This window comes from Solanum stenotomum, chromosome 3 (assembly GCF_019186545.1).
Source record: "Solanum stenotomum isolate F172 chromosome 3, ASM1918654v1, whole genome shotgun sequence".
NCBI classification, from domain to species: domain Eukaryota; kingdom Viridiplantae; phylum Streptophyta; class Magnoliopsida; order Solanales; family Solanaceae; genus Solanum; species Solanum stenotomum.
In genome coordinates this window covers 8569176-8639983 of record NC_064284.1, presented here as the reverse complement: position 1 = coordinate 8639983, position 70808 = coordinate 8569176, and the positions used below count along the sequence as shown (strand labels likewise).

At 34.4% G+C, this 70808-nt stretch overlaps 7 protein-coding genes across 17 annotated transcripts in view; 3 read left to right on the top strand and 4 right to left on the bottom strand.

Moving 5' to 3' along the window:
* The window catches only part of LOC125860892 (pentatricopeptide repeat-containing protein At2g20540-like), a 3857-nt gene extending 3423 nt beyond the window's left edge, over positions 1-434 (top strand). Inside the window, exon 2 of the mRNA XM_049540935.1 lies at positions 1-434. This exon is cut by the window's left edge and continues 37 nt beyond it. The gene's annotated coding sequence lies outside the window, so the exon portion shown is untranslated.
* Positions 435-3296: 2862 nt separating this feature from the next.
* Positions 3297-4629, bottom strand: LOC125860912 (uncharacterized). Its single transcript, XM_049540962.1, has 3 exons — positions 4222-4629; positions 3977-4122; positions 3297-3635 (listed from the first exon to the last, which is right to left on the bottom strand). The coding sequence occupies exons 1-3, from the start codon at positions 4550-4552 to the stop codon at positions 3546-3548; spliced, it is 567 nt and encodes a 188-aa protein (XP_049396919.1). The 5' UTR covers positions 4553-4629; the 3' UTR covers positions 3297-3545.
* Positions 4630-13385: 8756 nt separating this feature from the next.
* LOC125860895 (nucleobase-ascorbate transporter 6) lies at positions 13386-20692 on the bottom strand. 2 transcript variants are annotated; one of them, XM_049540942.1, is made up of 15 exons: positions 20481-20692; positions 19996-20169; positions 18955-19052; positions 18664-18837; positions 18184-18284; positions 17708-17783; positions 17550-17609; positions 17275-17459; positions 15375-15471; positions 14932-15018; positions 14679-14737; positions 14504-14595; positions 14306-14383; positions 14058-14218; positions 13386-13935 (listed from the first exon to the last, which is right to left on the bottom strand). In XM_049540942.1, exons 2-15 carry the CDS (start codon positions 20084-20086, stop codon positions 13717-13719), a joined length of 1578 nt encoding a protein of 525 aa, XP_049396899.1. In that variant the 5' UTR covers positions 20087-20169; positions 20481-20692; the 3' UTR covers positions 13386-13716. The 2 variants fall into 2 exon arrangements, with proteins under 2 accessions (XP_049396899.1, XP_049396898.1); XM_049540941.1 differs by lacking the exon at positions 20481-20692 and adding an exon at positions 20250-20431.
* A 5972-nt stretch (positions 20693-26664) lies between these two features.
* LOC125860884 (protein PUTATIVE RECOMBINATION INITIATION DEFECT 1) lies at positions 26665-33329 on the bottom strand. Its single transcript, XM_049540922.1, has 9 exons — positions 32825-33329; positions 31638-31744; positions 31386-31558; positions 30493-30801; positions 29186-30152; positions 28391-29093; positions 28036-28316; positions 27290-27956; positions 26665-27144 (listed from the first exon to the last, which is right to left on the bottom strand). The coding sequence occupies exons 1-9, from the start codon at positions 33269-33271 to the stop codon at positions 26914-26916; spliced, it is 3885 nt and encodes a 1294-aa protein (XP_049396879.1). The 5' UTR covers positions 33272-33329; the 3' UTR covers positions 26665-26913.
* A 2394-nt stretch (positions 33330-35723) lies between these two features.
* On the top strand, positions 35724-42504 carry LOC125860919 (uncharacterized). The gene is made up of 4 exons (XM_049540968.1): positions 35724-35858; positions 36078-36256; positions 39972-40129; positions 42134-42504. The coding sequence occupies exons 2-4, from the start codon at positions 36094-36096 to the stop codon at positions 42239-42241; spliced, it is 429 nt and encodes a 142-aa protein (XP_049396925.1). The 5' UTR covers positions 35724-35858; positions 36078-36093; the 3' UTR covers positions 42242-42504.
* A 4098-nt stretch (positions 42505-46602) lies between these two features.
* On the top strand, positions 46603-55289 carry LOC125860883 (uncharacterized). Of its 7 annotated transcripts, none has more exons than XR_007445896.1 (6): positions 46603-46700; positions 46861-47282; positions 48846-49217; positions 49512-53947; positions 54047-54089; positions 54723-55289. XR_007445896.1 is itself a non-coding variant. In XM_049540920.1 (5 exons), exons 2-4 carry the CDS (start codon positions 47139-47141, stop codon positions 53910-53912), a joined length of 4917 nt encoding a protein of 1638 aa, XP_049396877.1. In that variant the 5' UTR covers positions 46603-46700; positions 46861-47138; the 3' UTR covers positions 53913-53947; positions 54723-55289. The 7 variants fall into 7 exon arrangements, 4 of the variants coding, with proteins under 4 accessions (XP_049396877.1, XP_049396875.1, XP_049396874.1 ...); XR_007445895.1 differs by having other exon boundaries at positions 54668-55289; XR_007445894.1 differs by having other exon boundaries at positions 54664-55289.
* A 580-nt stretch (positions 55290-55869) lies between these two features.
* On the bottom strand, positions 55870-64693 carry LOC125860908 (rac-like GTP-binding protein 3). 4 transcript variants are annotated; one of them, XM_049540955.1, is made up of 9 exons: positions 64432-64690; positions 64200-64330; positions 63510-63597; positions 63245-63354; positions 63101-63164; positions 59315-59379; positions 59165-59230; positions 57514-57608; positions 55870-56219 (listed from the first exon to the last, which is right to left on the bottom strand). In XM_049540955.1, the coding sequence occupies exons 2-9, from the start codon at positions 64302-64304 to the stop codon at positions 56180-56182; spliced, it is 633 nt and encodes a 210-aa protein (XP_049396912.1). In that variant the 5' UTR covers positions 64305-64330; positions 64432-64690; the 3' UTR covers positions 55870-56179. The 4 variants fall into 4 exon arrangements, with proteins under 4 accessions (XP_049396912.1, XP_049396913.1, XP_049396914.1 ...); XM_049540956.1 differs by having other exon boundaries at positions 64443-64690; XM_049540957.1 differs by having other exon boundaries at positions 64560-64688.
* Between the last annotated feature and the right edge of the window lie 6115 nt (positions 64694-70808).

The window sequence follows — 70808 nt, the reverse complement described above, 5'->3', positions numbered from 1 at the left end:
TTGCCCAAGTTCCTGTGGTCAAGAACCAGTGGCAGAGCTGGCTAAATTTCTCTCCAAATGGTACCACTCTATACCTTTTTACTTTATCATAACAGCTGAAAGTAAGGACGTTCAAGAAAAAGCGGAAAAGAGAAGTGTTTGAACCAATATTGAATCAAACCGATAATATTTTTGAACTACCATTTCACAAGAGCCAATTTTGAAAAGCTATCTTTTGTTTTCTCCAACAAGTAGTGTAGGGAATAGGCTGATAGCTGGGAAATGTTAAAGAAAAGAAGGATCTAAAATGGCTTTGTGGGGAAACTAGAAGAAAGGCATTACATTATGCACATGTAGGCTTATTCCAGTGCAACAAAAGAAGACTGAAATGATTGCTTCAAGTCAAAAATGAACAAAGCATTATTACTAGAATATATTTTTAAAAAATTTGCTCATCAGTTGTTGTCCCATTCATTATACCTGTCACAAAGAATGCTAGCTACTTTACTATACTATTTATATACTTTATAGATACCCCGCAGGCCGTAAGCCATATAATGATTAAGAAAATTACTTTCCCCACTTGAATTGGCATCTGAGAATAGTTTTTCTTTGCACAGCGGGGTTTGTAGAATGTAGATCCTTCAATATAAACAGGACCATTATATCATATTAGTTGGGTGTGCGAACAAAAGTTTCATACGACAAAAAAACAAGTTACGTATAATAAGATGTTGAAATATTCTTTGATGATGCAAAACAGAAAATATCACATCGTGTTAAGAGTATTTTTGAGCTGGTTTATCCCAACCATATTAAAGGTGGCAAGGGTGATCCATTTTAAGAATTTGATTATTGTTTTGTGCTACCTAATGGGGTTTCTTTTCTTAGTGGAACCTAAAATAATCTTAGTGATGCCCTGCCTGTGGAATATTAATTAAAAGCATTGTTGTTTTTTTGAAATTATTGCTTCTATTATTTGTTAAGATAGTGATTAGTAAATTAAGTTTGTGGAATAGGGCGTCATCATGGGAAAATAGGTGCCCTTATCGTTTTGTATAATGTGCCAAATAATACGTGAAAGTATCATAACAACTAAAGGAATTTCTGAAATTTCTTCTTAGATCTCTGCGGAATAAAATAATTCCATTGCGCCTTCTAGATATTTTCTCAAACTTCACTAATAAGATCACACCGAATATATCATATATTATTATTATTATTGTCTTTTAGACCATTGTGAAACCATTAAAGTAGTAACCGAGGAACTTGATCTGATAAGTACCTTGTATTCGAATTGAGAAATTCTCTATGGCTACAAAATAAGTTCCCAATTTGGCACAACCTTCGGTTTTTCAAGAAGAATTTAACTTATATTCACTGATAATTAATATAATGAAAAATTTAAATTATCAGTGCAATTTTGACCTTCTTAGAATGTTATTTGTCTTACTTAATTTTTAAGTTACTAGTAATTCCACTTATTATAGATATAATAATTACGTGCAATTTCCTATCAAGTGATCTGAAAGTAAAAAGAAAGTTGCACAATTTGAAAGAAGGTAGTTGCTTTAAACTTCCTAGTCCCCACTAGTAGTGTAAATATTTGAAAGTTTAGACGAAGTTATTGATATTATTAACCCAACTTAGTTATAGGTAAATTTTTAAAATATTACAAGCATTATATTATTTGGTCATTGAAAGATCTGATTCACTCTAGCAATTGAAGGCCACATAGGATAATTGTGAAGATATCTCATATCGGTCATGTTGAATAGACTCTCATCGATCATGAAAGGATGAATGATCTCTTTAATATGATTTAAATCATCCCTAGCTTTTGAACAAATTTTATTTCTTTAACAATAATTCAACTCCTAGGCTCATTATCTATCTACTACATGATTTATCCAATGAAGACTTATAAGAACCATTCTTAGTAGGGAAATCACCCACCCACCCACCAAGGTCTAGAAATTTGATTAGCCTACGTAGGAATGATTAGATAGGTATAGCATTTTATGGGATTATGTGTTTGTTTTTTGATGAATAATTCATAATAATATATGACGTTTGACTAGAACAAGGCCCCATTCATTTGGCAAATAAAAAAGCATTCATAAGGATATATGATATATAGATGAAGCTCAGCATATCCTACCAAATAATAATGCACGCATGCATATATCGTACTTTTTGCTTGCTGTCTTTTTTGTTTTCTTTTGTGTGTTTTCTTCATACTTTCACTCTCAATTACTAATATCTTTACTCTACTTTTTCCATTTGCTCTATTCTTCTATCTCTTTCTCTCATTTTCCTTGTGTGTTCACTTTTTGCTACAAAAGTTGGATTTTATTAAAAGCATTGCGCACTCATGAATTATATCACTAGTATACCCCCTCCCTCTCCTCATGATTTTATTCCTAGGAGCAACTATTTATACTTCTATGATTGTTGGGTAAACGTATTCAACTTGAGTTGAAATTTGTTTACCCAACCAAAAAAAGAGAGGCAAAATGAAAAGATAGCCCTTTAGTCAGTGTAGTATGGAATAGAAAGGTTCAAACTTGTCATGTATACTATTATATTAACACCAATATAGTCGGTGTAAATTGTAATTCATAAATAAGATCTGAAACGGGATAGAAAATACACAAAATTTATCCTTTACTCTGTGCAAATAGAAAGGCCATTTCTGATAAATCAAAGAAAATATTGTCAGGAATGGAAACGCTAGCATGATATGGGTGTCCAAATTCTTGAAGATAACTCCAAATGTACCCTTGGAACTTTTGACTATGATGAGTGAGAATTACATTACTCCCGTTGGAACTTTGTGGGGAGAGTAATATGAGATCAAAAGCTTAACTTATAAGGCTTAAATTGTTCAATTTCAAATAGTACAAAAAATCAATTTAATAATTTCTCGAGTAAAAACTTGGCTAGTTCACGTATTCTAGTTATATGTATTTGACGATCTAATTATTATATATCAATCGCTAGTATAAAATGTAACTATCCACGAGTCAATAAGGTTGAAACTTCCATAAAAAATAAAAACTTGGAATTGAAAGGACAATAAAAAATAGCTATAAAAAGAAACAGTATAACTAGGTATCTATTGATTTCACTTTTAAACGTCTTAATTCTACTTCTATCTTTTATTATTCACATACCTACCCATCTTAAAGAAGAAGAGAATTTGATTAATTCGTATGACTGATTTAGTCAAACGCAAATCATATGGAGTAATTCATTCAACTTGGAAGTGTATTAGAATCCAAATTATAAGTAAATAAAATTTGGTGCTCCGATCCTAACAAAGCCCACAATGGTTTTCAATTAAAGAAGCCTTCCAAATGATTACAAAAGTTGAGCCATGATGTGAGTTTTTTTGTCTTTTTTTGTTTTACTTCCTCATATTTGCTGTACATGTCATTAATTAACTCTAATTTGATGAGGAAAAAACTACCCATCTGTTGTTTGTTTTCCTGGTGGGAGTGATTTTTCCTTCCTCTACTCCACAATCTCATAACACAAATCAAAATAGTAGCATCAAATTTATCTCAGCTTGCAGCTTCAGATATGCTGTGGAGTTTGGGATGCCATGTTCTTGGTTTTGCACCTGTTGAACTCCTATGCTTTTCTTGTTTCACCTGGAAAAATAAATTACATTCACATAATTAAATAATGAAAATTTTGTACTAACACTCTTTATGCAACAATGGTATAATTCCTCGAATCATATACGGTTTCTAATTGACGTTTATATTTATTTATTTTCTGTATTTTTGAAAGTAGAAAAAAAAAACAAGTTAGAATTTTTCACTTTTATCTTATCTTCTTCGTTTCTATTCGGCGTTGATTGAGAAAATTATGCACCACAATCATTTGTTTCCTTCTTCCTTTTTTTTTTTTTAAAAAAAGAAAATAATAATTTCTTCATATCTTCAGAAGCAGGTGAAATTAAAATTTTAGTTTGAAAAAAAATAATCACCTGTTTGGAGTCATCCAAATCAGATCTTCTAACAACTCCACTTTTAGAGTGTGAATTCGTTGATTTCTCACTACTCTTGTCACCGGATTCTAATTGCTGCTGCTTCATCTTCGAATACTTCTTAGCCCATAATCCTTTCATAACCTCTGCATAATTATCAACAATCATTATAAAACTCAGTAATTAAGTACACTAAATTAGTTCGTTCCTCCTCAATTAACCAGAAATTAGAATATAGAACTAACCTTGAGTTGTAATTAGTCTGTAAACATGACCCAGAACAAGCGTATCCGTCGGCTTGAGAAGCTTAATACGCGTTATACGAACTGGCATATTATTATTAGTTCCACCAGTATTAGTCGTGGCACTGTTAATTTTTTTGGCGGTGGAAGCGGTGGCGGAGGAAGGATTAGTGGGCGGACACAAGGTGGTGGTGGTAAGAAGAAGAGCAACATAATGACCGGGATTCATCTTCATGATTTCGTTAGCAGTGACAGGCCAATAAAGTTTGTCAACTCTACCGCTTGGGTGTTGTATAAGCAACGTAGCATTATCAATGGCTTGGCAGTTGCCCATTTCTCTCAATTTACTGAAAGCCTTTTTTTTTTTTTTCCTCCTCTCTCTAAAAAAGTGTTTTTATGGAGAAGAAGTTGCAGTGAAGAGAGATAACGAAGCACAGCAGGGGTCTCTTTATAGCCACACTCACCCACTAACTGACCCCACCCACCACCCCCATATGTAACGTATATTCTTGTAAATAAAATCAAATTAATACTTCCTCCGATTAAATTAATTTTCAATAATTTGATATTTTAAAATTAAAATAAAAAATGTTATAAATTATAATTTGTCCCGTAACTGATTTAAACGTATATGATAAGTGTCATCATATGCGGAAGTAATGAAAATCATGTTTACTAAAGAGTGACGGTGAATGTTTTGTGTTGTGTGGCCAACTTTTTTGAACGGTGAGTATAAGTTAAGCGAAGTAGATAGTTTAGGAACAAATTTGAAACATTTTTTCATCGTTTAATTTCATTTAATTTTTATAAGAATTGAATAAATCAATTCCTAAACATGATTAATTTCGAACTGCTTAATTTAATAATGAAAGATACGTTATACGAAGATTTTAAGGACCAGCTGTTCTGCACGCAATAGAGTAGTGCTTAAAGGAAGTGATGTGAATAATGAGAAAGTGTTGCTCTTTTGCGGTCCCTTCTAATGTTCAATATTTGATTTATAATCTGTTAAATTTAAACTTACATAAAAAAAATTATCATAAAAATAACTATACGAATATTTTTACCGTCCACCACAACCTTAATTGGTCACGATAGAGAGATGGAAATAAAAGAGGACAGACACAATGCTTTACGTCATTCTACTGCTAAAATTTTTTTACCACTATGCTTCGATCTACTGCTTTATCAACTCAGCTGACGCGCCAACTCTTCCAAGTACTCGAATTGAACACCAAATATATTCTTATCCAAAATAGCCGGTAACAACAGGATAGTACTATTGCCTTACCTACACTTCGCTTCACGTGACACTTTTTTCTAATTTTAAAATTTTTATTCTATTTTAATAACATGAATGTAATAAACTCAATGATTTATCGCAAACAGTTTTTCTATATCATAAAAAACTTATACATCTTATCTTCTTCATACTCTACTTGTAAAATATTTTATTGTCATGAGTTCATTACATAAATACTACTATAGTTTAACTTATAAATATAAGTTTAAAATTTTGTCCTAGACGAATTCAGAATTTAATGATTGTGGGTGTCATATCGCCTTTTAAATAAGCATGTTCATTAATTCAATAAAATATTTAACTTATTTCTTACCTTGTAAATATCAACTTCAAACTTCGATTTGATTATTCGATGACAAATGAATCAAAAAAATAAATAAATAATGAAATCTTGGCACTAAGAAAAAAAATTCCAACAATATCAATATTCATATTCATATTCTAAATACACTTAATGATAACATTACTATTTATACTTATTAATACTTCACGCACTTTTTAAAATTATAATTATATAAAAGATGAATCAAGTAAAAAGATAATTTGTCATATAAATTAAAACGATCAAAATATCTACTATTTAAGAAAAAGAAAAAGAAAAAAAGATGGAATATATATTTGACGTTGGGGATTGAAGTGCACGCAATAAGTACAAAGGTGGGTAAATAAAGAAAGAGAAATGAGAAAATTGATGGAGACGATAGGGGATGTTTGGCATGACTCACCAAACAAAACAAAAACTAAAAACGTGAAATTTCAAGGGAAAATAATAGAAAGAGTTTTCTCATGAGTGTGGGGATAACAATACACACAAGAAGCATGCACCACATCCAAACAACCCTCATAAGTGCTTGTCGCGTGTGAATCCTATACATAAAACATTTTTTATTTTATTTTTTAGAAAAAAATATCTTTTTTCTAGTAGTAAGGGAAAAGTGAATTAAAAAAATAGTTTCGTCTTTCTCTTTTTTTATATCTTTGCTCGTGCAAAAATGAGACACTGTTTTTGGTCGTAATCAGTTTCTTTTTTCACTCAGCAACCTCTGTTATCTTTTCTGACCCAATTCCAATTTTGCTTCCCTTAAAAGAAGCATACAACAATATAAAACTCTCTTTTTCGCCTTTTCTTTATATGGTGGATATATTAGAAATAATTTCTCTACTCTGTAAAAGATAGGAGTAAGACCGCAAATATTAGTGGCAAAGCCATATGTAATTGAGGGGTACTGTCAATTGATATTCATTCGTCGAAAAATTATATTATATATATATTACACATTAACACCTCTTTATCTTTTATCATGATTTTTTTTCTTTATATTTTTAATATTTTTTAGTGAAAATTTTAACTCCACGACAGACAAAATATATATTCTCTTTGAAGATTACTTATATAATTATACTGAATATATATTGTTGTTGTTGCTGCCGCCTCTTAACACCTCTTATCTTTCTTTTTTGGAGAAAAGATAAGGTTTCTCAATAAGTCTAATTCAGCTTCTATCAATTTCTCTATCTAAGAATGTATAAAATTGATATCATACCAACAAACCAAGACTTCACATCTACCAATCAATTTTGAGTCAAGAAACAAAATTTTGTTCTTCTAAAAATAAAATATTTTATTGATTAGGGTAGCGTGCACTCTTATTTCACCAACAAATAGAATTTTACATGTTAACTGTATATTGTAACAGCAAAGATAATCTTAAATTATAGAGATAATTATCATGTCGCTTCAACTTGGTTCCATATCATAGTATATAAATTTCATCAATTGATGTCGATGGAGACAAATTCTGAATACCATTTTATCATCTAGATATAATATTTATTTTATTTTCTTAGCTGTCATCCTAAAAACTCGTCAGAATTCAAGAAAAAATGAACCTTAAGACTTGTGGAAATGTGAGAATGAAGAAAGCATGCTGAAATTGGAATTCATTGGCCTGATCCACTCACCTTAAAGATTACGTTTTGACCAAAATAGTTACTCCCATCTCCCAATTTATGTGATATTTTTCTTTTTTCGAGAGTCAAACAGTTTAAGTTTGTTGAAAAATTTATGCATGAAATTTTTAAATTTTTTAAAAGATATATAAAAAATTTACGGTAAAAAATAGAGTTATTTGAATCTCGAAATTCAAAAGGTGTCACATAAATTGGGACGAAGGGATTACAAAATGTGACAAAGTGGTCAACCAATTCTATCATGTTTTAGTCAATAACATTCAACAAAAGATAGATTGGAGCTTATCTCAAATATGAAGTGCTTGTGAAAGTTATAAACAATCAATTGTTCAAATGATAGTGAGTAACTTTTTAATTTGACAAAAATGAATATCTAAGTACTTGAAATAGTAATACATGGGCTTCTTTAATTTGTAATCATCACTCATGCGCTAGCTTTCTTCATGCTTGTGATTCAATGAGTTTATTAATTCATTGCTTGTTGCACAATAATGATAAAATAGATTTTCTTTTGACTATTGACAAAGATGATGATAGGCGATAACAAGTTTTGATTGCATGCATGGTTGCAATCCATCCTCATATTGATCGTCCTTGTGAATGTCCTACTCAAAACATAAAATCAATCAATTAGTCGACCATATAATATACTTGTAGCGAATTCAGAATTTTTAGTCGGTGAATTTTGCTTTGTATATATGTAAAAGAAAATCAAAACATATAAATATATAGTTTGAGAAGCCCCAATGGAAAGATGTGAGAGGTTGACAATGGTGGTTCTAGGAAATGTAGAGGTAGACCGAAAAATATTGGGGAGATCAGCTCATTAGAGGTTGTGACGGATATGACATATTTTTAGTTCACCGAGGAGATATGAGAATTTGGAGGTCGCAAATTAGGACAGAAAGTTACGTAGATAGTTGAGTGGTTAGGCTTGGTGGTACTTTGACGCTCGTGCATGTTTTTCCTTAATATGACGAATTTAGTTTGGTCGATCGTAGTTTGACGGTCTGTACTTCTTTTATCTTTTTTACAACCAATAGTATTAGTAGTTTTGCATATGCTTTTTGATATGTGTTATCTGAGCTAGGAATCTTCACGGGAATGCAAAATTAAGTTGTTTTTGTATTTTTCGAATGATAAGATGAATTAAGTGTAAAAAAATAATGGAGTCAAATCGTGTTTTACTATCCTAACAACAAACAAGTAACAACCCCTCCATTTGTGATGAAGAAAAAAAGTAAAATAGTATATGATGATTGGTGGTTGGAAAATGGAAAGATCAAACAAGAAGGTACAAATGAAGTGTCAATAACCCAAGAAAGAGAGAACAAAGAATATCAAAGTTGCTGCCCAAAATCCTCTATATGTCTTCACATCCGACGAATGACAATTCATGGTGCTCCTTTAATTTGTTTCTCCCTTCAGTATATCATGATTTGATCACACTATCTCTTATTATATATTATTCTTATTTAATCACAAAAATTTTCCTAATAATTAATGTATGTTCTTCCACTTTTGATGTTTCTAGTGCAAAAAATATAATATAGTAATATTTTCTGATGTTTTTTTTAAAATTGAAATGGTGTACTAGAAAGTAACAAAGTTTTTGAACAAGGTAGCATTTGTCTGCATATTGACCTTGTAGAATAAAGCTAATATCTTCGTATAAAGTCTGCCTGTACGTACCACAAGGGTGGCAGTAATAGTACATTCCAGCATCGATCAAGATTTTGAACGAGACTTAATTTCTGATTATTGGCAAGCATTCTTTGGGTGACATAATTATCAATTTTCTAAAAGATTAGAGACGATGTGCGAATATATTTATATATAATCTAGATAAAAATTAAGAGGGTGAGGAGAGGGGAGCTGGTGAGAGTTTGGGTGGGTTCGGGAGACAATTGTGTGAAAAGCTACTTATGAAATTGAGTTTTTCCTATTTTGACCGGAAAGTCATTTTCCTCAATGGAAGTTATTTTCCTAAAGACTATATTTTCAGAAAAATTATGACCAACTATATAAACATGAGAAATTTGAAAAAAAAAAAAATCCACCATAACAAACACACCCTTTCCTCTTATTTCTATTTTCTTTTTCTTTATTCCTTTTCTCTTTAAATTCTTTTCCCAAATGAGACGAAAAAAATAATAAAAGCAGAAGCCTTATTTATTTTTTGTTAGGTGTAGTATAATTATTATGGATTTTAATATGGAAAACTACACAAATTGAATTCATTAGGTAAAGTATTTATCTAAATTGGACTCAATCCAATATATTTATCCTGATTATATTTATGATCAAAATTATTTACCCGACTGCCCTCTTACTCTATTCACTGAACCACTGGTTCTTCATCCTTGATTCCATCATAGTGTGTGTATATATATACTCTAATGATATCAAGGAATAACTAAGTAGTGTTTTCACTGAAGCGATACTTCTTCCTCTTTAATACCATATACTTTGATGATATCGAACAGTAAACATTAGTAATTAAAAATAGGGGTTATGAAAGTAAAGAATAACCACTTGTAAATAATTTTCCTTTTAGATACAAGTGTTCTTTTCCCAATTTTATATTGTATAAAAGCCCACCAAAATAATACACGTACTAGAAAACAAACATATAATATTTTTTTAGTATATCACACACATAGAATATATATTTTGTACATATTGTACTTGTATATATATATATATCTAGCTAACAACTTTAATTATTTTTGGCCGGGTCACCAAACATAGTAAAAGCCACAATTATTATACTGTAGGTTCTATGAAAATAAAGAAGTTACTGTATATTTATATATAGCAACTTTATTAAAATCTCTTAAAATAGAAGCGTCTAAATTAAAATCAGGTTTGACTTGACTTGGACCAAACCATTGGGGCCGATACAAGTGGGCTTGGCCTACTTCAGTCGTATACCCAACAATCAAATATAAAATATTTATATGTATTTATTTTTTTCACCGACTAATTTAAATTGAGAAAAAAACTTCATTTTGATACATGTGATTCATTAAATTTTAAATGATGAATTATGTGTGGACAAGTTCAAAAGAAACAAGACTATTATTTGATGTGTGACACTCCAATTGAAGCACAGAGAATGTCCTTCCAAACTTTAATTGTGAAGGCAACACATATCTTCCAAGATGCAGAAAATATTCAATATTTGACTCTTGAAAGGTTTTATTTTCTCTGCTACAATAAATGCATAATTAATTAAAGTTTTGAAAATTCAGACCTGAAAATAGGAATAAATCACGTAAAATTGTTTCTGACCCAATTAACATCTTGTGGGCCGAAGAATATATGATTTTTATACTAAAAAAAATTACATCGAATAGTATAAGATTTGATACAATGACATTCTTTATTACAACAAAGTTATTAAATTACCTTTTTCCTAACTAAATTATTGTTACTAAAATATCTTGTAATTACAAAATTACTCGACTTTGCCAAATTAAGTATATCATAGAAAGTCATTATATAATTTTTTTGTAACCAAAAGGTCGATCAACTTTGTCTAAGTATCACATAAAATGTGTCCTTTATTTCTTCAATGAGTTTCTATGATATTTAGGCAAAATTGAGTCGTTTTAGTTACATTTTTAGTAATTTTTGTGAATAAAGTCGAGTGATTTTTTTTGCGATAAAAAATAAGTAACTTCTATGCAATAAAATAAAATTTGAGTTGTATCTATGATATTAATCAATTAAAATTCCTTTTGGTGAGATTCTACTCCATTCGTTCATATTTATATGTCATTCTTACTAAAAAATATATGTTCCTTAATACTTATCATTTCACAAAATTAATGCATGAATGACATTATTCGACCTTATTTTTTTTTTTATCCTTGAGAGTTATTAGCATTGAAAATATATATTTGACCACATAGAAAACTAAATAAATAATTTATATTCATTGGTTAAATTAATTAATCAAAATAAACTAATTAATTAATGTACTAAATAATTGAAAACTTGATTTTAAGAGAGCACTAAACAAGGGTACAATAATAAATTTATCTAATTTTTAATGGACGTGAAATCTATAATGGCGAGTACTAAATAGGAACGGAAGGAGGGAGTATATTTTATTTGATTTTAGAATGAACCCTTTTAACAGCAAAAAATGAACTGTTTTTTTTCTTTTTTTGATAATTGTCTCCTGCACCACCATCTAAAGTTGAATATAAAATAGTTGTAACAAAAACCACTATGGCCTAATCGAATATCCTGAGCTTTCTATTATAAATGAAAAATCCAACTTACCCAACGTTTATATCCTCCAATTGCCTCCATACTCTGTCTCAATTTATATGACACACTTTTCTTTTTAGTTGATCCTAAAGAAAATGTCACCTTTCTATATTTACAAAGAGTTTATCTTTAAAATTTTCATTATATCCTTAATTAATGAAGTCATACATATATCTATAACTTCCCCAATGGAATTTCAAAGGATGTTCTTGTCGTTGTACATATATTTATAACTTGTTATAGACCAGAGATTTGAAAAGTCCACCTTTCGCTCTTAAATTTAATATTCCGCACTCCCTCTCACCGGCCGGCCATGCCGGTACGACTGAATATGCGTTAGAAAGGTCAATTCCTCCCCTACGACACCAAAAAAACCGGGCCGAACTTCTAAACCGCCCGCATCTAATCAAATATCATCACATAAATTGAAACGGAATACAGTATATGCAAAGAAAAAAACTAGTGGATGACAAATAATTTGATTTCTTTTTCAAGTACTAGTAGTGGGTAAGAGCACTAATATTTATGGGCCCAGTATTAGTACCTTTGCATTTTGACATTCTAGGCAGGACCAATTCTGCGTTCCCATCAAAACAGCTTTAAGCACTACAATAGCAATAGCACCAGTAAATTTGATAAAATTGTTCTTTGGTCTTTCTAATTGATTCTGATTGTCATTATTAATTGATTAGAAAGTTAATCAGTTTCTTAAAATGTAGTTAACAAGGTTGTTTTTTTTAAAACATGATCAATCACTAATTCTGGTTATTAACTAAGAGAAATTACTGATCATATCAGACAAATTAATCCTGGCTAAAGAAGATCTTATGCAGTTTCAAATTGATTTTGAACTAAAATAAAATTCGAAACCAATCCTCTCTAGTCTTTTTTGTGTCCCATACCAACTTAACAAAATGGGCTAGTATTTTTATATATATTTGGCAGCATTAGTGAATAACATAACCTTAAGTACTACGTTGGCTGTATCTATGCCATCCCTAAACTTAAGGGATTTGCTAAAATTAATTAATTAGTTTGTTCAAGTGGTTGGTGGAGCCGGGACTGTTAGGGGGTTCAAACTTCAAAATATAAAAGAAGTAAACATACGAAGAAGTTTGAGAAATTTAATGTGAGTTACATATAACACTATATATTGTGGAGTTCGAAAATTGTAATGCTTGGACTTTTACCCTAAGTTCAGCCATGAACCATGGCCCAACTTTGACATTTTGTCCATAAAATTACAAACTCCCATTATTTCGAGTAGGTTGGGTTTGAACTCCGAAAATTACATCAATATGAACTACATAACCTATCTTCCAGTTTACGCGTACCAAACAAAGAATGTATTGTCCTCTTGACACTAATCTCATCACCTAACCGCAATCAATCAACGTCCAAGTCAGAAATTTGGCAAGGGTGTACAAGTTTCCTTCTCAGTTGTATTAAGAGTGCAAAATTATAGCGCTAACATTTAACCTCTACACACCACATAATATTTCGACAAAGGGTGTTACCGGACCACCCTGGCTCCACCATGCAACCAATTTATGAATCAGTACTAATTCCTTGTGATATTTTTCTTCTCTATTTGCTTTGTGTTGTGTTCAGTAATACTATAACAAAATCTGCTTGATACTAACTCATATCCAACAGGCTTATTGCTACTGAAATCAGCATACAATTTGAAAGCAGCAAAGCTTATTCTATTACTATTCATAGTACATATAACCTTGGATTTACAACAAAGAAAACAATTAACAAATGTCAGACTATTTAATTATACCTTTGGGAAGTAGCAGATACATATAAAAGCAAATTGGTGGCGCAGAATTAATGCACTCCAATACACAGCTTTGAAGGGTGTCGGAAGAACCCAGACTTGTGATGACATCCCATATGAGTATATGACCCTTCTATCTTCATGATAAAGGACGAGACAATCACACGGATGGGAAATACTTGTTGAGATTGAATGGGAGGGAATAGAATTCCTCACTTCTCGTGTCCGTCTTGAAAGACTTGAACTTGTCCCACCATGGCTTGCCTCTGTCTTTCCTTACCTGACCATCCCTTTTGTGCATTGTGTTGTCCAAGAAATAAGCCAGGATACCCGCAACAAAAGCTTCCGATGAGAATGGCACATTAACCATATCGTTGAACTGAAGAATAACAAAGCATGTAACTTTTCTCAGCAAGCTCTTTTACATGACTAGAACTAAAAAAACAAGAAAATAATTGGAGATGATTATGATATTCAGGAGCTAATGTCAATTTGCCATACCCATCGTCCACTCGTGTGAACAGGTCCATAACCCTCAATAACTGTGTGTTCGTTGAAGTACTGTGGAACTGACAAACCCAGAAAGATGGAGAAGCCTAGTATGAACTTGGTACGGAAACTGTTCAGATTGCAAAACTGAAGGAAGCTTAAGCCTCCTACGCCTGCAAAGGACAGACGACATAAGAACTGATTAATTCATCAATAACATGGATCAGAGATTGCTGGATGTCTTGGTTTGATAAACTTACCCACATAAGCGAATAAAATGCAATACAAAGCACCTACAATCGATGTTGGTATTGAAGCAAAGACTGCTCCAAATTTTCCTGAAGACAATCGTGTGTCAAATCAACCACAGGGGAAAAAGAAGGGGAGGGGATAGTGGATTATCAACTTTATCAATAGCAACGTCTTTCTCAAAGGGAATGTTTAAGCAGGTGATTTACCAAGAATTGAAAAGAAAATCATAAATCCCGCAGCTATCTGAACTACTCTTCTGCTACCAACACGTGTCAGTGCTAAAAGACCCACATTTTCACTGCATGTTAGGAAAGAAAGTTCATTTCAATCAACATTGTAACAAGAGTTTATCATTCAGCAGAAGAATTTGTCTGGACATACACAGATACAGAAGATCCATTCCCAGTGCCAAACAACCCAGACAGTAAAATGCCAATTCCCTGAGATACAAACAAAAGAAGACTTGTAACTTGATGAGATGGGTTGGGCAATCCTCCCCATAATGTTAAATGCCAATTGCAAGTAAAGACCCATGTCAACTAGATGATATTATTCGTGATTCCTGTTCTGTGTTATGCTAAAGAATGGGGAGGGAAGGGTGTGGGAGGTATGATCTAGGAAAATGCCTTTTTACCTGCCAACCTACACCTCTGCTGAGTACGGATGGTGGCAATGGAGTAGCACTTGCGTATCTCGTAGTTGCGATAAAGGCACCAGTGGACTGAAAAACAAAAGCAACTATCAGAAAGGGTGTTGCTTCCAGACTTGTCTAACCCAAGTATCTGTTTCTTCATAAGAATTAGCAATCAGAAGAAGTGCGCAAAGAAACAACAGAACTAAAAAGGAAGCAAAACGGGCATAAACACAGCAGGGAAGCCATAAAAGAAAAGAACAGACAAAGGTTGAGAAGCAACTCTTAGATATCTTCCCCGAAAATTAGGGCCTCATATATAGTATTTATTGAGCCTATTCTATGCAGTCAGCAACATTGTCTAACAAGCAAAACATCCAATAAGATAGCGTAAAGCATTCAGAATTTCCACAAATTTCTACGTCAAGCAGGTAAAAAAATAGAACCTCAACAAGAGCAACAAATGCAGCCATCATCATAGCAAATGCTTCACCAGCATCAAATGAAGGTGCTCCCCATTGGAAGGGGTATGGAACTCTAATCCTGCGAACAAAACCCAGTGAAACAAGAGGATAATATCATCAATAGTTACACATTATAAGTTGCTTATGGTTGAGCGACACTTGAATGCACCAAACAAGTGCATTCTGAACTACAGAAGCACTTGGAATCAAATGTAAACAAGTAAATTGAAAGCTTGAAGCAGAAAAATACCATCTCATGTGTTACAAGAACAATACCACCATTGAAGAAGTGCAGGTAGAGAAAACAGTAAACTATTTGTGCTTTAAGTAGTACAACAATGAAAACTAACAGCTGATTTCAAAAGATGGTGTATCTACTCCTAAGCACGAAAATCAGGTAGGTGAGTTTCAAACACCCACCCTTATTAACTTGCACATAAATTAACTAGGGCTTAATCACAAGCTAGTCAGGGTACTTATTAACTGCATAGTTTCCTAAATTGCAATTTCAATGTTGTATCTTCCAATTATGCTCAAAGTAAAAAAATAAATAGCAATTAATAGGGCACAAGCACTTTCCAATTGTAACTACTATGGCAAAGAGGACATAAGGGAATGTACCAGTCACATTTTATCTTCTTAAGTGTTCCTGCTGATGGAATCTAATAACGTTAAATCACACAACAAGAATGCAACACATGAGTATGTAGGCCAATTAAAACCTAGGAGTTAGAAGCTGATTATGAAGTTATCTCATGTATCGAAGTGTTATTATTCCGAAGTTTCTGGTTGCCACATACGTTACAAAACTGCCCTCTTGTCCCAACATAGAATGTTTATTTCAATTCACAAATAAAGCTCGCAGAACTCGTTTACATATTAAATGAGCCAAGTGTGAGATCCCTCTTGAGCTTGATTATTAACAAACCTATGCTCACATAGTTGCATAACCTCGGCTCGAGTTTCGACTTGAATAATAACCTAGCAATCCATCTCTAGGTATAAAATAACATCTGCATAATGTCTTGCGCAAGCACACTCGGATACAAGTGTTTTTTCCTTCACCATCCAATATGTTGCTCACCATCCCAAATGTCAGCCAATAATCATATCTTCCAATTTTTATCTACATACAGTCGCCATAATCACCACAAACCCAAACACACAAAACTTCAATAGGAATATGATGATTTCAACTTCTTCGTATATCTAAATTTTGATATTTTTATTCATTATTTGAAGTTTCAGCGTCGATATAGACAAAGATTGACAAAATCTATATTGATTTTATTGACAGAATCCATATATGATTCCTGCCTCTGTTATGCAAGAAGAATCCAATACACCTATAATCCTGAATTTTAAATCTGATAGTTGAAAGCTTAGTTATGACTCTAATTACCCGACAAGGTGACTAAACTTTCATCCTACCTGGTCTATATATGTACTCTCAGGCGGCGACTGACAAAAAAAGTTGAAAAATGTGATGGTCTATGGTTTTGAATTTGGAAATATCTGTTTTTCATTCGAACTCAAGTTTTTGAGCTATTTCTTGAGTTGTTTGATGAAGTTGTAAGCTCGTATGACAATCAATATGATCTTGAGATCAGGAAATTGCTAATCGAATTTGACCACCCACTTCCGAGCTTCAGTTGGATCGTCAATATGTCTGAACTTAATTATTCTACCTACTTTTGTATTCTACCCAGTTTGCAACATGAGACCCACCTACTACTTAAAAGTTCAACTTCAACAAAAAGCTCCAATTTTTTAAATCCTCTTTTTGGACCCACAAGAGGAAATGTGATGTAATTTCCGAAGGTATGACAAGGCCCTAATGCTGAAGCAAGTGATGAGGGGTGAGGAAGAGAAAAGCACTCACCATGGAGCACCATCAATGAGTCCAGCACGATCAGTTCTGCAGCTTGCTTGGGTCATTGGTGCAGCTCCATTATAAGCCCCACCCACTGTAAGTAAGTGGGCGTAAATCCATACAATTGCAACGGTGAAAAGAACAGCAAAACGATCAAATATGTGCTTCCCCGGGCGTATCAGATGAGCCAAATACTGTAATGACAACCAAAATCACATTTCTATATGCTACAATTCAAAGCAACATAAAGTGATAGGGATATATTTCTTGATAAAGCATCTCACTTGAGAGAAAATGACCAAAAGGACCAGCTCTGGCAACCCAATTTCAACACATTTGGCAACCTAAAATATATAAGATATAGTCAACATTTCGGCATTATATAGAAGCAAACAAGTAGACGTTCAAAAAGGAAAAAAGGTGCATCTACATCATTACTTACCCCAGGAAAACCAAACTCATATAACCCGAAGCCGACAAGAGTAACTAAAGGAACAGCTGAAAGTGGGCTCAGGAACCTAAATAATCGAAAGAAATAAAATGCCAATTAGAGCTAGTTTCACTTCAATGACACAAAATGATGACACAATCGACATGATGCAGTGAACCACCAAAACTAACCCATTGAGCAAATACTTGATCTTCAATCCCAAAAAAGAAACATAACAGGAGTAGAAAAGAGTGCTTTATTAAATTGCAGGAATTAGATCAGAAGTCTAGTATAGGGAATAACATCTCCCAGACACATACTGACATAATAGGAAGTAGATCAGAAGTCTGTCTAGACATAGGGAATAACAGCAACCAGTCATACATTGACAGTAACAACAACATACCCACAGTGAAATCCCGCAAGTGGGGTCAAGGAAATGCATTGACACTAAATGGCAGAATATAAATCTTATCATACTAACAAACCTCACAACATTGCGCCAGAGACCACTGAAGCCTAAGACAATCTGAATTGTTGAAGCAACAATAAGAGCACCTTGGGTGGCCCTCATTATCTTCTTAAATCTCTGACAAAAAATAGAAAATGTAACATTAATATTAGGACAGACAGAATATCATCAAGATGAAGTGGATGAGTCCAAGTTATGCCTAAACATCTTCTACAGAAATTAAAAGAGTGCACTAATAAGAATTATTTCGAGGAAAATTGACTACTAGTTTCCAGAGCTACTGTGGGTTTTGTGCATTAGTGATTTTGGCACTCAAGTTGTTAGCTTAAAGAGAATAAAACAGCTAAACTTTTGTTCCATGATTTGACTGTGATACTTACGAGAGAACTTCATCACAAAACCAAGATTCCAATTATTTATCCTTTTTAACATTCAATTGATTAAAATAACATCATTTAAACAACAAAGGACAAAATCAGCATCTGAAGACACTAACCGACACAGGGTCTGGGTCACTCCATCGTCCCGAAAGGATAATTGAAATTGTAGGTGCAACAAAGGTATAAGACGCTCCGATCACAGCTGGTAGTCTAGTTCCAAAGTAAGATTGCAACAAGGTGTTCAGCCCAGCAACAAATAGCACTGTCTGAATAACTTTGGCTTTCTCCTCCTGCATAGGGGAAGAGAATATTCTGTTTTAGTATTGTCGCATTACTTTTAAACAAAAAAAAAAGTAAAAAAATCATAATACACAGTATAACAGCTTTGCAGTGTCAGTAGAGCTCACATTTCCTCCTCCCATCTGGGGAACCAGAGCCGTAGTAATGATAACTGCGGTACCAAGCATAACCAGATAATGCTGAAATCCTAGAAGGATTGCCTCAGCTGCATTCAACAATTAGACAAAATCACCATAGTCCACAGTCCATATTACAGAAAATAATCAACAACATAAAAAAAGTATTATATGACATTTGTTCAAGATCAGCAGCACAAAAAGAAATAATTATTTAACTGAGTAGATATTACTACAAAATCAGTCACCGAGACAATAGTTTCTACAATCAGCCCACCAGACACAATAATTCTACTAAGTCTGCTTGATATTTCACGTGTGACCAGAAAAGGATAGCATAAAAAATACTAATCACACACAAAAAATGGAAGAACTTTCACACATAAGGAGTATAATAAGAAATGCCATTAATTACAGCTAAATGTAGTATGAGGTTAAATGGGAAAAATAATCATATACTTTTATCAACTAGAATTAAAAAAAAGGTGTGCACACAAGCTACTTCTTATGTAACCAGCTTATAGATCCCAATTCGCCAGCATAACATCTAAACCCCACGAATTCGACACGATAACACAATTGGGCCGTGAATTTGTCAACAAGAAAAAAAACAGAATATTCAAAAGAGAAAATTCAAAACTTGAAACAAAAGCAATTAATATGGTTTATGCCCAATACAGCAACACATGCTTTAAGAAGCAATTCACTGAGAAATAGTAAAGCCTGTGGGACAACAACACACATTACATTATGAATCAATTCAATGAGAAATAGTAAAACCCGTGGGACAAAAGAACAGAGTTCAGGAAAACCAGTCCCCATATGCTCCAAGCAAGAAAAGAGAAGATTATTCTACAATGCCAAAAAAACAGATGGAACAAAGCAATCTAACAAAATTTAGGAAGAATCTTAGTAGCTCAGTTGATTCGCTACCTGAAACTTTCACCTGAGTGTTGGATTTCCTACCTTGTAATCCCCTCCCATATCCCGAATTTCGAAAGTCAAAAAAAAAAAACAGAATTGAGAACTTACGCCATGGAGGAGGACTAGTAATGCAGTAAGAAACATTAGGAAGCTGATCTTTTGGTGGATGTGGCGCTGGTTCATCAGACTTTGCTGCCATAACTTTCTCTCTCCACTACTTTCTTTCTCTCTCTAAGTTGAACACCTCACTAAATTAGCGGTGCAAACTGCAAAACTCCAAATCTGCACAACGACACATAAATCTCTCAGAAACCAATAAAAAATGTTAACAAAAAAGAAAAGTACTGAAGCTTTTTGAGTACCTAGAAAGCAAGATTTCAGAAAAGACTAAATTTTTCGAGTACCCAAAAAGCTCAATCACTCATATATGAACCCACACACAAAAGTGACAAGATTGGAACAACAACACCCACATGTATGTACCACACACCCACACCCCTTCACTCTTATTAAAAAAAGAAATGCAAAGCAAATGAAACTGTAACAGAATGTTTTGACAGTATAAGAAGAACAAGAAAGTATAAAAAAATTACCTTTGTTGTATATAACAAGTTCTTGAAGCAACCGGAAGTTGGTATAGTGCATTAAGGTTTGATTAATCACAGACCCCACTTCAATTAATCATTTTCAACGAAGAAAAAAGGGACCAACTTTAAGAAGATTGTATTTGTTGCTTTTGTAAATTGTCCAAAACAGGAAGAAAAGAAAGTCAGTATATAGGAATGTGTGCAGCAAAAATGTAAAAGATAATAAAAAGACAGAGAAATAGACCCCCCAACTTTGAACACCGCTTCTGTTTTTCTCCTTTATCGCTCTGTTTCAAAAATTAGAAAAAATGAATAAATTCGAAGAATCTCTCGATCAGAACACATTTATTAATGTTGATTAATATTTGCCACTATTAAATTTGACATATACTTTTTAAAAGAAACTGATATATTTATTTATTGTTTTATTATCTCTATTAAATTGATATTTAATATTAAGTTTTGAGTATTTATCTTTTAAAATAGTAGGCAAGTAAAAATAAATTGAAGGAGCATTTGTTTATTTTTTCTTGTTGATTGGTCAACAAACATGCGCTCCAAGGGATTGACACCTCAAATAAAGAATTACAGGAGTAAAATACTGAAATTATATAATACAGAGTAAAGAATTTTATGACAAAGGAATTTTTGTTTACCAATTTTAATTTTTTTTTATTAAACAAGCATTATCGTTTTACCGCTGTCCCCCTTCTCTGTCGGTTGATTTTCTGTCAGCAAAAATTATGTACTACATAGTAACACAACATAATTTTTAATTTATCTTATCCATATTTTATCTTGTTTCAATTAGGTTAAAAAAAGACGATTATATTTATGTAATAGTAAAATTTGTTTTTCTTGAATTCATTTCTTCTTCAAAATTTTGATAAATATCAGTGACATTTAAAATAAAGAAAATAGTTAAACAAGTCTCATAATTTTGAAAAAGTTATATGTTACTAAATTAAAGTAGAACGAAAAAATACTTTTGCTTTTGTAAAAATACCTCTATTGAAGTAGGCATGTAGATTTTAATCTACTTCAACCTTTAACCCCCTCCAATATAATATAATAAGAGAAAAAATGATGAAATTGTCCTTAAATATACTGCTGGCTTAGGGTCAACAAACTGAATTATTGAAAAATAAATAAGTTTTGATTAATACTTATGATTGAGGAACTTGTAGTTTTTTTTAATATAAAAAAAAAAGTTGGAAGAATATTAGGTTTGCACAAAAAGAAGAGACAAAATAGAAAGGCAAACAAATGACACCGACACATTCTCCCTATTTTCGTTCCAACTTTGCATCATCTATTCGAATTTTATTGATACTTTGAAGAATTCTCCACCGTAATACCTCATTTTATGTATTCATTTTCTATTTTTCTTCCTCTAAAAATAATAAATGTATAAAAAGATTGTATAATTATTTTTTGTTTTGTAACTAGGAATAGTAACTAATAACTCTATAAAAATAGTCTAACAATTACCAAATTTACATTCTGATTTTGACAGTCAATATATCTGCCAGTTCAAGTACTACGTTTTTTTTTCCTTTGAAAATATGGTACTTGAAACTCATTTATCTTACTATTTTAAATTTGAGGCTGAGCAGCTAATGGAATACTAGTACTAGATATTTTAATAAAAATAATAATGCGCAGTATTTATCGTTAGGGATTTGGTAGGATAATTTATTATTAGGGAGTTAGGTGTAGTTATTATTCATTATTATGAGTAAAAGAGAAAGAAGTACTTTTAACCTAAAAAGAAAAAAAAAAAAGTAGTGTGCTCCTCAAAAGTCAAAACAAGAAGGTGCAAGGACAAATATATGCATAGTTTATAAATTATAATCAAGTGACATGGACTCTTTAAAGCATCAGAAAATTGTAATTTAGTTGGATATATTGTTATTTATAGCTTACACAGTTTTAATTAATATTTATACAACAGAAATATTTGGTGAGAGTTTTTATGAATACATTTCCCTAAGTAGGTATATGTGGCGTTATTTTTTTTGGCTTCCTAGTCACATAGAGTTATGTAATATATTGATAGTATATAATTACGTGTGTATAATGTCTAATTATGTATCAGAAATATAAATCCATTTATCTACATAACTACATTATTATTATGAGCTAAAGATTGTTTTACTTTCGATTAGTTCAAATCTTTTTTTTTGATAGTCAAGATGATTTAATATTAATTAGATCATATGCATCAATACAATAAGATCAGCCACATTGCTTGTAGCGTTACAAACTGAGTTGGATATTGGACTTAGGCATCCATTAGTATTACAGACGATAGTTGAATTATTAGCAAAAGAAGTTCCTCCCTTGTCTGCTTCTAGACTGTCAAGAACAAACACGGGGAACTAGCCATTCTTCAAAACGAAACTCCTTCCGCATTCTCTTTAATAAATTAGTCTCAAATTTAGATATAAGTTTCTTTTTAATATTTTAATTCTTTTAATATATCATTTATTTAAAATGATTTGTATTTGTAATAAATTAAAATTTTAAAATTTAAACTTTGAAGCTCTTATTGTTCCATTGACCGAAAACAGAACCTTTACTTTGAATATTACTCTCAATTAAGCATACTCCTACTTATATTCGATTTCACAATGCTTATGGCATTTTAAGATTCTGACAAGTGCCTACAACAAAATATAAATATGAATATAATTAATTAATTTCTATTAAATAGCTGTCAAACATGCATGTTATAAGTAAATTGGTTTATTACTCACTTGTTTCATGTGCAATGAAATTAGTTGTGGGTGGTTTCGAATTGTAGAAGAATAAAAGCAGTGCACAAAATCCTCGTTTTAAAATATTATACAAAATATTAAATCTTTTTAAAATATTGAACAAGTATGTACGTGGTATACTTTTGGAGTATACAATTCACATATATAATGTAAAAAAGAATTACTATTTTAATGTTATTTACCATCAAGTTATTATATATGTGAATTGTATAATTCAGAAGTATATAATGTACATAATTGTTGTTTGTTGTAGTGTAATCTTTTATGGGAAGAAACTTGTAGATGGATACGAGCGAAAATATTTTTATTTTGCCTGGATAATCATGAAAAAAGTCTATTACTACTATTTAGGATATTTTGTGTGTGTTCAACTATTTTCTTTGTCGAAAAAATTTTCACAATGAAAGTTAAATCACCTACATAATTTCTTTGTTTGAAAGTGAATTTGTGAAAAAGGTAAAAAGAAGAAGGTGAATCTTTCGGCGGAATTGAGAATAATTAGTTAGGAAACAGTAAAACTTAAAGGAGCTTTTTCTTATTTGCTTTTTTCGAACAAGTCATTTTTAGGTAGTAATTCCAAGATGTCAATTCCTAAAGTTATGAATGATTGTACTGCTTGTCTCACATCCACTTGCTTCTTTTACAAAATTAATATATATATATATATATATATATATATATATATATATATATATATATTTAAAAATGGGGATTTTGTTAATTCCATCTGCTAATCTATTCATTTTACCAAAATCACTTCTTAGTATAACTTCATGAAATTCCTAAATATTCACATTCTTAGATAAACCAGGTCAATTGGTGACTTGCTGTTTTCTCTTTTGGATAACCATGTAATGTAATATCATATAGCTTGTGTAAGATAATACATAGTTAGTAATTCAAACCTTCAATATAGGAACATACATTATATCAATGCAAATAAAGAGACTTAAAACGGGTTGAAATTGGAAATTAACTTGGGTTCAATTGAGAATTCTGTTAAAATGGGTGAAGGTTTGAATGGGTTGAGATCGAACCCAATTCAAATTATCTTGAGTTCAACCCTTAAAATTTTGAATGGGTTGGACGGATCACCAATAGTTGGGCTCATTTTTAACACTCCTGCTCCAACCTATAAGCTTAATTTAGTGTTGCGATTATACAAACAAGAAGGTGATATTGCCCAACAACTACAAGTACTTGTCTTGAATACGATCACACAATTGATCGATCATCGATGAATCAAAATATTGTACAAGAATTTGTTCAATCTTTATCAATTTTTTTCACTATATAATCTCATCTACAAACTCATAATTGTTAGACATTTAATCCAATCTCTTTTTGGGAGGCACTAACGAAAAACAATCCTAGTACTATTTATTGCATCATCTTTTCTGTAAAAAAAAAAAAAAAAAAATGGGGGTAGGAGATGGAAAAACGAGGGAGGTGATTATAAGGTGGAGAATCAAACTCTCACCAATTAATCATGATATAACTTATTACATAACCAAATACCAAATAAGAGTACTAAATTTTTGTTCGAGGACTAAATGAAATGTTTATCCAACATACCAAATTGTTCTATGGCTTGCTGGAGCACTATTTTTTAGGTTATTTACTCACCTAAAAATTATTGAGACGCATGTGATGTCCTAATTAAAAGGCCAAGGGTCACCATCAATGTATTTGCCGATTATTTAACACTATTAATCAAAACATAGCAAAAGTATGACAGCCAATTTTCCACTGAAAATCGATTAGGACTTCTTCAAAAAGCACCAAAATCTCTTGAAAAATAGTACTATACCAAATAATTCCCCCTTATAGCTCCTTTTTTTCAATTGCTAACAAGTACTGTTTCAATGGTCCCTAACATGAGTAATTAGTTAGAAATTGTAATTTCTAGACTGGCTATTAGCACCTTTATGAATCTTCAACCAAACTCATAATGGAGCTATTTATATTTTGTCCTCCTAATAAAGGTTTCTTTTTGAAACTTTTTTCCTACCTTTTATGATAAGTCAAGATCATATATCATTTTGGGAGCGCAAAAAGTTACTACCTAAAAGAAACAAATCCAATTAGTCATGATAATATATGGCACCCCACAGCAATATTTAATTCATGAACTATATAATATAACAATAAGTATAATACTAATGAAGTATTGACACCTAGCAAATAGTTTTAGTTTCTCCAAAATGATGTGTTTATAATTTATAAGCATATCACGTGTGGATCATATCATTTAGAGGGTCAATGATCCACTTTCTAGTAATGAAATAGATATATAGTGCGCAAAAGAAGGAAAAAGATATGGACCGTATGTTTAAGTATTAAGTTCATCCATATATTCACAGAAGCACAAGTTGCAGCATATAGTAAACCAGAAAGAACTTGGGGAAATCTTAATCGAGTAATATACTCCTCATTAATTATCTTGATATAATTGATAAATCAATGTATAAATTGATCAGCCTTAACGAGGAATAAAAGAATCGATTCATCCCCAAAAAGATCCTGAAATCATGAGCTTATTAATACCTATATAAGTTAATGATTTATCAGTACTTCTGACTGCTGTACAGATAAGCTAAATCTATTTGTTCAATAAGGGGCAGGATGAGAATAAAAGGAGTAAAGGGGACACAGGGACGTGGATGTTGCTTTTCATGATTTAACAAGATAACCCCCTCCTCACAGGGACCACATCCCTCTTGCAAATCCACTGCCTTTTTTATCATGTTTCTCATCTCATGCATGATTTATGAAGGACGAAACTTCATATGTTATGTGCTTTTTTGTTTTATGAATGTAGATTGTCATTGTACTCATAATTGTTCATTTGTATATAACGAATAATTCTAAGTAGAAGACAATGTCCATCCACTTCTATGGCTGAAAAATTGCATATATCGCTATCTTAGAGAAACTCTGATAAATTCGTTATATAAGAAGTACTGGAAGGGTCCCCAAGTTTGAGGTCGAGTGAGTGGGGGTCCTCCATCCCATCTCTTTGATCATTTTCTCTAGCCTTAGTATATGTACAAATTAGGATAACAAGTATATATAGTAAAAGGTGTATTAAATTATTGGATGGTGAGCTATCTTTTTCATGCTGAGATGCGAGGAACTATTACGTCTGTGGGAGAAACTAGAAAGTAATATGGTCCCATCAATTATTTAACTATTCCTATGTACACTACCAGAAAACCAACAACATTTATCAAGGACTTATTTTGTTTGCTTAATGCTAGGACCTAGCCCCTAGGATCTTAGGCTTATAGTTGACACAGTTCAGGCTTTGCCACAACGATGGGCCTGCCTAGCCCAGCCCAAATGTTTCTCAAGGAAGAAAGGGCCTCTTCTACCATTCAATTTGGGGAGGTCAACTGTTAGCTTTTTTTCCCACTTTCTTTGTCCCTCTTTTGGAATAATAAAACAAAAGAGTAAAGAAAATACGTAGAACTTGGTGATGCACAGAAAGTAGAATTACTAAGGTAGTGCTTTGTATGTGGCCAATGATACTGAAGATACTAGCAGATGCCACTGCCCTTTGAGTTTATGAGTGACAAAACAGGAAAATATCTGAATTGTTTTTGGTAAAGAACGTATATAGATGATACTCTGCCAAACCTAACTTTAATGGTGCAAGCTCAATCTTCCCTCATTAAACATTTTGAAAATAAGTCTATTTCTTCCAACAATTCCCTTTTCCCACTTTGAAATCTTGAAGACTCCATAACACTAGATGGCTGAGTCGTTATGAGGCTAATGAGAAACTGACAAACTTTACCTACATAATCTGAAGCAGCTGCTACATTCCATGTCTTCTCCTCTTCCCCAGCATGTTGAAGTTTGTCTGTGTAGATACATTTTCTGCATTCCTGCAGGCAAACATAATAATAATGGAATTCCATTTATTCATTTTGGCAGTGTTCTCTTTTTTTTGTTCTTTTTCAAAAAAGCAAGCTTCATGAGGCCAGATCACAATAGGAACCAATGAACTTTTGAAGATTAAGTATCTATTACCTGGAATACTTGATTTAGAGCAGCAATTTGTTCATCATTCAGAAAACCATAATTAAGCAACTTCCTTAAGAGGAACACCAACTCAGCGCTCAAATTAGAATTTGTAATGTTTCTAATAATGGCAAATATGCAAGATTCATTGAAGATTGAAGTCATCCATTGAGGAACTTTATTTCTTCTCAGCAGTTCAACTGCAATATGAATTGCAGGCTTGTGATGGATCATGAAAGATTTTGAAGCCAAAGATGGAGCTGCCAAGGACATCACTAATTCTTCTACTATAAACCGACACCAGTTGTTCCTTTGTATAGCTGATACTTCTGTTTCCACATCTTGCCACCCAATGAGCATAGACAAACAGAGGGAACAGTTCATTGCTACAGACATGTCACTTGAGAATATTTGGCCTTCTAAAACAGCCAGTATAGACAACAAATAATTAGTTCTGAATTCTAATGTGTCTGATTTTCTACTTCTCTCATCTTCTATTCCGCTGAATAACTCCAGAAGGTATTGCGAGCTAAGTAACTTAATAGGAATAGATCCAAAATGCAATAACTTGCACAAATCATGGCACTGTATACTAATATAAGGCCAGGGTTGTGGTATGTTGGTAGGATCCAGCAGATATTGACAGTCCACAATCCCTGGTAAAATGGCATGCACACTAGCAAAATAAACTATTAGATTCCAAACTAAAAACAAAATAAAAGAAAGCATAGAACCTATGTTAAAGGAACTGATACCTTCCCAAAGAGAAGTAAAGCAGTGAAAGCACAAAAACAAGAGCTTCTACAGATCTTGTTCCTTCGTCTTGTTCAACTAGTGAAGGTCCCTTGGAACAGGCATTGGCGATAGTGGTATTAACCAATGATAGCAAATGAGTACTAAGGATTATGGTTTTTGAAGCTTCAACCATCACTTGATTTACTGAGTGATGCAAAACCATAGAAAGAATGCCAATTGATATAAGAGTTCCTGGAGTCCATCCATCTGCAGCTACTGAGGGGATCAGGTAGTCGATAATCTGCAATTAAGGAAAAGTCTAATTACTACAGAGGAACTGGAAGCAAACAGCATTTAGAAGAGTGAGTACTATACTTTCACCACAATTGCAACCCAGGGTTCATCATCGGAGAGGGATTCAGAGTGTACTGCTTGAAGAATGCAGGATACTAGTTTGGAGATGGACATGAAAGTATCTGGGGATGAAGAATGGCCAAACTTATAGTAAAGGTTCTTAATTGCAGCGGCTATCCCATGCATGCAAAATTGATCTGAAGCACTTGGTGAGATTTCTATTATATGTTTTATGGTATTCACCACTGAAACAATGTCATACTCGGAATATTGTTCTCCAGCCTCTCCCAATAGAAACACCATGACCATACCTAAAGAGTTATCCCCCAAAGCTACAAGTTCTGTCATAACATACACATCTATCTTCTGATTGGCTTCACCATGGATATTTATCTGGTTTACGTTGGAGCAATTGCATCTGCAAAATTTCAAAATCTGGGCAGACAACACGTTGCAGATTTTCTCTTGTTGGAACAACCATTTCAAAGATGTTACGTGGATTCTTGTAGATAGCAAATCCCAGCCCTTTTCCGCAAGTAGGTGGAACACAATCCTTTCAGCCTCTGGGCTGTAGGGGATTTGGTAGCTCACCTTGGCTAAACCTCTGTATAGTGCATAAAGATTTATAAATAATCCCAAAACAGAAGCTCTGTGCATGTTTTCGCTGCTGTTAAGTAGAATATATTGCTCCAATGAAGCTAACACAAGCTTATCATCTGCAATTCTGGAAAAGGGATGAGATGATCAACTGAGGACTGATAACATAAGCAGGGAAAATGCAGAAAGAGTAAGATTAAGATTCCAGAAACTATTTACCGATCGTCATACAGTGAGCTGATGTACAGTAACAGAAGAACTGCCAGTTGGCGAGAAGACAATTCAACATTTTGGGAGCTTTTATGGCCCAGAAGGAAAAGCAAATCTATAGGATCAGATGGAAGATGTGGAGCAGCATCGCTAATGCATCGCGCAGAATCAACCCCAAGAATGATATCTGTCATCACACTAAAGATAAGATAAACCTTCCTTTTCATCTTTTCAGAAGGGAAAAAGCCTAAACATCCATATGCAAAACTGAACCAGGAAGATGTGAGCAGAACATTTGCAAATATTTTGGTTTCAGTTTCTGAATCTTGTAGCAATATGGAATAGAAATTTTCAAGTATTGCAGCCGGAATATCCTCATCTTCCATCTCATGAAGGGATTTCATAAACCATGGTAATATATGTGTTTTGCATACATCTATAATGCTTCTTCTAAGCTCTGTGTTGGTTGAGCTTGAGGAATTCATCCCAACACTATATGAATATGCCTCTTTCAGTAGGTAAAGAGAGTTCAAAAGTTGACCCGGGTATTTGCCATAATTAATTAAACAAGTTAAGATGCAATTTCTGGATGCATCCTGAATTGATAGTAAGAAACTTGAAATCCCACAGGTAGATGAACATTTCATAAGTGCAACAAATATTGAACAGACCAGAGCTAATGTCTCTGGAAGCATGCCTATTTCTCCGTCAAGATTTTTCTTGAGCATTCCTGTCAATGAAAGGCTTATTTCTTCTACCTGAGACTTGGATACCACCCCTGGGCAGTTCTCAACAGAGTTCCAAATAAGCCTGAGTGTCTCAGTCTGTACAGGGTGGAAAGGAATTTCAGCAACCTGATGCAGAACTGGAATCAGGGCCATGAACCCAATTGCAAGTCTCTGTCTAAATGCTTGCTCAGCAGTTGCTAAAATATCAAGAAGCAGAATACAAGATTTAATTGTTGGATCTTTGCATCCTGCAAATTAATGAGTTACTTCATTAGTCATTACAGACAAGATTAATTGCATAATCTGACCTAATATAATTAGAATGTTCGCTAGCTCATTGTCGTGAGAGACTTAGATCTTGTCGAACCATATGAACAACAAACATTGAAGCCATGGTAATTTGTTTATTGTAGGATAACACTGTAATGGCCAGAGAATTGGTTGATTTCAAGATAGTTTAATTGTAAACGAAAAAACAAATAAAATAGAGTGCGACTGAAATGCCCTCTTTCATCTTTCATTTCTTCAAACGAAACTAATACGTATAAATCTAACTGCTCAGGCACTGTGTATAGCTGATATTCTTACTTGACAATCTCAGCACTTCAAACACATAGTCTGCAATGTTCTCTTCAACAAATACTTGGATTTCATTTTCTAAGACATCTTTCCCCGACAGATAAAGGTAAAGTAAATCTAGCGCTGCTATTTGAACTTGATTATCAGAAGAAAGCAGGGGGCCTTTGACTGCCTCTGCAAACAAGATAGCTAGAGGCCCATCTGATATCTGCTCATTTGTTTCCATCAAGTGGTCAACATCATAAGAACTCCTGCTCCTTGTGCCAATTATAGAAGTAGTTTGAAAGAATCCTCTTTGCATTATTACTGTTAAGAATGCTGCATAATCAAAGAGTATCACTGATTTAACAAATGTGAGAGATGCTATTATCTTGCAGAAACTCTAACATCAGCAGCTGCTTATTCTGTTGTGTTTCTTTTTTCCCTTTCTCCTTTTCCTTATGGGAATGGTGGCAGAAGGGAGGGGAGAAGAGAGGGTTGAAGCCAGAAGAGAGAGATTATCAGAGCTCTGGTGAAGAGTGCATAGAACTTCGCTAGTCAAGTCAGCAGCAAATATACACGCAAAACTTTTTATCAGTCAGAGTACATCCAAGGTGTGAACAGATTTATGGAGCCTGTTTACCACAACATAAAGCTCAAGAGCCACAACATCTCTAGATTCAAATGATTTCTCAAGGAGAGATATGGCTATTCCTATAATGCATTCTCGCTTTTTAGCGACCATACTTCCCTGGTATACTTGTCAGATATATTATAAATTAGTCAGCTATTCACCATATACTCCTCTTATTTTGCAATAATCCAAGAACAAAATGGTTAACTGTCAAGATATTCACTGGAAAACCAAATTCAGAGATGCAAAAGCTCAAGAAGCAGAAATGGGTAATGTTAAAGAAGCTTACCTATACAGTTTAAGCGAACATCATCACTTTGAGCTTTCATGAGAACTGCCAGTGCTAAGTGTAGGAGCTTCGAGAAATGACCAAATAAACTGGGAGGATCTTCACCGTCTTGAGACACATTGAGTAGGAATAATTTGTATAGAACAAACAGGATTTCCCCTTGAATATCTTCACTGTACTCAAGAAGGAATTGACCTTCAGGGCTTTGTTTAAGGAAAATGAGATAGCCACTGTCTCAGTTTCAAGAGTCACCTGGACAATTGAAGGCCGCCGACGAGATTGAAAATGAGGGCATCCGTTTCTTCGAGACAATAGGAATGGTTTTTTTGGTAATCCAAGAGAAGACCTAAGCAGTGAAGCTTTTTTTAAAAAAAAGGGTCAGATTACATGTATTAGAGGAAAACGTATGTCACTGCAAATACAGAAATAAATATAGAAACTAAAAATTCTCTGTGCAAATTGAAGGCTGAGTTATCTCATTAAAATCCAATGTGTATTTGACAGATATCAGGTCAATAATACCAAGACAGAAACGCTAAGTGTAACTTCTTCCTCTTTCTTGTTCATTCTAGCTTCTCAATGAGAAAATCAATTGCATACAAAGTGTACCATCTCTAAAATGAGCAATTTGCTCATAGAGGTCAGCAGCAGACAGGAACCGAATAGAATGTGAAGCTACTCTAAAAAGGTTGTGAATCATCATGAGGAAACATATAATTGGTGTCATTTTAATGCAACTCAAAAATTTTCACAAATTCAAAATCATTTACAGTTCCTCCCATCTTTTATTTGCTTATTTTGTAACATCTTACAAGTGTTTTCCTACACAAGTCTTTTAATGGACTTGAACACTGGCATTGAAACTTGAAATAACTACCTAAGCAGGTTTTAGCTTTCTACTCACTGCTCTGGCTAAAACTAATATTTTCTCAGGAATCATTCTGACTGTGGTTTTCCAATCAAATCTGCAACAGTGGCTGTGCTTAAACTTAAGCTGTTAGTCAGTGTCATTGACTCACTGAAATTGAAAGCAGTTGCCAAATAACTGTGGAAAAGCTACTATAAAAGCAATATTTGATTTTAGGCATTGAAGAGTGAGCAATAAAGCTATACTGCCAAAACCTGTTCTTATTATAAATCTTAATAGGATCTTCAAAATCATTTTCAGTACCGAAAGCTTTACTGATCACAGTCGGCTGTCTGCCACCACACAGTTGCACTGTGCTGAAGGACACTGAGGAAATTAGGAAAACCAGATACTTACTCAGTTCCAGTTTTATTTCCTTATTAGTCCATTTTAGAATGACACACTTCTATGTAGGAGTATATGTTGTATCATGTATGGCTATATCTATGTAGCTATACCTTTCTACAGCTCCATTCTAAATTACACTTCCATAAATCGGAAATTTAAAAATTAGGACAGAGGGAAAGGTTACCGTGTGGAGCTGTCTCTGACTCCAAGCTAAAGATCCACTGGAAAGACGATCTGCGAACCGAGCCACAAACTCTGCATGCACATCGCAGTCCGGAGCTTCACACAACTGCATAATCAAATCCATAGTTTGCTTGGCTATGGGCTCATCATCGAAGGAAGATAGAACACCGACGATAGGCGAGATTAGGAAATGAGAGTGGAATGTGAAGAAGGTTTGGCGAAAACTCGGTTGAAAAAGCGCGATAGATAACTGGGAGAGCGCATAGGAAACGTGAACTATCGGTGATCTCGGATTGGAAATGAGATTGGACAAGCAGAGCAGACAAATTGATCCGCCTTCATCGGTTGGGATAATCAAAGTCGAGCTATGGCCTTGGGCGCATGTTAACGGTGGTTCCGGCGGTGGCGACGGTGGTAAGTGGGGGAGATGAGAGGTGGCGAAATACATATTTTGTTGTTGTAGTACTACTGTGTGCGTGAGTGAAGGGACTGGCGAGTGCGATGGAGAAGGTATGGGATGAATAGCAAGGCGGGAGAAAAACAAAATCTTTGACGCCTTTTCGCTTTCAAATTCGATATATTCTATATATAATAAGCTACAATGCAAAAAAAAATTTATAATATTTAGTTACATTGTAATTATCTTGTTAGCTTTCACCCAAAATGAGTACTTTTTTTTCTATATATAATAAGCTACAATGCAAAGATTTTTATAGTATTTAGTTACATTGTAACTATCTTGTTAGCTTTCAACCAAAATGAGTATTTCTTTTTCTATATATAATAAGCTATAATGCAAAGATTTCTATAGTATTTAGTTACATTATAACTATCTTGTTAGCTTTCAACCAAAAGGAGTACTTCTTTTTCTATATATAATAAGCTACAATGCAAAGATTTTTATAGTATTTAGTTACATTGTAACTATTTTATTAGCTTTCAACCAAAAAGTCAGAAAGTCTAAAGGTGATGGTAACTTAACAAAGTATTCGTCCTGTGATCGTGAATAGAATTTGAGAAATAATGCAATATTAACTCGGTCATGGGCACTCCAACAAGCTTCAATAGCTATCAATGGACGTGTTTGAATTGACTTGGGGATGCAGAATCTTTTTATTTTATGAAGATTCTAATTTGCAATGTCACATGATTTTTTTATGTTGGTTTGACACTTTTTTTTAACCAGTCGCGCGACTTGGCAAGGTGAGAAATACAACAAGTGCGAAAATGGGTTAAAATGACATATATTTTTTCAGTGAAAATAATTCCATGAGGTAATAAAACTCTGCAAATTTTAGGTGTCTATTTTTTTAAAAAAAAAAAGTTAGGGGGATTTTATGTAGTGAGTTGGGTTCTTTCTTTTTAATAGCCCATCTTTGCCAGAATAATACTCGGTAAAAAATAGGAAAAAGGGTCAAAAATACCCTTCAACTTTGGTTTATTGTTTGACTATGCCCTCGCCGTTAAAATGAAGTTATTTTTATCCCTCCCGTTACTAATTTCACCAAACTTACCCCTCAATTTGATGGAAAACCCAAATCAATTAAAATTACCCAATTTCAATTAAATAACCCAATTTTTTCTCTTTTTAATCCGAACCCGACCCATTTATACCAAATTAAAACCCCAAATCAAGCTCCGGCAATCCCCATTCATTTTCTCCGTTTTCCAGCAAAACACCACCAAAAGAACCTCTAAACGACCAATTGAAACCACCACTCAAAACCCCCAAAAACCAGAAACGACATCAAGCAGAAAACATTAACAACAAACCCATTTTCCTCTACTTTCCAGTGACGACAACAAGATCTTTCTTCTTCATTTCCGGCCAGTTCCAAGCTAGAACAACATTAAGCAAACCACCCACCGTCGGAATCATTCAAACAGCCCTGAAACCGACCTGAAACAGCTTTCAAACACCACCCTCTCCACGCCAAAATTCAGTGGTAAAACCACACTTCAGCCCACCAGAACCCAGACCTCCATTACCCAAGCTAAAACAACCAGCAAATGACCACCAGACCACTAGTTCTCTGACCTCCAAACAACTAACCAACAAAACCCCGACCAAAACCCCATCAAAAAACAACTGAAGCACCGCTAACAGATCAAACTAACTACACAATCAGGCGAGAATCAAGGCTAAGGTAAAGCATACTCAGTCACTCCCCTCCCCTACTGCTGATTACACTATTTTCCCATTTTTCCCCCACAAACTAATTCACATCAAAAGCTTCCACTATGCTTCTTTTTCTCCCCCTCATAGTACAAGTACAACTATTGTTTACTTAACTCTGACAATCTGTTAATTAAAAAAAAAAAATCTATTTATATATATTGGAACGAAAAGAGTACATACAGAGTGAAAGATATACACCTTTTTTTTTTTAATAACTCAATGATCATTCAACTTGTAGGAATTAATTAGCTAATGCTATGTATCATTTGTAAACATTCATAGAGAAAAAGAAAAATGAAATTTTCTAGCATGTTTTACTTAGATTTTCTGCTTGATGTCGTTTCTGGTTTTTGGGGGTTTTGAGTGATGGTTTCAGGTGGTCGTTTGGAGGTTCTTTTGGTGGTGTTTCGCCGAAAAATGGAGAAAATGAATGGGGATTGCCGAAGCTTGATTTGGGGTTTTAATTTGGAATAAATGGGTCGAGTTCGGATTAAAAAGAGAAAAAATTGGGTTATTTAATTGAAATTGGATAATTTTAATTGGTTTGGGTTTTCCATCCAATTGAGGGGTAAATTTGGTGAAATTAGTAACGAGAGGAGTAAAAATAACTTCATTTTAACGGCGAGGGCATAGTCAAACAATAAACCAAAGTTGAGGGGTATTTTTGACCCTTTTCCCTAAAAAATAAATAAAAACAATGAGAAAAAGTAAGAAGTTTAAAATAATAAATAAAATAGTTAAGAGTAGGGTTAGAGAAAGGGAAAATTGGAGTTGCTCACTTCACATTTTATTTTAGTACTAAACTGGAACCGGCTTCTCAGGAGGTGTTCAACCAGTGATTTTCTCAGCTGTCCATGTAAGTTTTTCGTGTTCTTATACTTCACAGCTATACAGTCGGCAATTGTATACATCCATCACAATCTCCATCCATTTTTCCTTTATAACGAAACTGCATCCTCTTTGTTCGACGAAATTCCTCTATGGAGGAGATCGCTTCGTTTTATTTTTTGCAAATTTTTTTAGTTATTGCATTGTTCTAATATATATAACGACAATGATGCCTATATCTTTTTAGCAATCTAGTCTCAGTCATGCTGGCTGCTAGACTATTCGGGAGGACATTCTTGGCGGCGGCCAAATCAGAGAGTTCAGCCGCTGCAGCTGCTTCTTCTTCTGCTGCTAGAACCCTTAATCCGCTTGAGCAGTTTTTTGAAGTAGATAGAACCCCGGAAGATGATAAGCCCGTCGTCTATGGTAAAATCCCTTTCATATTCTCTGTTGAATCTGCTTTGTTGTTGGCATAATTGGCTATACTTCTTTTTAAAATGATCTCTGCTGCTTGTGTTTTCTATAACATGTATGGCCAAAGTACATTTCATTGGTCTTTAAAGGGTTACTTGTTGTGCTGGTATGCAAATAAGTTTATTATAGCAAATGACTGGCTACCCACATACTAGTCCTAGCTAGTTCTGTATAATTTGATCTTCATTATCATATATAAGTGACATGTGTTTAGGTAGTTCTTGGACAAGGGAAAGCAGCTGCAAAAATATAGTAATTGTTCAACAAGTTCTAAAAGCTAAAACTTATGCAATGTACTGGAAGATACTCTGCAATGTTTGGTTCCTGTCACTGATAGATAATCAACAAAATACAAACTTCTTGGTTAAAATCCACAAAAATGACATCTTCCAATGGACTATTTTATGTAAATTGAAACCAGGTGTCACGAATACTACTCTTAGATGTTCAATTATCCAATCTAGACCGGAAATTGAAAACCTAGTTGCAAATATTTAAGATCATAGCTTATTGGAGGTTTCATTTTACTCTAAATAAAAGGTTCTCGCCCGGTGGCTTAAGTTGTGTAACAGCTCAAAAGTCTATCATGACTGCTGTGTCATTTCAATTCCATGTTACGCCAAAAAACAGTAAAAATTACATTTCTACTTGTCCTTGATGTTAAATACTGTTTAAAAAAATTGCACTTCTTTCCTTCCAAATGATACACCATGTGGCTGTAGGAAGTGAGTTCCATGTCTACATCTTTGCCTCTGGCCTGTGTATGTGCCAACATTGCATTAATTCGTTAGTTATCCTTGGCACTTTCCAGTTAACCCCCACTATAGTCAAAATAAAGTCTGAGATCTGTTTTGTTAAAGTGCAATGTATGAAGAGGTAGTTCACATCCTCACTTTACTTCTCACACAGAGAATATCCACTGCAGATATTTACCCCTCCTTCTGAAAGTTTTCTTGGGTTAAACATGCTCCTTGGAGGTTTGACCACCAACCAAGCACTCTACCTTCAAAGGGCCTTGAAAAAGTTTCCATTATATTGTTGTGGTTTTACATCATTTAGCAAGCTCCTCAGACTCCTCTACTATTGCCTCAATAATTTCTTCATCATTCTCAACTTCTAGTTAGGGCTTCTATTTCAAGTGTAGCGGTTAGGTTTCTGGTATTGCCTCTTCAGTTCTATAAATGCTTTGGCTGCTGCTTTGGTTTTTTTGGTTCATGTTGGATAGTAAAACACTAAAATTACTATTGGCTATCCATAGGTATTTCCTAGTGGTAAATGAAGTTAGAATCAAGACTATGTTAGACCAAAGTTTGATTTGGAAAGGGTCACCTTCATCCTGGTGGAAGGATACAAGTATCCACGGATTCAAGGTGCATACAAGTTGGTATGGACACCAATTTTTATCACGGAAAAATACCCCTTAGGTGAAGTTTCACCCTGTTGAGCTTCTGGCAGCTCAGAAACTATTACCTATTTGATTTAGTTGAAGCCTGGAATGTTAAATGTGCTATTTTAAACAATACTAGGATCAAAAGTAGGATATAAAAATGATTAGGGAGAGAAAAACACTACTCCCCTTTATCATGTTATGTGACACTTCCTTTTTTAGTTTGTCCCAAAAGAAAGGCTCTTCTCTCTTAAATCCAACTGTTTGATCTTATTATATAGCTGATTCAACCAGGCCCCTGTAACCACTGTTGAACTTTTTTTGGACGTCGGCTCTTTAGTGATTTAGTAAATTCTTGTACAGGAGCAGATCCCTTCGTTTGCTGTAATTTTTTGCTTTGCATCTTCTTGATGCCTTCTAATGAAATCTCCTTCATAAAAAAGAAAGACTCTTCTCTCTTTTTTGAATTTCTTAATCTAGCATTCCCATTTGACTTTAGTGACAAGGGTTGTTGGGACCTACTTGATGTAAAAGTTCATTCTTTTATTGGGAGATAGAAAGTAAAAACATGTGTAACTCTAACCATTAAAAGGATAATTTTGTTTTTTTTGCATATATTTGGCTTACATGTCAAAAGTCTTCTTAAATTTCTTAAATTTCGTGCTCGTTGAAACACCTTCAGTAAAATAGAACAAAGGGAGTGTTCTATTGCATAATTTTTAAAAAGCTATAAACTAAGTACCAAAGTTGTTGTGGGAATGATATGCTTTGGTTATCAATGAAGACTTCCAAAGGTGATGAACTTTTCATACTAGTTGTTACCATATACTACAATACTATTGAATAGCCTGGCTTGGGGCTAAGATAACTCAAGTGGGAGAGTTGTGTTGTGGGGTGATCTTATTTCACGGTTCAGTGAGTACTTTTTTTCTTATTATGTCGACCATGATTGAAATGCCATAAAACTTTCAAATTCCTTTTTAGTTTTTGGAGTTCTTGACAACAAACACCTTCCCCTTTAAAGTTACCTTATCAAAAAAAAACAAACACCTTCCCCTTTGTTAGAAACAAAAATTTTAAAATAAATTGGATGTTACTGAATAGTACCTAGAGGCAAGAGCATTACCTTGCGATAATTTATTATGCAGAGTCAAACTGTCAAAGATTGATCTTTTCCTCAAAGACAAATACAATTGGATTGGCCTTGGACCTCAGGAGAGGCTGCCTTCCCAAGGCATTGTAGACATTTAGCTGCCCTTGAGCATTGACTTAGTTTGGGGATCTTTTATTTTGTTTAACTGTCTTTTAAAACCCTCTCAAACCACGTTTGCAATAATCAAAGTGGTAAGACCCCACACTTCAAAGGGAGACTTCGGCTAGGAAACTTCTATTGGGACTCATCTTGATTACCAATTTGAATCTACTGATGGATACTCATAATGTACACAATATCGATTATTTTTGTATTTCCTTATAGAATGGCCATTCAATTTTCTTCTCTTTTGTAATTTCTATAATGTTTCAACAAAATTTCTCGAGTTCTAATTTGTAATTTCATAGGAAGCGGAGTAGTTCATAAACTACTACATAAGTATGAAACTGATTCTTTCACTTTAAAAGTGTAAGCAGTGAGAATTTAAGGATGTTATGATTGAATGAAGTTGAATTATTTGGTTAAGCAACATACATGGAAGCATGGAAGTATCCTATGAATACCGTGTGGACAGACATTATTGTGAATCCTGTCTCATTTTTTTCAGATTGTATCACTAGCTCTTTTTTCTTTTCTTTTCTTCCACCTCTTCTTTTTTATTTGTTTTTGTTTTTTCTGGGAAAATGTCCCTCTACATGAACCTCTATTGCTCAATTCTCTATCAAGATTGGGGATGTTTCATTGCCTTAATCATTACTGCAATTTGTTTTATTAACATTTACCACTGAAAGCTGTTTCACCATTAGAGTATTTGGTTATTATGAATTTGTGTGCGGCTTATTATTTAGTTTGTGTTCTATGTTGGGAACATATAAGCCAAATTGCTCCGATTAAATTGAAGTCTTGCCAAATGGACCGCCTCACTGTAGATGAGAGGTCCATGCTCTTACTTCTTTGTGGTTTCTGTGCCCTTCGTGGCTCAAATGCTTGAAGGCCTTCTAGTTAAACACACACTAGAGATTGAAGTTCTCTTATCCTGAGTGGCAGGCTGGTTATTTAGTGTGCTTGTACTATTGATTTATATCTCTCTGATTGGATGAACTCTGACATTTTAAAAACATTACTAGGTCGAGGTTGGAAGGCTTCTGAACTGCGTCTGAAGTCCTGGGATGATCTTCAGAAGTTATGGTATGTTCTTCTGAAGGAGAAGAACATGTTGATGACTCAACGTCAGATGCTCAATGCTCAGAACCTGCGTTTTCCTAATCCAGAGCGTATTTCCAAGGTTAAGTTAGTTTCTTTTGAAGCTCCAATCAAGCATTTAGTTACCTCTATTTTGACATGTTTCAATTAGATTCTACTCCTGGATCTGAAGTAAAACTCCAAACTAACCTAAAAATATTAGTGTCATCTTAAAATGGGTTTTCTTGTTAAGATTATACTCTAATTGCCACATAGAAGTAGAATGTGTTTTTTTTAATTGGTAAGTTGTTTTCCTCCCACCTCCCAAAATGAGTAACCAGGAGAAAAGCAAGACTTACAAACAACCTATTAAATCTATAATTTGATCTATATCCTCTATCCTCCCAAGACCCCACTCTGTGGGATTTCACTGGGTATGTTGTTGTTGTTGTTGATCTATATCCTCTATATAAAGCTGTTTACACCGAAAAACTAAAGAAAGTAAACTGTGTTATGCAACATAGATTGAAGGTTTTTTCTTGATTTCCAGAACATAAGATGTGCCCAGTGCCTGCAGTTATTTGTCTTATGCACTTTTGGGGGCAATTCTAGGTGGCACTTTTCTTTGATCCACTATCCTCGGTAAACATATGTAGTCCTCTAGCTACAGAATGTATCCAGTGCAAGACTTACAAACAACCTATTAAATCTACAATTTGATCTATATCCTCTATATAAAGCTGTTTACACCCAAAAACTAAAGAAAGTAGACTGTGTTATGCAGCATAGATTGAAGGTGTTTTCTTGATTTCCAGACATAAGATGTGCCCAGTGCCCACAGTTGTTTGTCTTATGCACTTTTGGAGACAATTCTAGGTGACACTTTTCTTTGATCCACTATCCTCTGTAAACTTATGTAGTCCTCTAGCTACAGAAAGTATCCAGTGTAAACATATCAGAAATGCTTTTCAGAAATCGCTTTTAAGAAATGCATAAGTTTTTGGTGGCAATCTGTTCAGTAAATTTCTTGGTGGCTTGAATCTTGAGAAACGGGAGGAATACATTTTATCCTACATGATGTCCTACGGAATAGGTTTAAGATATTACTCCGTCTGGTCCATTTTGCTTGTCATATTTGCCTTTTGCACTCCACTTTAAAAAACATTAACTAAAAGGATAATTTGAGTATATTATCCTTATTTTATTCTTTGATCTCAATTTAATACTACTCTTACTTTCACTACATTAATCCCTCTCCACATTTATTAGAATACAAGGGTGAAAGTGGAAACAAATAATTAATTTTTTCGTGAATTTTAAAATGGCAAATAAAATGGATCGAAGGAAGTAGGAAACACCAAACCTCTATCTTGCAGAGAAATTACAGAAAAATATGGTGGTTCGAGAGAAATCAAAGTTAACTTTAATGATGTACGGAAGCATGGTGTAGATCTTTTAACAGTTCAGATTTCCGTAACATTAGATAATTCACATTTCAAACTTCCGTTGTTTCAACCATGAAGAATCCAACCAGACCATGCATCAAATTTAAGTGATGCTTGAATTATAATATAGAACATAAGCAACTTGAAGCCTTGGGGGCTATGTTGCCCGGACCTTCAAAAATGATACTGGACATGTGTCTGATTCTTCAAAAATACATTACTTTTGGGTAATTCGACACACCCCCATCGACATTTTTGGAGAGTCCGAGGCTCCGAGCAACCAAATCGTTTCTTTCAATACTATGTCTCTTTAGTTTATGAAGAAAAAAATGGTAAAGATGCATGAATTAACTGAATAATTAAACACATCCCCATCTAATGGAAGTCTACCAAGTACAGCTAGTCATATTCATTAATCAAATCACTACGTTTTCCCACTATATTTGATAAGCAATCAAGCCCATTTGAGTTTTATGCATTTATTGTTTAGTACTAGTAAACAAAATTTGATCTTAAGTTTTCATTGTGTTGATGTATATTTCATCAATAGACTATTGAAAACTCTGCATGTGGTATGTGAACCCTTGAGGCACTAAGGCATTAAAAATTCTGATGATGCATCTCTTGCATTAGCATCTTCCTGACAAATGATTGATATTCAGGTAAGGAAGTCGATGTGCCGAATCAAGCATGTTCTTACTGAGAGAGCAATTGATGAAGCAGATCCAAGGAGGTCAACTGAGATGAAGAGGATGATAAATGCTCTATAATTTTCACTCATCGGTTGTAGTGTTTATATGGCCTTATAATGAGTATTTGTCTCCTCGTCTATTAGCTCTGCATGTAGGAAATTTACTTTTCTTGTGTGTTGTGGTCATGAATTGGCAAATTTTATCTGTCTACACAACATTCCTGACATCCATGATGGCAAACAAAAACTCTATGAACTAGTTTATTAGGATGTAATGGAGATGGCAATTCTGTTTAAAAGATTTGCTCATGCTGAAAATAAAAACCAAACTCCGTGTTTGTGAACGTGTGTTGGTCAATTGTTACATGCTTGTGAAATGCTGCCTCTCTAGTGAAACAGAGGCAGCTTATTTAGTTTGGTAAGTTACTAGTGAAATAGTTATTGCTGTAATTAAAGGGTGTGCAGTGCAACACCCACACACACGCTTGTGGAGCCGCCTGGCTGATATTAACTTCATTCAATAGCACATCCCATGTTGCTTGTGGTGAATCTTTTGCATTTACTCCTTCAGCAGCTCCACAGCTCTCTCTGGTGTATTCACTTATTGCCAATAATCAGTATGAAATATATGCAGTACAGTCCTCTACCGTCGCTTTCATTGTAAGCGCCTGCAAACTGGACATATGAAGGGAAAAAGGATGAAGAAGACAGACAAAAGAAAGTTATTTCTCTACCTTCTATTTTGGGTTATGAATGTCTTTTATTTTTGTTCTATATTTATATATTCATGATAAGTTGCCTTCATATTCGTTTAACCTCTCTCTTGGCATGTAATCTGCTGATTTGAATAGATATCGATGAATATAGTAAGCAAATCAACATATATTAGTCAGCTAATTAGCGTACTAATTTGAATTTTCAACCATGTTGTATAGTCAAAAATACGATTTGGTTGGTAGCGCCGTACGAAAACTTGTTTCGTGCTACAATAACTCTTAATTTTAAATCTAAATTTTCACTGTTTCAATTACTATAGCTATGGAGTTCAAATTTAGTAAGTCTTTAAACGTGTCATTATAGTGCCTAATCACCTAAGTTCTATACTATAGTAGTAACTAGGATCTTGGGACCTCTTAATCTATCCTAGCTTGGCTCTATCTAATAGACCATCATCTATATTTATACTTATCGTTTAGTTGGAAACAAGTTGTCCCGAGATAAGTTATCCTATCATGTATATGGGATAATTTATCACATCACTATGTTATACAAATGGTGGATAAATAATAATCCAAGGACTACCTAATATCTCCAGCCAAACACAAGATAAAATAATATTACACTTTATCTCGATATTATTTTACCTTATATCTCACACAAAATAATACTGAGATTAGTGGAGTAATAAAATTTACCAGCTATAGCACTTATTGATGATTAATGACGGTGAATTTAAGGAGTATGTTGGAAGATAGGTAAAGTTGCCAAATTTGTGAGAGTCTTTTGCGTTGAACCTAACGGTCCTTCCTCACCGTTTACCATTACAATTTTATTTATTTTTACTAAAGAAACAATTTATGAGTATTTATGTTATCTTAAATCTAAAAGAGAATAGTGGGTGACTTTCTTTATGTTAGTCCAAATGTACTTAATTGTATTTACTTTCGTACTTTGAAATTTTTTCATGTTTTACTTTAACTGACAGCAAGATTAATAGGGGGAAAATGTATGTCGTGCCTGTTACAAGTTCATTTGATTCTAGTAGTTAACAAGAACGTAAACTTAAAAGTTCATTTGATTCTAGTAATGTCGTGGTTTTATGAGATCCATGCAATATAAAGTGCTAAACTTTATTTTAATTAACCGAACTCTAGATTAGTTAATACTAGTTGAAATGGTGGATAAGTAGACAGTAGTGTATTAGTGAAACTTCACATACTACCTTTCTTTTTATTAAACGCATTTCCAAAAGTTGAAATTAATGCACGATATTACAGGTTTGATATGGACATAATTATTCAATTTTGTAAACTTAATTTGACATAAGTTAAAAGATAGTACGAATTGTTATCAATATTAACATCAAAGAAAAAAAATAGCTCATCGAGATTTGGTTTGCTTCAAAATGATTGTCTTTCATGCATATTATTTAGTATTCCATTTGTTGTAATATAATTATTTGATTTGGAGAGAATTGGGATTAACATATGCGTCCAGAATTAGAATTAATTGTATTTTTGAGGGAGAACATGGGTTCAATAGTTAAATTTGAACCTTGAAAGCATAATTAATTTGCTCTCTAACTTTAAAAGGAATATTTTGTGGTGGACACTCGTATGATTATAGTTCATAAATACTAATTTTCAATGTGTATTACATGTTTGTCATGATATGTTCATCTTCGTTTTAATTGAATTTTTGAAGAAAAAAAATAGAAAGTGTGATGACTATTTGAACCTAATTTCACGTTGCTTTATTTTCTTATTTTGTTATAGTAAACAAATATAAAAATCATCATATTAAGAAAGAAAAAATAAAGCATCCATTTTATATAAAATTTTAATTTATAATTAGTCGAAGTGGCAAATTTCATTATAATCTAGGGATAAAATTATATTTTATGAATTCCTTTCAAAGAATACAATCCAAAGCAAATCTCCATTAAAACAATTGGTTAATTTTTTTCCTTTTCACCTAATGTCAATGATAGTACCCACACATGTGACATGATAGCAACATAAAAAAAATTGATGATGGGATGTGAGTTGAAATTTTTAAAAAGAGAGGAACCATAATGGAAATTTATCAATTGTACAACAAAATATGTCAATTTAACATTGTGGGACTCTATTGTTGGGTGGGTTGGGTTAATGGATGATTACACAATGCCTTGATAATGTATTTCTTTTTGTTGGTGTAATGGATATCATATAATATATATAAACAAAAAAAAAAGAATTTTACGGTACTTGGACAACATTGTTGACGCTATCAATAGTCTATCATGCATTTGTTAGTATGACAATTCTTTAAAAATCTATTAAAGATCGTCCAAAATATATCATATAGAATAAATATTGAAGGAACTATTACAATATTGAATTTATCATGATTATAAAATTATAAATTATCTGTGTAGAAAATTTACTATAGAATGAAAGCACAAGAAGACCACAAAAGAAGGGGAGAATGTATAAAAAGAAATGCATTTATAACATTAGTACGAGTTTATCAATATGTAAAAAAAAAATACTCTTATAAGAAAAAGCATTTAAAATTGACTTGTAGAAAAAATCATAAAAAGTTTCATAACACTTGGTGCAAAACAATTTAAGTATTAGATCCTAATCTTAATTCATTTCACAATCCCTATAATTTGCAAGTTTTAACATTACTGAAGAACATATATCTAAATATGATCGATACTACACATGATGAATTACACATAAACCTTTAGACTTTGCAAGTTTTAACATTATTGATCACCAAATTCAAAACACTGATGATCCTTCATTTCTTAGTATTAAAAATATCACAAAAGAAATACGTAATAACAAATAACATATCACAAACTTAAATTATATTACGACAATAGTAACAATAAAGTCCAACCTCATTGAATGTAACAACATAGTTTTTTTTGCAAAATTTTCTGGACCCAAATTTGGGCAGCAGAGTGGGAAGAGAAATAGGGAATGGCTCAGAAAACATACTTCATGAAGTGTTGGTACATCAGAAGACAACCTTAATGCCATATGCCCTTTCACCCTTTACTTGCACATCACTTTTAAAACAAAAAGGACCCTCCAATTTATTTGAAAACTCTAAATCAACCCTCAATCAAACAACAAATTCTCACATTGGCCCCTTTCTGAACCCAGTGAATCACCCAACCACATGCATGTGGAAACAGTACAAACAATTGGGTATTTTATGAATCCAATACCAATAAAAATTCCCACAGAAAAAGAGAAATGATTTAAAGGAAAAACAAAGACATATGATTTACATCCTTAAATCAGTCAAAATCCCTTAGTTTAGTCACACTCACATTCCACATCTCACTTTTCCTTTTTGAAAAAAAATAATCCTACGTGGGTGATGTTATCAATGCCCTGCCCCATCTACCCGTTTTTCTCTTTCTACCGTCCCTACAAAATGCGTTTTTTATTTTGATGTTTGATATTCATATTAGAGCTCAAATGATTATATACATAAAAAATCGAAATCAAATTAATATGACTCCATTGCGACCCCATGTTGGAAAGTACAACTTTCCCTTTTGCCGTCTGGGGACATTGTTTTCGCTTTTTGATTTTCTTTACGTTTATTAATTTTGTTGTTTGTTTAATTTTTTTTCTTTTCTCTCTCACATACACACGCACGTAGAAAAACACACACATCGATCTATTTATTTACACTAAATTATATTTATACATTATAATCTCTCTCTCTTCGGCCACAGTCTTTTTTTTCTCTCTCTAAAAAAAAAAAAAAACACATTTCTCTCACTCGTCTAGGTCGTAAAATTTACGAAGGTTTGTTCTCGTTCTCTTTCGTTCTTTCGATATGTCTATGATGTTTTCTGTCTCTGTGTGTATGTGTGTATATCTGTGTATGTATTGATTTGAATTTCTGTGTGTATGTATTGAATTAGTTGGATCTAGAATTTTTGAGCTTTAATTTGATGGGTTGCAGATCGGAGAATTGACGTGTTGCCTTTGGAATTGAGTTAAGGAAGGTAGGTGTCTGACGATTTTAACGCGATCGAGGGGTTTGCTTTTTGTGAATTTGGGATTTCTAGGGTTGTTTGGGGGTTGGAGAAAATTGGGGATTTTTCTAGGGTTTTGGTGGAATAGATTGATATTGTTATCAATTGGCTGGGGATTGGATTGGATTGGATAATTGATGTTTGAGGCTGGACTGGCTAGAAAAGGTGTTGAAATAATTGGAGAAGATGCCAGTCGATTTGTATTATGCATGGGAAGGGACAAAGGGAAAGTGAACTTTGTCGACGGTCGACTTGTTGTGGTCAGCACATGCCTGTTACGACCACGACGACTGTAGCCGTCGGTGATTCTTCTGTTGTTTCTACTATTACAGCTGATTCGTTCTGCAAGGTATTGCCTTGGTGGGTTTTTCCGATTTTTTCCTTAATTTCTCCTACTGCTTGTTTTCTTTTCCGTTGTTTTGATTGTGCCTGCACTGTTTATTTCGTGTTTATTAATTTCTTCTGTTTCTCCTTCTCTCACAAAGATAATTACTTCCATTTATTCTCTTTTATTTTGGAAGTTTCCCTTTGTTACTTTTATCTATGGTATTGTGGAAGCCCGGTTCAGGTTCAGGTTGCAGGCTGATCTCCAGTTTTTTCTTGTATATTTTTCCATCTCAAGTTTTCTGGGAAATGGGCATCCTTGTAACTTGGGCTGGAAATTGTTTTAAGATCTCATCACTCTACCCCGCTAAGCTTGTTGTGGTGTTGCATGGTTGGATATAGTCGTTTGCATTTGAAATTCATGAGTAGGTTGTTCTGGTTTTTTTGGAGAGGTCCATAATGTGGTACTTTGTGTGTGAAAACTGGGCATGGTTATGTGGAGCTTGATTTGCTTCTTACTTTCTCATGTCAAATGACGATGTTCTATCTTCTGTATTTGTTTAAATTTTTGACATTTACAGCAAGGTAAAGTTTTTGTTGCTCATTTCAAGTTCTGTGTTCGGGGGCACTGGAGAGTTTCAGAAATTCTTGTTTCCTTTTTCTAGCAAAATAGCTCTTCCAAAGATTTTTATCATTGCACCTGAGGACTTTGGGCCCGACATGAAGTCTACTACTTATTGCTATTCTTGTTGATGCAAATTGTTGGAAATGATAAAAGATGTCCAATATACTCTCTGTCACATCACTTCTTGCAACAGTGATGGGTGCGGTCACAGAGTAGATTGTATTCAAATGGAGCTTTTGGCAATAAATAGTCTGCCATTTCCCTTGTTTTCATAAGGAACGAAAGCAATTGAGAAGAGGAGCTCACCAGATAAATTTTTTGAAGCAAGCATAGTTACCGTGTCAAAGCATGTATTTTGTTTGGAGAAATTTTTGTTGCTAGAATAGATCCTTGGGAAGCAACACTGGTGCGAATATTTAAGTAGGGGACAATTTTTTTTAATCTTAGGTTAGCTACATGATTGTATGTCGTTTTTGGACTCACTTTTATTGAGTGTTGTTGGATGTTTAGATGACGCAAGCAGTAAATTGTAAAGTCACTTCAAATTCGACTATTTACCATAATTTGCACCGACTGTTGATACTATCGGTCGTTCTCAATGAAGTAATTTGAAATAGAACTGCCAAAATATTGTTACCATCTCAAAAAGAAATTGCCAAAATACAGTACTACCAGTTTTTTTTTTTTTAAAAAGAAAATTGCCAAAATAACTTGTGTGGAAATCTACGTATCTGCAAGTATTCATTTTAACACGTGGAAAATGTGGACGACAGCTTTCCCCATTCCTCTCGAGACCCCTGATTTGCTGGGAGCTCTTGCTATTTATGTGTTCCTCTATTGCGTATGAGTTCATTTATTAGCTTTGTTTTGTTTGCTTCTACTTATGTGATTTTATTGCTTTGTTTCGTTATTGATTTAGACATCTTTACTTGGTGAAGTTGAAAATTTATTCCTTCTTTGCAGGATGGTCGCAAAGTTAGTGTGGGCGATTGTGCTTTGTTCAAACCATCTCATGATTCCCCTCCCTTCATTGGAATAATCCGAAGGCTAAAGTTGAGTGAAGACAATAATCTGCAGTTAGGTGTTAATTGGCTTTATCGACCTGCTGAGCTTAAGCTTGGCAAGGGCATCCTTCTGGAAGCCGCACCCAACGAAATCTTTTATTCCTTTCATAGGGATGAGACACCTGCTGCATCACTACTGCATCCGTGTAAAGTTGCATTCCTTTCTAAAGGTGCTGAACTTCCAACAGGGATATCCTCATTTATTTGCCGGCGTGTTTATGATATTTCAAACGAGTGTTTATGGTGGTTAACTGATCAAGATTACATCAAAGTACGTTATTATTGCTTGATAGTTCTGTATTACCTATGCTAAACTGTTGAAAATTATTTATCTCAAGCAAAGAAGAGAGATAGGGGTTGAAGGTTGAACAGAAAGATATAATTTATTTCTTAATACTATTATTGGATCTGATTTCATAAAAAAACATAGAAGGATTTTGGGGCTCTTCTTTTGGGTGATGTCTAAGATGCTAGGAGAAAGTAGAAATTGTGCACTTTTTATGCTTTAATTTTCTTGATCGTCTTGGTCACGTTTCACTCATACAATACTACTTCTCCTCTGCAGGAGCTACAAGAAGAAGTAGGTCAATTATTAAATAAGACACGAGTAGAGATGCATGCAACGGTGCAACCGGGTGGTCGTTCTCCGAAACCAATGAATGGTTCCATGTCAACATCGCAATTGAAACCAGGTTCAGATAATGTACAGAGCAGTGTAACTTCTTTTCCTCCACATGTTAAGGGAAAGAAAAGGGAGCGGGGAGATCAGGGCCCCGAGTCAATTAAACGTGAACGTTCAATCAAAACAGAAGATATAGATTCTAGTCAAATCAAAGCTGAAAGCATATTAAAGTCTGAAATTTCTAAGATTACGGAGAAAGGAGGGCTTGTGAACTCTGAAGGGGTTGAGAAGCTAGTTCACCTCATGCAGCCAGATAGAAATGAGAAGAAAATGGATTTGATCAGTCGCTCATTGCTTGCAAGTGTTGTAGCTGCAACTGAAAATTTTGACTGTCTTACTAGGTTTGTACAGTTAAGGGGTCTACCAGTGTTAGACGAGTGGCTTCAAGATGTTCATAAAGGGCGGATTGGTGAATCTAGTAACACAAAAGATGGTGACAAATCAGTTGAGGAATTTCTCTTTGTTTTGCTTCGTGCACTTGATAAGCTTCCCGTGAACCTTCAAGCACTGCAGATGTGCCATATTGGCAGGTCTGTCAATCACTTGCGGCAGCATAAAAACACAGAAATACAGAGGAAGGCACGGAGTTTAGTTGATACGTGGAAGAAACGGGTTGAAGCTGAGATGAACATTATTGATGCCAAGTCCGGTTCAAATCAGGCTGTCACGTGGCCTTCTAAATCAAGGTTGCCTGAGGCTTCTCATAGTATTACCAAAAATCCTGGTTGTCCAAATGATGTGACGAAGAGTGCAGTTGCACAACTTTCTGCATCTAGAATGGCCTCAATAAAGACTTCACAAGGGGAGACTACTATAAAGTCTGCATCCTTGTCCCCAGGCTCAACCAAACCAGCATCATCACCTGCATCTGGAAAAGAGGGTCAGCACAGAGTCTCGGTTGGTGGGTCTTGTGATGTCCCTTCAGCTAGGGAAGATAAGAGCAGCAGTTCTAGCCAGTCTCACAACCACAGTCAGTCGATCTCGGGGAAAGAGGATGGAAGGAGTTCAACTGCAGTGTCAATGAACAGCATCAAGATCTCTACTGGTGGTTCTCGTCACCGGAAGTCAGTTAATGGATATCCTGGATCATCAGTATCTGGAAGTCAAAAGGAGAGTCCTGCAGGCAGAAGTTCACATAGGAATCCTTCTTCAGAAAAGTTGCCACAGTCTGCAGTGAGTGGTGAAAAAACTATGGATGTGCCAGTTCTCGAGGGAAGTGGTCACAAATTGATAGTTAAGATACCCAACAGGGGACGCAGTCCTGCGCAGAGTGCCAGTGGAGGATCCTATGAGGACCCTACGAACATGAGCAGCCGTGCTTCTTCTCCCGTGCTTTCTGAGAAGAGTGATCAATTTGACCAAACATTAAAGGAGAAGACTGATGCAGATCGATCAAATTTGGATACAAATGCTGAATCATGGCAGAGTAATGATTTCAAAGATATACTAACTGGTTCTGATGATGGCGATGGATCACCAGCTGCTGTTCCAGAGGAGGTGCGAAGCAAGATTGTTGATGACAGCAGGAAATCAGCAGAAGTTAGAGCTGCTTGTACATCAGGGACTGAACCCAAGTCTGGAAAACTGCATGAAGCTTCTTATAGCCCCATGAATGCTTTGATTGAGAGCTGTGTAAAATATTCTGAATCAAGCGTGCCTATGTTACTGGGTGATGCTATTGGTATGAATCTCCTTGCCAGTGTGGCTGCTGAAGAAATGTCCAAGTCTAACATGGTCTCACCTTCTGTTTCCCCACAAAGAAACATCCCTGCTGCTGAAGATGCTTGCACAGGCGATGATGCTAAGTTAAAGTCACCTCCTGGTGATATCTCAGCTGGTGACCGTAAAAATGATGATACTGGTAATGGAGAGAAACTCGCTATTGCTAGTGCTTCATGGTCCGAGGATAAACTGCTTTCATCCATGAGTGCTGCAATGGAGTTACCTGGAGATAGAAAGGCCTCCATTTCACCTTCTCAAGAAACAATGACAGGTGGATGCAATAAACAGTTCAACTCTCCCTGCTTTGATTCACAGATGGCTGGAGAAAAGTTGGAGATCACTGAGAAGTCAGGTGAGGTGGAAAAGTATGCTTCTTCACCTCATAGTGTATCTGAGAAGGCAATTGATGGTGAATTAAGCAAGCAATTCCATGAGGAAATGGTGGTGTCCCGTGAGGTCAAAGTTGAAGGTGCTCTAGATGCTAAATTAGGTGGAGATGGTACTTCAGTGTTAGGAGACAAGATCACTAGTGCAGTTGCAAGCTCGGAAGACCAGAAACCATCAGTTGAAGTCTGCACTTATAAATTTGATAGTGAGAATAAAAATGGCGTGAACAGGGTGTTGAACATTGCTAGTACTGGGATGAAACCATCTTCGGTAGTGGTAAATTCCGAAAAGATGGAGGGAAGTGACAAGGAAGAGCGCTTACCGACCAGTTCTAGTGGAGATCCCACCACAGTCAGAGGTGGACGATCTGATGAAGCTAGTGTAAATCTTGTTAATCTGTCTGAAAAGGCAAAATCCGATCAAGGAAATGTTGAAGCTTCAGTTGAGGATAAAGCCCGTGTTGAAACTGACATAACTACAAGAAATCAGAAGGGCGAAGCTAGTGTTGAAAGGAAGGATGTTGTCCCTGTGCAGAACTCTGGTTTGTTACTCAATCAGAAAGATAGACCTCGATTTTCAAATGCAGAATTGCAGAAACATGGGGAATCTAGAGAATTAAACTTCTCTGCTGGTGAAGCAGATAAAACAAAGGACTGTGGATCTGCCAATGAAGAGACTTCTTTTGTCTCTACTACTGCTCCAGAGTCTGCTTCAAAGGTGAAGTTTGACTTAAATGAAGGTTTTTTTTCTGATGAGGGGAAATACGGGGATCCAATCATCCTTACAGGCCCTGGATGTCTATCAAATGTCCATATTATGAACCCATTGCCTTTTGCTGTATCCTCAGTTTCCTGTAGTCTGCCTGCCTCCATTACTGTAGCTGCCGCCGCCAAAGGTCCGTTTGTTCCACCTGAGGAGCTATTGAGGGTCAAAGGTGAGTTTGGGTGGAAAGGCTCTGCTGCCACAAGTGCATTTCGCCCAGCTGAGCCCAGAAAATCACTTGATATGCCGTTAAGTTCAGCAACCATCTCTCGTGCTGAAGCTTCTACCAGCAAGCACAGTCGCCCTCAATTAGATATCGACCTGAATGTACCAGATGAAAGAACCTTTGACGACATAAATGGTCAAGATTCTGCTCTAGAGTTGATCTCTCCTTTGGACCATATTGCTAATCGTGCTTCATTGAAGAATGAAGTGATAGATTCTCCTGCTGTTCGTTGTTCTGGAGGACTTGATCTTGATTTAAATAGACTTGATGAACCTGGTGATGCAGGACAGTGCTCCGTGAGTAGCAGTTGTAGATTGGACGGTGCTGTTTTTCCTTCAAAAGCGTCAATGATTGGCTTGCCAACTGGGGATGTGAGGAGGGACTTTGATTTAAATAATGGGCCTGGTGTTGATGAGTCCAACGCAGAACAGTCTCTGTTCCATGATAATCATCAGGGAAGCATGCGTTCCCAACTGCCTGCTTCTAACCTCAGACTGAACAATCCGGAAATGGGGAACCTTTCTTCGTGGTTCACCCCTGGTAGTACTTATTCAACTGTGACACTTCCATCAATTTTGCCTGATCGTGTGGAGCAGACGCCATTCCCAATAGTCACACCTGGTGCACAGCGAATCTTGGGTCCTCCTGCTGGTTCTCCTTTCACCCCAGATGTTTACCGGAGTTCTGTATTGTCATCTTCTCCTGCTGTGCCCTTCCAATCCTCCCCTTTCCAGTATCCTGTATTTCCTTTTGGAACAAGTTTCGCACTTCCTTCTGCATCATTCTCAGTTGGATCAACTTCTTTCGTTGATCCTTCCTCTGGTGGAAGGATTTATACGCCATCTGTAAATTCACAGTTATTGGGTCCTGTTGGCACTGTGTCATCCCAATATCCGAGGCCATATGTCGTTGGTCTTCCCGACAATAACAGCAATTGTACCATGGACCACAATAGAAAATGGGGCAGGCAGGGTCTGGACCTCAATGCAGGCCCTGGAGTGGTGGACATGGAAGGGAGAGAGGAGTTGGTTTCTTTGACGTCAAGGCAACTGTCTGTTGCTGGTTCTCAATCATTAGCAGAGGAGCATGGTAGGATGTATGCTGTACCTGGTGGTGTTCTGAAGAGGAAGGATCCCGAGGGAGGATGGGACAGTGAGAGCTTCAGGTTCAAGCAGTCGTGGCATTAAGATCAGGAAAAGCTACAATCTTGTGATTTTGAAAGGTGAGACATGTTTTATTTTTAAATCAGCAGATTCTTTTTAGCTGTTACGGTTGAGTGCCTCCTACATTGTTTAAGCATTTGAGTGCCATTTCTATGTAGGGAAGCGCCAGGACATCATGCATTAAATTGCATACCTCAAACTGTAAGCTTGTGGATTTTTATATGTTTGAGCTGCTACTCCTATGCAGAAACTATGATACATAACCCGGTGAGGAGTTGTCACCTCCCACCCATCCAAAAAAAAAATGTAAAAATAAAAATAAGAGTCACTGCTCGCTTCCACCTTTGTGCACTATCATTTTAAAGGTTTTCTGCTGGAGCATGTATCCCTTTTTCTAGTTTGATTTAATTCTGTAAGAACAAAGATATCTTAGAAGTTGGAAATTTGGGGTCTTCTGTCCTAATTATCAAGACATTACTGTTGCTTTCCTCTTCCTCCTGAAAATTGATTTCCAGTTGGTCGTTAAATTTCTCTCCTTCAAATGTCAAAGGAAATTGCTCCGAGAAAAAGAAAGCAGCTCCTTTTATAGCCCTAAACTTTTTCCCAGTATCTCCGAGCTATTCCCTATCCTTAAACACTGGTTGCCCCTTACATTCCTTTTTTGGGGATCAAAAAATTTCAGTTTAGTTTTCGAGTTTGGAGATATTATCTTGTATTTTGGTGTGGCTGCATTTTAATACCCCATTTTTTAATTATTTTTTTCCTTTTAACACAGCTAGTGGTGGATGGACTTTGGCTAACTCCTCAGACTCAGCTTCTGGTATGCTTCTACAGGGGTGGGTGGTAAGTGAGCAAAGGTGATGTGTTCAGAGTCTCCGACCTCCACCTCTTCAGTGTATCAGTGTAGTAGGGATTTCCATGGTTTGCGAGCACTTTGGTCAGCTTTATTCTCTGGGTGGATGCAGACGATGAGTTTTCCCTCTGTAGATATTTAACTGTTGGAAAGCTTGAAATCTTTGATGCCCAGGGACAAGGGAGAAATCAATGATATCCTTGTCCAAATTATTGACATTGGAGGTCCGGGTTCCAGACTGAATCAAATGGAAAGCTTTGTTTGTGCTTTGCTGTTAATCATCTTTCTTTGTTCCCCGTGTTCTTGGCACTTCTGTGTCCTCCTTTTGCCCATTACATATGTATACAGGGGTTGGCACCAAATTTTGGTACTAATGCTTTCATCAGGCATGTTTTAGTTGTTGTGGCTGCCATTGTACCATAAATTGAATCATTCTAACTTTAGATGTAGTCTCATTCACAGATGATAGAACTCTTGTTAAAGATGATATTTTCATTGGTGGTGGTGAGATGTGCTTGTTTACTTTCAGGCTATTATTCTGAACCAACTGTTCTTGAAAAACAAGGAAAAGACTTTCTTTCTGACTTGAAATTAAACGGGTGGAGCTTTGGGCATAGGCTATGGCTGATCTTATCATGCTTTGACAATTGTTGTTCATATAACAGATGATCAGTTGCATTAGCTTCTTGTGATGGCCCTCTCATAATCGATGCTTTTGTGAATAGCCAAGTAATCCAATGAACAGATTGCAGTTCGGTTTTGGAGTAGACTTGATATATGCTATTATGCAGGTAATTAATCACAGTAATCATTAAGTGGCGTTGGTTCCACTTTACTTGTAGGCCATCATTATTGTACATTCCCTTTTTCCTTTATCATACGCCCAGGAGATTTACTTTCATTTGCTTTGTTTCAACTTTCAAGTACAAGCTATATGCAGCATTCCATAGATGTGGGCGTACTCACTAGGTGCCAAAATTTAGGATGTGACTGATGACTGCAAGCCTGTGCTGCAATATTGTTGGTCACCTAAGTGCTGTCCTTTAAACCTTACCAACACATATGTAGTCCATTGAAATGTCAACATAGTTAATTTCGCACAACTATAGTACTACTATTGCAATATGAAAAAAAAAAACACTGTGCATTCACACTCTAGTCTACTTAGCATGCTGTCTGTGGTGTAGTTTTTGGCAAACAGCTGATTAGGTACAGCAGAATTAGTTGCATCTACTTGCAATAAACCTAGATCCGATGTAAATTTTTACAATGACAAATCAAGTCTGTCCAGAGTAACAAGTTGGACTGCAGATAAACAAATACATTAGTCTCGTCATAAAAGTTCTCATAGAAACCTAAGTTTTGTAAGCAATGCACTCAAGCCACTGATATGATCATGCTAGAGACCGAATTGATGGGAAGTATATACATTGAGTTGTCACTTCAAACAAACGAGCTTCCTTCCGCACATCACATTCCTGCAGGGAACAGGTGAGAGAAGTTAGCATTACAGACAGTGGAAAATACTGCAAAAACTCGAGAGGGTCTCAAAAGCGTAGGCAAAAACTAAGACAATGGCAGTGTCGCACAATGAGTTTGAATTACATTAACACTATAAGAATCGCAAATGGAAATCAAAATGTTATCTCCTTACTATTTTGTTACCAGCCAGATGTCTCACATTTAGTAGAGCCAAGTTGCCAATACTGGCCATCATCCCTCAAAACCAGGCCAGAACTCTCGAACTCTAGAAGTTAGTCACAGAATTATAATCCACTCACAATCAAACAGACATGCCTTCACAGTCAAATGGATCTTTTGTCATAAAAAGGGATTAGATTGGATAACCAGAAACTTTAGATGGGACCTGGTATTCTCTCTAGTTCATTGTGTCTGTTACTTCACCAGAAGAAGAAATTTTAACCATTTTTTTTTTAGGAATAAGCTTTGGTCAGAAGAGAAGACTGGATCCATGCTTTCTAAGTTAGCACAACATAACGCTTTTGTAGCTTGGCCTAAATAGCTAACAGAATCAGAATATAAACCAAAGAGTGTTGCTACTGCAGACACTTCAACAGCAAAAGCTGTAATGATAAAACTGAATTGAATCTGTGACAAGGAAGCACACTATCCTACCTAAATTTTATTCCAATCCACACAACCCCCTTACCCGAAAAAGTACCGCTTCAAATGTGTGAGTTCACATTAATTCTCGATGCATCCCTACCAATGATTTCACTGCACATAGTAATTCCTTCTAAAAAGTGAAGAGAAAGAACCAACGGAAAGAAAAAAAACAGATCGCTTTCTAGTAATTTCTTCTTTAAATAAAGTAATGATCACGTCAAAAGGCAACTGTTATTTTAATCGTCACAAGCTTTTTATAAGGGAGTATTGAAAATAGTGTTTTTTTTTTAATTTTCTTATATGCATCAGTATAGTTTTTTTTTGAGAAGGTATATGCATCAGTATATTGGATTTACATGTTCTAAGGGTATATTATTTTTATTTTTTTGGTTAAGAAAGGACCTATCTAGTCACTGGGAGACACGTTGGTAAAGCATAGAGGCTTGAACAAAGTATTGTTTCTGTATTTAGTAGCGCAATTATTGTTTCCATATCAGTAGCACAACTATTGTTTCCGTATGCCAACTTAAAATGTCAATGGAGAAGTTTGCATCATCAATGCAACAAATGGCATGTAGCACCTTCCTATGTGGTACCAAAGCTAAAAAACTGATTTTAACAGAGAAGGTTAAGAGAGTTACTAACATGAGACATCCTCGACGTTGTTTTTTCTTCTCCTTTTGCTTTTGTGGTGGCTTGATGACGACCTTGATTGCAGCATCAAATACACCTTTCACATTCTTCAGATCAAATAGGCAAAGTAAGGTGGTCAGTTACAAATAATGTAGTAATAAAAATAAAAGTAGCCAACCATCAAGCAACCAACAGCAGTGCCTCTGTATCTTCAGTAAAAGAAATTGTGGGAGGAAAAACTACGTGAGTATGGATCCAGTGGTGAAATAGAAATAAACAGTATCTGGAACGTTACATACTTCAAATTGGTCCTAATTGGTGTAAATTTGAGTGGGAAACTCAAAGGTCTTGACCTAATTTTCAAAATAAGGGAGGCCAATGTGCCCTTTCAATGAGTAAGCTTCATTGACGAAGTTGCCTTACTGTATCAAGAAATTCGCAAACAGCAACCCCACACACATGCGAGTTAAAGATTCATTATCCATCCTAATCGTTCTTTTTTTCACTTGAATTGGATATCAGGTTGGTATTCAATCGAAGGATGTTATAACACAAGCCTGAATAATATTTGAACTGACTCGAGTTGATAAACCAGATACCTCCAGGAAATGAAAAACAGTAGCTGAATGAAGTTTCTTAGTATTAGTTGATAAATAGGCATAGCAAAACGCTTGAACAAAAGTAAATGGCTATTTCAGATTGCCACAAACTACAACATTGTCTGCTCTACCACTAATTATCTTTTTAGCTAAAAGTAGTTTTCACTCAACCAGCATCCAGTGGATTGCAATGCCCTACCCACTTCATTAACCACTTGGCTACACTTGGATAGTTGGATGCACAATGCACTACCACTATTTTAATCTCCAAATGGTTCAAAGCAAATAGACATCAGAAAAAATTATTTTTGCAACCTCAAAATGATATTGTCTGCTGAAAGTGGCCAAAAGAACTTCCGATAGGGAAAGCATATCCTAACATTTCCAGTCAGTTGATTAAAAATGATACCAAAAATAGTAGAGGTTTGACAAATATCTTCTGTAATATATTGTACATACACCTACAATAATCAGTCACATACTCAAAGAAGTTGACAAGATTGTTGCAGTAGTTCAGAAAAGAAATGTTTCCAACTATCCCAATTAAGGATTGATCTGATACAGCATCGAGAAAATTTCTCCTCTAATAGTTAAAAGTTGAGGGGCTTTAAGTACTAAAACTAGAAGGAAATACTATCCTTTTAAAGGTTATCTACCCAATATTCTTGATGGATGCAAGTATGAACAAGGCAGAGATATTCAATCTTCATCCTATGTTTAAATAGGTAGTTGACTAATAGGCATTTGAGTGACATATTTGATACAAACTTGACACCCACAAAGCAGAAAACACAATCAACACAAGGCTAGCATATCCTCCCAGCTCACCCAAAGAACTAAAAATATCCTCCCATTCTTGGGCATTTGAAAATGAAGCAATTAATATGTGTAGCACGGTGACATTTGTTTCTAAAAATGTTTTTTTCTTTTGAAATTTGTTAAATATTCTTCAATCTTTTTTACCTTTTTAAAACAAACTCGTACGATCTTTAATTCATGGAACCGTTTAAGCACCAATTTAACTGCATAACAATTTTTTAGGAAATGATACTAATTTGACCCACCTGTTGTGTTTTAGAGCTACATTCGATATAATAGGCAGCACCAATTTGTTTCCGCAGCTCCTCTCCCTGAATATGTGAAGATCAGTATCCCCTCCATTTATTCAAAATTATGCAAAGGAGCAAGATACAACTGACAGATTGGAGCCAGACCTGCGCAGTGGTGACAGGAACTAATCCAGGATGATCAGCCAAGAAGTGCTTATCCTCACGGAGATCTGTAGCATCATCCAGACGAAAGAAGATTTAATGCATAACTAAGAATCAAGTAACATTGCACATTGCGAGCAGAGCTTGCCAATTTCACAAGTAGACAGCAAATAAGACACCCATGACTATAGTAAAGTCATCTACTGACTTACTGACAGCAAACTGCTCTTCCATGATTATTGGTTCCATAAAGATGCTCAATGAAAACAAACAACAATAGCTACACAAGAAACTAAATCCGTTCTACTATGTAGTCTTAAATTCTGCTCCACCAAGGGGAAACAAGCTCACATGCTACAGGGACTTGACCACTAAAATACTTTCAAAGCACTAAGTACTCTTAGCCTCCACCTCCATAATATCATCGTCAATATAAAGATAATGTTTCAGCTAGATATGAATATGATTAGGTCTGACATATAGGGCCCTAGCCAGTCCCGCAGTAGACTGCTTTTCATCCTGATTTTGGTTTGTGGAATGATTTGAATAAGAACCTCTTTTTACTATATGTCAACATTGAGTAACCAAAAGAATGTGTTTCACTCTGATACCAGGTGAATAAAATAGAAATTGGGGCTAACTTTACCCTAAAAGTTAGCTCATGAAATTAGGATCGCTAAAAACCATTTAAGGAAACAACAACTCATTCCATCAAACAACGTGGAAAATACTTAACAAGTACCATGACTTTTAGATAAACATTAATGTTCAATTTTCTATCTACCCTAGAATGAGATTCCACCTTAAATAAATGTAAAGGGAGCAATATAAAGTCAATCAACTGAGATTAAAAAAAAAGAGCAACTATTAGAGATCATCATAGGAACTGCAATCTGCTAAACCTACCAGCCAAACATGTATTTTAAATTTCACCACCACAAATTCTTGGGCATGAGATACATTTAGTATTTAAATTATTCCCATTGTACTAAGATTACTAGCCTGGCACTACTAGAATATACTGAAAAAAATGACTCTGCGACCTTTTCTTTGGCCTATAAAATTCCTTCTCCTGTGGGGCAGCCCGGTATAATAAGGTTTCATTATGGACGGGGTTCAGGGAAGGGTTGGACTACATTGGGTTAATTGTTGACAACTTTATCTTTCATTTCTGCAACAGGCTGATTCCATGGATTAATCTCGTGACCTCCTAGTCACACGATGACATCTCTTACTATTAAGCCAAGGCTCTCCTTCATAAAATTCCTTCTCGTGTGTGATATTCAAATCTGCAGCTCCTTTACCTTTGCTTTTATAGATTATTTTGAAATTAGAACACATAAAATATTAACACTTCACTAATCAATCTAATAGAAGTACGATTAACATTTATATTGCACTTCTTTTAAGCTAAGATTGAAAAGCATCCATCACCGAGTACAAAAGCAACATTTTCACAATCACGGAGTTGCCAACCATCCTAACCTCTATGCACATGACCTTTACCTATGGCCCTTAAATCTTGGTCTTTTAAGGAGACAGTTTTGACACATGAGAACCTGAACAAAAGAGGCGTTCACCTGTGTTCCAGGTGCTTTTTGTGTGAAGAGCAAGGAGAGACAGTCAACCATCTCTTCTTACACTGCAAGTGGACAACCCAGTTGTGGCAAATGTTCACCAATATGAGAGAAATTACATGGGTGAAACCAGGAAGGATCAAAGAGGTTTTGAAGTGCTGGAATAGAGATGGAAATGCAGGAAGAAAGGAGGAGAGATGGAAGATGGTCCCATCATGTATATGGTGGACAGTATGGCTAGAGAGGAACCAGAGATGTCATGAAGGAAAGCAGAGCAACATACAAAGATTTAAGCTTAAATGTTTAGCTCTGTATTATTTTTGGTGTAAACAAGTAGTCTTAGATAGCTCAGAAGAAATCAACACAACTATAGACTGGCTGTAACTTGGTAGGTATAGGATCCTATGTAACTACAACACTTTTGGAGGGGAACTACACTTTTGAAGTAGTACACCTGTGGGTAAATATAGACTAACTGTTACTTTTATCAAAAAAAAAAAAAATGTGAAATAGTCTATCTATTTTATTTTTTAATAAGGAAATAGTGTAGTGGAGAGGTACTTGATGGTAGCTATAGGAGTGGTACTCAAGGCTCTTATAACATAGTAGAAAATATAAATATTTGCAAGGAACTTGGAAGCAAGAGAAGGAGAAGTTGCTCTCAGTAAATTTGGTTTTCAGAGTAAAATGTGTCTTAGGATAACAATCACAAAGGCTATGCAATCTGGCATTATAAGACTTGCTTGACACCTGCAATAATAACACTAAAAGATTAAGGGTACAAGTAACAACAGGAAAAGGGAAGTATAGCTTGGGAAGGCAATGTTTTGATTTGGTAAGACTTTATTATGTACCAGAATGGGGAAAAAGGAAAGGAAAAAAAAAGAAGAATCCAAAGAAAGCTTTCTATAGAAATTTTAGTTTCACAAGCTGCAGTATGCATGTTAAATCAGAAATAATTTTACATACATTGCAAGTTCAGAGATTTCATATGGATATCTGAAGCACATATTCTATAAGACAAGTTAATTATGGCACAAACAATAATGCATCTGTGGCTCAGGACAATCAAGTTGGGTAAAGAGCAGTTAAAAAAAATGGAGAGCAACCAAAAGCTTCAAGGAATAAACCTAAGAAATCAAGGTACATTCATAGATTCCAGAATGCTATCTATTACAGCATCTAATAAAAAAAAGGGTAGCCCAGTACACTAAGCTCCCGCTATGCGCGGGGTCCGGTGAAGGGTCGGACCACAAGGTCTATTGTACGCAGCCTTACCCTGTATTTCTGCAAGAGGCTGCTTCCATGGCTCGAACCCATAACCTCCTGGTCACATGGAAGCAACTTTACCAGTTATGCCAAGGCTCCCCTTCAAAAAGCTAAGGGCAACCTTAGCATTTGTGCTTGAATGTTTGTCATCTTAATTATTAAGCTTTACTGCAAAAGTTAAATGAATGTGAAGCTTATTACTAGACTAAATCCCTAGGGACCTCTACTACATACATATTTAGGTAGCTAGGCACATTCTTTAATTTTGAGAAGCTTGGGCAGCCATCTATGTCTCCTCATTTCCTCACATACTAAAACATACTCCATCCTTGTCATCAGATTTTGCTTTTGGATTTCAAATTGAATAGACCGAAGCATATGGTGCCCCATCTGGAGTAGCAAGTACAATATTGCGAAAATATGTAGTGAGTGCAACTTGAAGAAGGTTTATCATACAAATGCAAAATGTGAAAATTACTAATTAGGTGACTTTCCTCCTAGTTGCCACTTTACTGTTGTACCTGAGAACACTTGAGGCAGAAAAGTTATAGCCGCATTTTTTGGGAGTACAAAGTTATAGTGACCATTTTGATGCACAGAGCATGGCTTCCGTAGAAATACTCCCCCAGTTCCATCTCTAGACCTCCCTCCGGTCATGCAATCCCCTTAAGTTATACTGTATTCGTGTCTTTTTACCTCCATCGTGCAATCCCCTTAAGTTATTTACACTTTTGAATACAATATTAGCGACTATAAACTCTGAAAACTACAAAGTACAGCTACATTCAACACATTAACATTTTATATTTGCTTTTTTATAAGTGGACATGTTAGCATTTTAGCAAGCACATCATAGAACAAAGTGACATTAAACTGCAGCAGTTACATTCAAGAATCAGCATTTGTTATAATTGCTAATTCAGGGAACATGTTAAATACTTACCAAGTTTGGTGCCAGCTAATACCACCGGAATTCCAGGAGCATAATGCTGAAGTTCGGGAATCCACTGACCAAAAATGGGCTTTCAGCAATCTTAAATACATTTGATACAAACTCACAAAGTTCACAGTTTTCAACAGAAATTACCTTCTTAAGTATGTTTTCATAGCTTGCACGACTAACCAAGGAGAACGCTAGGACAAAAACATCTGCTCCTCGATAGCTCAGTGGCCTTAATCTGTTGTAATCTTCTTGTCCTATAAAGATGATCAGAGGACAGAGAAATCAGAATTCCTTTGCCTCCTTAAAGGATTAGGAAATGATTATTACAGGATGCTACTGCTTGACTTTGAGGAGGCAAAATAAGAAATCATATTGTAACAAATCAGCTGTAATTAAAAATATGTTTTACCTGCAGTATCCCAAAGACCTAAATTTACTGTGGTCCCTTCAACAACCACATTGGCACTGAAGTTGTCAAACACTGTTGGAACATAGTCCTGGTTTGAACAGATACAACCACTCAGAAAACTGAAGTTCAAGCTCAGGAAAGAAACTCAACAAATACTCCTGAATCACACAAGTTAGCCATAACATTCAGTTCTTTCTAGTTGATTAGGTCTTTTTTTTAAGGTTAAACGAGGAGGGGATTCCAAGGTGTGGAATCAAGCCCTCACCAACAATGTAAAAGTTCAGTTAACCAACCAACTGAGCTACTAACATTCCCCAAAGTTGATTAGGTGACCATTACATTTTCCTTAGGGTGATTTTTCTCCCCCACTCCCACCCCCTTACTTTTGTGACCTGGTGGAAGCAAGAATGCAGCATACCAAGAGAACACAATCCAACAAGGCAATTCAAGAATAGGTTATATAAAGCTAATAAAAAAAAACTCAGGCAAAAAGAGAGCATATTCTAAAGTAAAAAATCAGAAGAAACACCAACAACAGAAAAAAGAAGGAAAAAGCTGCTAAACCCACATATAAAAAACCAAAATCCTGCTTATCTAGGCATCAAACACAAACAATGAGGCACATATCAAGAAACCCACTTGGATCTTTTGGGGAAAAGAGAAAGTAAATAAAAAATAGTCCCTACTTACAGTGGGAAACTTGTTACTGGTATAGCAAATAAGCATACAAGTCTTGCCAACAGCCCCATCACCAACCGTGACACATTTGATGAATCTTGAAGCACTTGAGGCCATCGAACATGAAAAAACCTCAAGAAAAGCTGCAAACCCCAATGGAACAAAAATGCCAAGAAAGAATATTAGCCCCAAGAAAAAAAGACTTAATGACTAGTGACTAGTGAAAGGAAAGAGCAAAAATCACATGATTCCTACTCAATTCACTGGCTCTCTGTAGCAAAGTTGTCACCTTTTTTATTCAATCTTCTTGGAAAATATAAAAACTGGAACTTTGATTTTTGGTATTATACTATTATTACTAAAATTGGATACCCAAAAACTGCAGATATGGTGTTTGTATTGAATTCTTGTGGGTCTTGCGGTACGTTTGTTACATTTATTAATTTTTCTTGTTTGAGAAGAGTAGTAGTTTGCAATTAATAGCTTTTCCCACAATAAGAGGAGAGACCCCTTCAAGTGGATTAGTTAAAATGGGTCCTGTGACAGATGAGATGTGGGTCTTTGTTTTTTTTTTGGTTTTTCCATTGTGGTACATAGTAATTTCGTCTCTGCATTATTGACAGTTTTAAAACATCTTTTTATTTGATTAAATTTAGCTATTTTCTCGATCTGACACATGACACAACAAGTGGTCTCAATTCTTGTAGGAGAATGGGATTCTTAATTAAAAATTGAGAGAAGTGTTGAAAATACTCCTAAACTTGATTAGAATTCAGAGGTGTATTTCACTCATGTTGAAAAATGTGAGGTGTATTTAAATCCAGTTAATCAAGTTAAGGAGTATTTTTAAGTTTGTCGATGGTTCAAAAATGAAACTAATAATTTACATCGAGTTTAGAAATATTTTCAATACTTCTCTTCAATACTTGCATTAGAGCCCGATTAATTCAAACTCGAGTTGAATAGGCCCCACTAGTTGGTTTTGTTGATACGCTCGATTGACAAATCATGTTGCTGCTTTAAGATTGAACGATTTTCCTTTTTTTTTTATTCTTAAAGAATTGCTATTGGCAAGACCAATCTCTCAAAAGCCAAATAAAAAATCCAAATGGTTTACTAGTTCGAACAAACCTAACATTTATAAAAGTTAGTATCATAATATTTTACAGATACAATGAAATAAAAGAAACTCTTTACACTATCGTGCTACTTAAATGTCAATTACACGTAGCTTTTATAGCAAGTATGTGTTGGTAACCTAAAAAAAAATGACAAATTATAGGTTGAAACAAGTAAAAAATTACTTACATTATTAATTAACGTATATTAATAACATTTCATTGTCCAGTATAATTTTACAAATAAATTTGGACAGAGTGGGTGTATGCAATTAGAAATGTTGTTTAAATACATTATTAATGTATATTAGTTAAACGATAGTATTTAGTTATATGCGTAGCTTTATTAATTTGTTGGATAATTTGTAGTGTTTTAAATTTGCAACCATAATTTAGTTGTTAAGAAAGTGGATTTATGAAGTGCAGGTTCAAATCATATCATATATATATATATAAAAGAGAAACTTAGGCCTGTCTACGTGGTGTTACCATAAATCAGAATTCACTTTTAATTTATTTATTTTCAATACTAGTCTTCCCCTTTCATCAAAAGTTGTGACATTTACGAAAAGTTATGACTTTTATGAAGAGTTGCGACTTTTATGAAAAGTGGTGACTTTTATGAAAAAATGCGACTTTAATGAAGAGTTGCGACTTTTATGAAAAGTTGTGACTTTTATGAAATGTTGTGACCTTTCTAAAGGGTTGCAACTTTTCCAAATAGTTATAACATTTCCAATAAGGCACAATAAATATTTGTTCACACTGCCATCTGTTTTCTATAAATAGAGGGATTTCCTCTCATTTTAAAACAACGAAAATTTTGAACCTCCTCTTCTTCTTCTTCTTCACAATTAAATATTTGTGTACTTTACTCATGTTGAGTGACTTAGTGACACCGTTGCTTATGTTACATATCCTACTATGTATTTTTACAATCATTAATTTATACTTATATTATTAAGGATAAATGATAAGATGTAATAATTTTCATTTTCCTTTACGTTATTATTTTTTTATGTAAGCTAATATAGTGTTTTGGTTTTAGTGACTGATAGGTTTTAAGTATTATTTTATATATAAATAGAGGCAAAAAGATTGATTTTTATTGGATAAGGTTATTTGATACCTGTGGGGATAAGATTTAAGTGTCGAAATTAATTGTAGTGAGTGCAAATATTGCATGAACATGGATTAGTTAAAGTGCATGCAAGTTGATTCGGATATTACGATATCACTGTAACTCTCTATGTTCACATGAAATTTGAACATCTTTTAAGTAATAATAAATAAAGTGCGTACAGTACACCAAAAATAATCTTTAGCGACAATTGATTAATTGTCGTTAAATATGTATTTTTAGGGACAATTAATACTCTTTTTTAATGTCTATCAAACCTATAGCAACATTAACTCCAATAACAATTAACTAAGGACTATAAATATTTTTTTTATTTCTTTCTATCTTTCATAAGATTGTGGTAGCTTCCATGCAACAACCAAAGTAAAAAAAGAACAATGCTTTTGAGTTCAATGGGTAATTTAAAGTGCATCGAGTTAGGTAGTTAAGACTTTATTTTATTGCTTTTATGGTAGTTAGACTCCTTTAGCATTTTTATTGCCCTAAACTTATAGGCAATCATTCCTGTAGTTGAGATTAAATGTACAGTAGTTATGAGACTGACAATTCTATTTTCCATTTTATGTGGTTTTACAAAAAGAGAGTTGTTGTTTCGAGGTTTGGATGAACCATTTTAATTTACGCCAGATAATTAGTCTCTTCAATTTCTTATTAGAATCTCTAAGCTTGTTCTTAAATTTATATAGATTTTTCACAAGTAACAACTAGCCAGTAGCTAGTATGCTGTGTTAATAGTTTATACTCTTATATTTGTCTAAATTTATGTGATACTATTTGAATGTTAAATTTTAACTACGATTATATATTTTTGACTCGACTACCTTCCATATATTCTCCATTTTCAATCCCTTTTATGGGCAAATGTGGAAATTAGTAAAAAGACGTACAAAAGTCCCACTATATCCTTGTCTTTGAAGGAAACCCAAAAAGGAAAATGAAAGATTAAAAGCAAGAAAGTGATATAAGAGAAAGGCAAGAAACAAAGAACATGTGAATGAAAAATCAGTACTTTAAAAATGGAGGTGTCAAATGGATAGATTGAATTGAACTTGATCGGATCAAAATGAATTGAATTAACAAATAAAGAGATTATTAATTTGCCAAAAAATTACTTTAACTTAAATGGATTAAAATGTATGTCATAACTCAATCCGCAAAATTCTTACTAGATTTTAATTTCTTCATTTATTCTTTTCTAATTATTAATACCTATAAAACTATGAATTGGTTTGAAATGCATTGAGCATGTAAATAAGCAAATTAATAATCAAATCAAATTTAGATAAATTAAATAAATTATATTTTTATAAACTAATTTTATCGGTCACTAAAAACACAAAATGCTTCTTACATACTTTCACAAAAACAAAGAAGAGCACATGTATATTGCGGTCAAGTGTCACAAGTTTGTAGTGGATGAGTATTCTCATGGGACCACTATAACTTATTTACAGTTTTTGAGAAATTGGGTCATCCATTTAGGACCACTTTCCCACATAAAATCTTGGTATATTTTTGTCACCAACTTATTAATTTTTTATAGTAAATAAGAAATAATTTTGCATAAAAAAAATTGGTTAGTTATATTAAGTTTACTATTGTAAGTTTGTATAAAGACGAGATGAATGGTAGGCTAGTGAAATGTGATGGCTGGTTTAATTGAACTAATTCTTGTGTTATATTTTGGGTTAAATTGGATGTTCTTCTTATTAAGGGGTCATTTTGGTCCATACGTTAGGGTATATGTATGTAGGATTATAATGTGGAGTTCATTTTATTCAACAAAAAATAATAATTAAGAAATTTTTATGCCATGAGAAATAACGTATAAATTGTTATGCGATAAATGTAGATACACAAAATATTATGTAAAGATTGTTTGCTTTTATAATTTTTTTTATTTTGTTAGTTTTTTTTTCAATGCGTATGCTTTAAAAGTCAGATTTAGAATATATTATTTATCGTACTTTATTAATGAGATATGAATTCTTAGTAGGACGTTCTTTTCAGTCATATTCTTGTTATTTCCTACTAAAAATATCATATTCTTGTTTTATCTTTCAATAATTTTATCAAGCATAAAGAAAAAAAAAACTTTAAATAGCGTAGTTTAAATAAAAATATGCATAATTTGAATTCAAAACAAACTAAAATATCTCAACAAACTAATGTATCTGTCTAATAGAAATTTAAAATTCAAATTATCCTAAATTTGAGCAACTTATTAAATTAAAAATTAGTGAAGTAAAATTCAATACTCTCTTTTTAGGGAAGACGAGGGAACAAATTAGAGCTATCAAAGAATTAACGCAAACTAAATGATTGTTGTTTTAAGAGTGAGTGGCTATTTCTAGTGATTTGAGGCTAATTTTTCCTAATCACGCCAACTAAGTATTGCATTAGTTATTGGTTAAGAAAAAGGTGATGTCTAGGCAAAAGTAAATTATTGAGCACTTTTAAGTTGGTGAGAGGTGTCATAAGTAAAGATTAAGCAAAATGATAAAAGTAGGCTTCATTAATGATGCCCAAAATATTTAAAAAGTGCTAAAAGTGATGTTAATTAACTTTGTGCAATAAGACTCTTTCGGTAGACGAAATTGAAACTAAAGTTAGGCCATATTCAATAAATGGAACTCGTAAATTAAATAATGGTCCTTATTATGCTTAGCTTCTAGATCAACTAATTACCAATTTATCATGACTATATTGTAAAGACAAACCTTCCATGGATTAGCTTAAATTAGTACTCTCTTCGTCTCAATTTATGTGACACTTTTCGGATTTCGAGATTCAAACAAGTCTATCTTTCACTGTAATTTTTTCATATATCTTTTAAATATTTTGAATTGTCAATTATGGTGATTTCAATACTTTTTATGTAGTTCATAAATATATAAATTTCATTTAAAAAAAAATTGAAGATTCCATGCGCAAATTCCCGGTCAAACTTAAACTTTCTGACTCCTGAAAAAATGAAAAATGCCATATAAATTGGGACAGAGAATAGACAATTTTGTTAGGGAAATTGAAGAGATCGACAATCACAGACTATTTTTGTTCCTTCTTTTGGTGTCATGCAATGGAGAAGCAAGAATTTTTATAAGAAAATTCTAAAAGTATAAAAAGTATACTACTAAGAAGTCAATATATATTCGTTAAAAAAAACTCTACATGCAATTTTCCTAATGAAGGGGTGTCAATTAAACTCTCTTCGATTTTTTTTGTTTTCAATACAAATATAATTCAAACACAATCTAAATTAATCAAATTACAAAGCTAATACGAAACACCAAAGAAAGGAAGACGACAGGCTCAATACCCATGCATAGTCTTTGTTAGATGGCACACGATCAAATACGGGTCATTTGCACTTTTAGCCTATTTAATGCTGTTTTTAATTTATGTCTTTCGTAACAATAATTTCTTTTAGGCATAAGTTTATATTTCTATTTATCGTAATGTAATATTCACAAGTTATATCTGAATATAACTTGATTTTCTTAAAAAATTATGTTCTACTATACACAAGTTTAATCGGTAAGAAACAAAAATTAAAAATTAATTCATTCGAAGGTCAAAACACGCCATTTTATGATGAAATACTTGATCTTTTGGGCCTAATGTACAAAAGTCCAGCCCAATTGTTGTTACTGTTCATGTGTTCCTTCCTCATATAACCCTTTGTGATTATTTTGTTGGGGGTGTGAAAATGAATTGTGGTGGTGGGCATGAGATTTGAGAGAGCTGTCAAGGCATGTGCCATAGCGCACAAATGCCACTTGATCTTTTATTTACTACTCACATGACATCACTCATCACACATTTTCCTATCTACAGATGTCCACTTCAACATAGAATGCTGAGGATGTAAACAAAATGAAATTTGAATGGTGACTAATTACCAAATATCATGTTTGTTGTAATTATCATATGATTATTTTTGGTTGGAGCTTGACTAACGCTCCATTTTTTCATTGCCAGAGCTACCTGATATGTCTGAGTAAGGAGGAACGACCTGATCCATTACACCACATTGTTGGTGGAGTTTTATGTTATAGATCACCTAACTTGTTTGATGATATAAAAGAAGATTTATTTATTTAGAGGAGAAAAGAAATGAAAAGATGTTGCTGTTAAAGTATAGGCCAGGCATATGACATGAGTCGACTTAAGTGTCACACCAAAGCATTCACATGCAAGAGTTTATTACATGAACAATGAATTGACACATGTTGTGCCAGCTGCATTAACACTATAGCACTTTTTATGTCTATATAGCTGTTTCTTTGATTTTGCATGAACCAATTAAAAGCAATTGCTCCAAATCAAGATGGGATCAAAAAAAAGGCCAGGTGGTAATGT

Coding starts and splice junctions, on each gene's coding strand:
- LOC125860883 (XM_049540920.1), top strand. CDS start 47,139: ATGCATGGGAAGGGACAAAGGGAAAGTGAACTTTGTCGACGGTCGACT. Junction 47,283..48,845: donor CAGCTGATTCGTTCTGCAAG/GTATTGCCTTGG, acceptor CCTTCTTTGCAG/GATGGTCGCAAAGTTAGTGT. Junction 49,218..49,511: donor CTGATCAAGATTACATCAAA/GTACGTTATTAT, acceptor TCTCCTCTGCAG/GAGCTACAAGAAGAAGTAGG.
- LOC125860908 (XM_049540955.1), bottom strand. CDS start 64,304: ATGGCCTCAAGTGCTTCAAGATTCATCAAATGTGTCACGGTTGGTGAT. Junction 57,609..59,164: donor GTAGCTCTAAAACACAACAG/GTGGGTCAAATT, acceptor TTTGATCTGAAG/AATGTGAAAGGTGTATTTGA. Junction 56,220..57,513: donor CAACGTCGAGGATGTCTCAT/GTTAGTAACTCT, acceptor TGTTCCCTGCAG/GAATGTGATGTGCGGAAGGA.
- LOC125860895 (XM_049540942.1), bottom strand. CDS start 20,086: ATGGCAGCAAAGTCTGATGAACCAGCGCCACATCCACCAAAAGATCAG. Junction 18,838..18,954: donor CCCAGATGGGAGGAGGAAAT/GTGAGCTCTACT, acceptor TCCCCTATGCAG/GAGGAGAAAGCCAAAGTTAT. Junction 18,285..18,663: donor GTGACCCAGACCCTGTGTCG/GTTAGTGTCTTC, acceptor ATTTTTTGTCAG/AGATTTAAGAAGATAATGAG.
- LOC125860912 (XM_049540962.1), bottom strand. CDS start 4,552: ATGGGCAACTGCCAAGCCATTGATAATGCTACGTTGCTTATACAACAC. Junction 4,123..4,221: donor CAGACTAATTACAACTCAAG/GTTAGTTCTATA, acceptor ATAATTATGCAG/AGGTTATGAAAGGATTATGG. Junction 3,636..3,976: donor ATTTGGATGACTCCAAACAG/GTGATTATTTTT, acceptor TTATTTTTCCAG/GTGAAACAAGAAAAGCATAG.
- LOC125860919 (XM_049540968.1), top strand. CDS start 36,094: ATGCTGGCTGCTAGACTATTCGGGAGGACATTCTTGGCGGCGGCCAAA. Junction 36,257..39,971: donor TGATAAGCCCGTCGTCTATG/GTAAAATCCCTT, acceptor AAACATTACTAG/GTCGAGGTTGGAAGGCTTCT. Junction 40,130..42,133: donor ATCCAGAGCGTATTTCCAAG/GTTAAGTTAGTT, acceptor ATTGATATTCAG/GTAAGGAAGTCGATGTGCCG.
- LOC125860884 (XM_049540922.1), bottom strand. CDS start 33,271: ATGTATTTCGCCACCTCTCATCTCCCCCACTTACCACCGTCGCCACCG. Junction 31,559..31,637: donor GGCGGCCTTCAATTGTCCAG/GTGACTCTTGAA, acceptor TCTTGAGTACAG/TGAAGATATTCAAGGGGAAA. Junction 29,094..29,185: donor AGCTCACTGTATGACGATCG/GTAAATAGTTTC, acceptor TCCCTTTTCCAG/AATTGCAGATGATAAGCTTG.